The sequence below is a fragment of the Tachyglossus aculeatus genome, chromosome 1, assembly GCF_015852505.1.
Source record: "Tachyglossus aculeatus isolate mTacAcu1 chromosome 1, mTacAcu1.pri, whole genome shotgun sequence".
NCBI lineage: Eukaryota > Metazoa > Chordata > Mammalia > Monotremata > Tachyglossidae > Tachyglossus > Tachyglossus aculeatus.
Window position 1 is genome coordinate 39,301,604 of NC_052066.1, and position 72,089 is coordinate 39,373,692.

The 72,089-nt window shown below is 42.6% G+C and overlaps 1 protein-coding gene and 1 non-coding gene across 2 annotated transcripts; one reads left to right on the forward strand and one right to left on the reverse strand.

Annotated features, from left to right (window-relative positions):
* Positions 1-31,091: 31,091 nt before the first annotated feature.
* OTOL1 (otolin 1) lies at positions 31,092-47,432 on the reverse strand. The gene is made up of 5 exons (XM_038744730.1): positions 47,069-47,432; positions 45,872-45,993; positions 40,543-40,549; positions 33,352-33,420; positions 31,092-31,981 (listed from the first exon to the last, which is right to left on the reverse strand). The coding sequence occupies exons 1-5, from the start codon at positions 47,430-47,432 to the stop codon at positions 31,092-31,094; spliced, it is 1,452 nt and encodes a 483-aa protein (XP_038600658.1).
* An 8,962-nt stretch (positions 47,433-56,394) lies between these two features.
* LOC119936624 lies at positions 56,395-56,532 on the forward strand. Its single transcript, XR_005453810.1, has one exon. It is a non-coding gene; the product is annotated as a small nucleolar RNA SNORA7 (small nucleolar RNA).
* Positions 56,533-72,089: the final 15,557 nt, after the last annotated feature.

Below are 72,089 nucleotides of genomic sequence, written 5' to 3' on the forward strand. Positions count from 1 at the left end.
CTTCCTCCCTTCAAGGCCCTGCTGAGAGCTCACCTCCTCCAGGAGGCCTTCCCAGACTGAGCCCCTTCCTTCCTCTCCCCCTCGTCCCCCTCTCCATCCCCCCATCTTACCTCCTTCCCTTCCCCACAGCACCTGTATATATGTATATATGGTTGTACATATTTATTACTCTATTTATTTATTTATTTATTTATTTTACTTGTACATTTCTATCCTATTTATTTCATTTTGTTGGTATGTTTGGTTCTGTTCTCTTTCTCCCCCTTTTAGACTGTGAGCCCAATGTTGGGTAGGGACTGTCTCTATGTGTTGCCAATTTGTACTTCCCAAGCGCTTAGTACAGTGCTCTGCACATAGTAAGCGCTCAATAAATACGATTGATTGATTGATTGATTGATTGATTGTATGACCATCTGATATTGAGTATGCCTGTAAAAGAGCCAGATCTGGTGCCTATGTGGTGTCCAGATCTTAAAGGCACAGAGAAGTTGAGTCTCTTCCTCTGGAGATATGTAATTGGTCTGGAACAGGATACTTCACTGCTGCAGTATTCTGTTGGACAGTTGCCCAGAGGTTGTGTTGGCTTTCTTGGTTCAGTTTTCTACTTCCTAATTTCTATTATCATTGCATCATTGCATTCTGCCTTAGTAACAGAATTCTGATTCAGTGTTTGGCTCTTTGTTGCCACTATACATTTTTGGTGATGTGTGCACCTCCCTGGTGCAGGCTGATGCATCAGCTCAGTTTTCCTAAAGCCTGGATTTTTCCATGAAATGGGTTTACAACCATGTGTATGACTTCATTGGTGTGGCCCTCCAGGTTGTAATCATCTGCATTCAATAATTCTTGAATTACTGTTTTTAGGACTTTGGATGATGTAAGAAGAGTATTGTTTTGGAAGAGTTTCTGCACCCAGAACTCTTGTTATATCCTACAGCAGATTTGCATAGAATAAGTTGAACAGGTCCAGACTCACCATGTATCGCTACTTTATTCCATCGTTAATGGGAAACTGATCAGACAGGGCCTCTTCAACCCTGATCCAACAGAAATCAATGAACCCAATATCATATCTCTCTGTTGATCCACTATGCATACCATCAAGTGCTTAGTACAGTGCTCTGCACACAGTAAGCACTCAATAGATACGATTAAATGAATGAATGAATGTTAAGGCAGCCTTGCTTAATTAATGTTTTTGGACTCCAACAACAAATTATTCATTCATTTCCTCATCACCACAGTAGTAGTAGTAGTAGTAGTAGTAGTAATAGTAGTAGTAGTAGTAGTAGTAGTAGTAGTAGTAGTAGTAGTAGTAGTAGTAGTAGTAGTAGTAGTAGTAGTAGTAGTAGTAGTAGTAGTAGTAGTAGTAGTAAGCAGCATGGCTCAGTGGAAAGAGCCCGGGCTTTGGAGTCAGAGGTCATGGGTTCAAATCCTGCCTCTGCCACTTGTCAGCTGTGTAACCTTGGGCAGGTCACTTAACTTCTCTGTGCCTCAGTTCCCTCATCTGTAAAATGGGGATTAAGACTGTGAGCCCCACGTGGGAAAACCCGATCACCTTGTAAACTCCCCAGCACTTAGAACAGTGCTTTGCACATAGTAAGCGCTTAATAAATGCCATTATTATTATTAATAATAATAATTGTAGTGATAGTAATAGTACTTAACTGGAGTTTTTATTATGGTATTTGTTAAGCTTACTATGTGCCAAGCACTGTACTAAGCGCTGGGGTGGACAAAGAAAATCACATTGGACATGGTCCCCACTTCATGTGGAACTCACAATTTCAATCCCCATTTTACAGATGAGGTAACTGAGGCACAGAGAAGTGAAGTGACTTGCCTATGGTCACACAGCAGACAAGTGGCAGAGCCAGGATTAAATCCCATGACCTTCTGACTCCCATGCCCTTGCTCTCTCCACTAGTCCATGCTGCTTACTGTGTGCAGAGCACTATACTAACTGAGGTAAAGAATACACAGATGGGAAATAGGCACAGTCTCTGGCTTGGAATGGGCTCACAAGCCAAGAAACAGAGTTGCCTAGTAGATAAACCACGGGCCTGGGAGTCAAAAGACCTGAGTTCTAACCCCAGCTCTTACATTTGCCTACTGGGTGACTTTGGACAAGTCACTGAACATCTCTGTGCCTCAGCCTCCTCATCTGTAAAATGGGGATTCAAAATCTATTCTCCCTTTCACTTGAATTGGATGCCCCTTAGGGGACAGGAACCATATCAGATCTGAATGTACTCCATCAATGCCAGAGCTTAATAGAGTGCTTCATAATAATGGTAATAATAATAATAATAATAATGGCATTTGTTGTTTACTAGGTGTCAGGCACTGTACTAAGCACTAGGGTGGATACAAGCAAATTGGATTGGATGCAGTCCCTGTCTCACTTGGAGCTCAGAGTCTCAATCCCATTTTACAGATGAGCTAACTGAGGCACAGAGACATTAAGTAACTTACCCAAGGTCACACAGCAGATAAGTGGCAGAGCCGGGTTTAGAACCCATGACTTTCTGACTCCCAAGCCCATGCCCTATCCACTACTCCCTGCTGCTTCACACGTTGCTTCATATGCTTTAAGCACTCAACAATTATAGTCATTATTATTATTATTATAAGCATATGAGACAGAAGGGATGGTGATACGCATATGAGGAGAGGTGAAACAACAGAAATTCTACAACAACCTAAAAGACAAGGACAAACACCTGAAATCAGGGTAGTGTAGCTGGAGGAGGAGAATTTGGGGTTCCTCACAGTTCAGTGTCAAACCATTCATTCAATCGCATATATTGAGCGCTTACTGCTAGGGGTGCAATCTTTCACAGTGACCCCGGGGTTCTGTAATTGGTGAAGACCTCATCCTATGGCTGCTTCCATCCCTCCCACTTGAGTGGTGCAAGACACATCAGGATTGAGGCTCCAGGATGATGCTAGGGGAAACCAGTGGGGCTTCTAGGAAAAACAATGTCTGCTCAGTGTTGGGGAATGCTGAGAATGTACTGGGGCAATGAACGACCACTTCCGAACCATCATATATTCATTAAATGGTTCTTGGAGGCACAGTCTGTATGTCACCTTCAACAAAGAATAGTGACTATGATTAATCTGACTGATTTTTCTTTTTTTTCAATATCTACTTTTGGAAAAATTGGGCACTCAAGCCTTTATCCGTCTTCAAAATGATAAATGCAGAGTCTTATTGAGAATTTTTAGCTCATTATTGTGATGTCCACTCACAAATTTCATTTCCTGAAGGATAGTTTCAGAATTGAATTTTAGAAACCCCAATTCATTCTTGCCTAATGTCTTGCCGAATAAAGATCCAGTGATTGAAAATGGCCTCTCAAGTCCCTGTTTTATCATTCATGATCCCTTTGGAGAAAGCAAGAGGATGGAGGAATATGTCAACCAAGACAAATAATGAAATGCACTTTGTGAATAAATGGAAAAAATATTTTCACAGAATCGAATGAAAATTCATGCTGGTGCTGGAGAAAGATATTCAAGGGCTTCCTTGTGTATTCATTCTACTGAAAAGATTACACGTAACTGCCGACTCAGTCTGAGCTTTCATAGAGGGTTCAGAAAGGTAACTGCCACACTCTGGAAGAAAAGCGAAAGAAATGAGAGAGGAGTGGATAAGGACAGTTTGAAAGATGAGAAGAGAGAAAATAAAGGAGCTTATTACTCAAACTAAAATAGTGGCTGTGGAGAAGCAGATTTTAATCCTGAGGGTATATGAACTGCCTTCTTTCCAAATTTGATCGTTTGGAAATATTACTACAACCTACTCTCTGTCACTTAATCTCATCTACCCTGCCACCAGCCCTCTTTCCATGTCCTCTCTTGTGCCCGGAACACCATCATTCATTCTTTCATTCATTCAGTCAGTCATATTTATTGAGCGCTTGTGCAAAACACTGTAATAAGTGCTAGGAAAGTACAATTCAGCAACAAAGAGAGACAATCCCCACCCAACAATGGACTCACAGTCTGGAAGTCGGGACACAGTCCCTGTCCCACTGGGGCTCATAATCTATCTAATCCCCATTTTACAAGATAAGGAAACTGAGCCACAGAGAAGTTCTGACTTGCCTAAGGTCGTGCCACAGGCAATCTGAGACCAGCTTTTCTCTAACTTTATGGATAAAAGATGTAACAGTAACAGATGAAGGAAACTGGCTTTAGCCCAAATAAGTTTCTTATTCAATAATTGATCAATCAATCATATTTACCTAGTGTTTACTGTGGCAGAGCACTATACTAAACAATTGGAAGAATACAATTTAACAGAGCTGGTAGACATGTTCTCTGCTCACCCACAACTCTTCCCACTTTCAAAACCCTCCTAAAATCACATTTACACCAAGAAGTCTTCCCTGAATATGCCCTTATTTCCCCTATCTGGCCTCCCTTCTGCATTGACTGTGCTCTTGCCTGTGTACCCCTTAATCAAACAATTAATTGAATTTATTGAATGGTTATTGTATTTCAGAGCATTGTACACTTGAGAGAGTACAATAAAATAGAATTGGTAGACACAATCCCTGCCCAAAATGAGTTTACAGTCTAGACGAGGAGATAGACATTAATATAAAAAAGTATGGATATGAACATAAATGCTCTGAGACTGAGGGTATACCAAAAGTCCAAAGGATAAAGACCCAAGTGCGCAGACTTAGAATCCTCTAGACTGTAAGTTCACTGTGGGTAGGGAATGTGTCTGTTACACTGTTGTATTGTATTCTCCCAAGCACTTAGTACAGTGCTCTGCACACAGGAAACACTCAATAAATACAATTGATTGATCGACTGATTGCTTTACAGGCGATGCAGAAGCAAGAGGGAGTCACAAAAGAGAGAGCTTAATTTTGGAAGACCTCTTGAAGTTTATGTGACCTTAATAAGGTTTTGAAGGCTGCGCTCTCAGGAGTGAAGTTTCTCATTGAAACCTGGGGTACCTCTTATGGTGGACAGGCTTCACAATAATCCTGAAAACAGCTAGCTAATTTGGGTGACCGAAGCCCCAAGGACGACCAAGACAATGCCACTTGCCATTAGCCTTTTTGAATTGACCGATGGACAATTCAACCTTCTATTCTGGGCATCACCCGCTTATGTTATTGGTGCTATTGCATGTTAATTGTTAACTGCTCTCAGTGCTGTCATTTACTTCGCGGAGCTCAACATGACCTTTCAATTCCTCTGCTCCCATCTGCCCTTCCTAGTCCTCACCTTTCCCTTCCCCTCTCCCACCCAGTTTTTTTCCTCCCTTTGCTCTGCCCCCACCCCTCTTCCCCGCCCCCTCCCTAGAATCCCTCTCTGTCAGTGCCGACCCTCATACCCCTCCCATTGCGTAGCTCCTCACCAAACCCCTCCCTTCCAACCCCTTCCTTCCCCACCTGCCCCCCGCCCCTGTCTCATCCCTGTTCTCCTGTCTCATCTCCACACCCCATCCCCCTCTCCCCTCCTAGGCCTTCCCAACTCATTCCAATCCAAACCCTCCTCTCCCTCCACAGCCGCTACTAAGTGTGGCCTATGGAACCCCCTCTCCATTATAGGTAAACTCCCTTTCATCCTTGATCTGTTCCTTTCCCACTCTCTCATCCACCTCGCCCTCACTGAGACCTGGCTCACCCCGGATGATACGGTCTCTTCTGCTGCTCTCTCCAGCAGAGGCCTCTTCTTCTCCCACTCCCTCAGACCCACCGGGAAAGGAGGAGGAGTCGGCTTCTTTCTCACACCCCAATGCTGCTTTTGCACCATCCCTCCTCCCTCTTCCCTTTCCTTCCCCTCCTTTGAAGCCCATAGTATCTGCCTCTACCACCCCCTCCAAATTCTTGTAGCCATCTTCTACCACCCCCTGGTCCTACCTCCAACTTCTTTAACCATTTTGACCCCTTTCTCACCTTCCTTCTCTCTTTTTCCATGCCCATTCTGATCCTCACAGACTTCAACATCCGCATGGATGTCCCCGGTGACTCCTCTGCCGCCCGCCTTCTATCTCTCCTTGACTCCACCTACCTCCTGCTCTACCCCACTTCTCCCACTCATTCATTCATTCATTCAATTGTATTTATTGAGTGCTTACTGTGTGCAGAGCACTGTACTAAGCGCTTGGGAAGTATAAGTTGGCAACATATAGAGACGGTCCCTACCCGATAGCGGGCTCACAGTCTAGAAGGGGGAGACAGACAACAGAGCAAAACATATTAACAAATAAAATAAATAGAATAAATATGTACAAATAAAATAAATAAATAGAGTAATAAATGCATACAAACATATATACATATATACAGATGCTGTGGGGAGGGGAAGGAGGTAAGGTGGGGGGATGGGGAGGGGGAGGAGGTATGACCAACTTGGTCATAACTTCGATCTCATCATCTCTTACCGCTGCACTCTCACCACCCTCACCAACTCTGAAATCCCTCTCTGACAATAACCTTCTCACGTGTCTCCTCCTCACACCCCTTCCCCCTGTAAATCTGTATTACTCCTCCACAGAGACCTCTGCTCTCTCGACCCCATCCATCTCTCTCAGTGCATCACACCCCATCTTGCCTCCCTATCCACTCTACCCACTCTTGATGACCAGATTGATGGTTTCAACTCCATCCCCTCTACTCAACTCAACTCATTCACTCCCCTATCCCTTCAGTGTTCTTGCACCACTAACCCACAGTCCTGGATCGCTGCCATTGTCCACCTCCTTCTCTCTTATGCTCGAGCTACTAAAGGCTGCTGGCGAAAGTCAAAACACCAGGCCAACCTTGTTAACTTTATACTTATCCTTTCCTGCCTTAGCTCTGCCCTCTCCTCTGCCAGGCAAAACTATTTTCTTCCCTTATTGATGCCCATGCCCATCACCCCCATCAGCTGTTCCAGACATTTAACTCCCTCCTCAGGCCTCCTGTTCCTCCCCCTCCCCTCTCCCTCACCCCCAACTATCTGGCCACCTACTTCATTAGGAAAATTAACACCATCAGGTCTGAGCTCCCCAAAGTCACCCCTCCCCTTTCTCCATGCCCCCTCTCAACCCCTTCCTCTACTTTCCCATCTTTCCCACCAGTATCTTCAGAGGAGATCTCCTCCCTCCTCTCAAGTGCCACCCACTCCACCTGTGCTTCGAACTCCATTCCCTCACACTTTATAAAAACCCTAATCCCTTCCCTCCTCCCCTCCTTAGCTTCCATCTTCAGCTGCTCACTCTCCAATGGCTTCTTCCCTTCTGCCATCAAACTTGCCCACGTCTCCCCCATCCTAAAAAAACTCTCTCTTGACCCCACTGTCCCCTCCAGTTATCGTCCTGTCTCCCTCCTACCCTTCCTTTCCAAAATCCTACACTCCCTGTCTCAAATTCCTCAACTCCAACTCTCTCCTGGACCCCCTCCAATCTGGCTTCCATCCCCTCCACTCCACCGAAAGTGCCCTCTCAAAGGTCACCAGTGACCTCCTTCTTGCTAAATCCAATGGCTCCTACTCTATCCTAATCCTCCTTGACCTCTCAGCTGCCTTTGATAATAATAATAATGATGGTATTTGTTAAGCCCTTACTATGTGCAAAGCACTGTTCTAAGCGCTGAGGGGATACAAGGTTATCAGGTTGTCCCACATGGGGCTCACAGTCTTAATCCCCATTTTACAGATGAGGTAACTGAGGCACAGAGAAGTTAAGTGACTTGCCCAAAGTCACACAGCTGACAAGTGACAGAGCCTGGATTCTAACCCATGACTTCTGATTCATTCAAGCCCGTGCTTTTTCCACTAAGCCACACTTCTTTGACACTGTCGACCATCCCCTTCTCCTCAACAAGTTATCCAAACTTGGCTTCACAGACTCCATCCTCTCCTGGTTCTCCTCTTATCTCTCTGACCACATTCTCAGTCTCCTTCATGGGCTCCCCCTCCCCCTCCCATCCCCTTACTGTAGGCATTCCTCAAGGGTCAGTTCTTGGTGCCCTTCTCTTCTCCATCTACACTCATTCCCTTGGTGAACTCGTTTCTTCCCAGGCTTCAACTATCATCTCTATGTTGGTGACATCCAAACAGTGTGGGAAGCAGCATGGCTCAGTGGAAAGAGCATGCTTGGGAGTCAGAGGTCATGGGATCTAATTCCGCCCTAGCCACTTGTCAGCTGTGTGACCTTGGGCAAGCCACTTAACTTCTCTGTGCCTCAGTTATCTCATCTGTAAAACGGGGATGAAGACTGAGAGCCCCACGTGGGACAACCTGATCACCTTGTATCCCTCCCAGTGCTTAGAATAGTGTTTTGCACATAGTAAGTACTTAACAAATGCCATCATTATTATTATTATTATTATTATTATTATTATTATTATTATTATTATCATCCAAATCTACATCTCCTCCCCTTTTCTCTCTCCCGCCTTCCAGGCTAGTATCTTCTCCTGCCTTCAGAACATCTCCACCTGGATTCATTCATTTGTTCATTCAGTCGTATTTATTGAGCACTTGCTATGTGCAGAGCACTGTACTAAGCACTTGGCAAGTACAAGTTGGCAACATATAGAGACGGTCCCTACACACCAGTGGGCTCACAGTCTAGAAGGGGGAGACAGAGAACAAAACAAAACATATTAACAAAATAAAATAAATAGAATAAATATGTACAAATAAAATAAATAGAGTAATAAATACATACAAACATATATACATATATACAGGTGCTGTGGGGAGGGGAAGGAGATAAGGTGGGGGGTGGAAAGGGGGATGAGGGGGAGAGGAAGGAGGGGGCTTAGTCTGGGAAGGCCTCCTGGAGGAGGTGAGGTCTCAGTAGGGCCTTGAAGGGAGGAAGAGAGCTAGCTTGGCGGATGTGCAGAGGGAGGGCATTCCAGGCCAGGGGGATGACGTGCACCAGGGGTCAATGGTGGGACAGGTGAGAATGAGGCACGGTGAGGAGATTAGCAGCAGAGGAGCGGAGGGTGCGGGCTGGGCTGTAGAAGGAGAGAAGGGAGGTGAGGTAGGAGGGGGCGAGGTGATGGACAGCCTTGAAGCTGAGGGTGAGGAGTTTCTGCCTGATGCGTAGGTTGATTGGTAGCCACTGGAGATTTTTGAGGAGGGGAGTAACATGCCCAGAGCATTTCTGGACAAAGACAATACAGGCAGTGGCATGAAGTATGGATTGAAGTGGGGAGAGACAAGAGGATGGGAGATCGGAGAGGAGGCTGATGCAGTAATCCAGATGGGATAAGATGAGAGCTTGAACGAGCAGGGTAGCGGTTTGGATGGAGAGGAAGGGGCGGATCTTGGCAATGTTGTGGAGCTGAGACCGGCAGGTTTTGGTGATGGCTTGGATGTGAGGGGTGAACGATAGAGCGGGGTCGAGGATGACACCAAGGTTGCGGGCTTGTGAGGCAGGAAGGATGGTAGTGCCATCAACAGTGATGGGAAAGTCAGGGAGAGGGCAGGGTTTGGGAGGGAAGACAAGGAGTTCAGTCTTGGACATGTTAAGCTTTAGGTGGAGGGCAGACATCCAGGTGGAGATGTCCTGAAGGCAGGAGGAGATGCGAGCCTGGAGGGAGGGAGAGAGAGCAGGGGCAGAGATGTAGATTTGGGTGTCATCATAGTAGAGATGATAGTCGAAGCCGTGGGAGCAAATGAGTTCACCAAGGGAGTGAGTGTAGATCGTGAACAGAAGGGGACCAAGAAATGAACCTTGAGGAACACTACAGTAAGGGGATGGGAGGGGGAGGAGGAGCCTGCAAAAGAGACTGAGAATGAATGACCGGAGAGATAAGAGGAGAACCAGGAGAGGAAGGAGTCTGTGAAGCCAAGGTTGGATAGCGTGTTGAGGAGAAGGGAGTGGTCCACAGTGTCAAAGGCAGCTGAGAGGTCGAGGAGGATTAGGATGGAGTATGAGCCGTTGGATTTGGCAAGCAGGAGGTCATTGGGTGACCTTTGAGAGGGCAGTTACTGTGGAATGTAGGGGATGGAAGCCAGATTGGAGGGGGTCGAGGAGAGAGTTGGCATTGAGGAATTCGAGGCAGTGCGTGAAGACGATTCATTCAAGGAGTTTGGAAAGGAATGGTAGGAGGGAGATAGGGTGATAACTAAAAGGTGAGGTGGGGTCAAGAGAGCGTTTTTTTAGGATGGGAGAGACCTGGATGTCTGCCAGCCATCTAAAACTCAACATGTTCAAGACTGAGCTCCTTATCTTCCCTCCCAAACCCTGTCCTCTCCCTGACTTTCCCGCCACTGTGGACAGCACTACCATCTTTCCCCTATCACAAGTCCACAACCTTGGTATTATCCTTGTCTCCACTCTTTCATTCGTGCCACACATCCAATCCATCATCAAAACCTGCAGGTCACACCTTCACAACATCGTCAGATCCGCCCTTTCCTCTCCATCCAAACCGCTACCTGGTTGGTACAATCTCTCATCATATCCCAACTGGATTACTGCATCAGCCTCCTTTCTGATCTCCCATCCCCCTATCTGTCCCCACTTCAGTCTATAATTCACTCTGCTGCCTAATAATAATAATAATAATGGCATTTATTAAGTGCTTACTATGTGCAAAGCACTGTTCTAAGCACTGTGGAGGTTATAAGGTGATCAGGTTGTCCCTCGGGGGGCCCACAGCCTTAAACCCCATTTTACAGATGAGGCAACTGAGGCACAGAGAAGTTAAGTGGCTTGCCCAAAGTCACACAGCTGACAATTGGTGGAGAAAGGATTTGAACCCATGACCTCTGACTCCAAAGCCCCCCATGCTCTTTCCACTGAGTCACGCTGCTTCTCTTGCCTGGATTATCTTTCTACAGAAATGCTCTCGGCATGTCACCCCCCTCCTCAAAAATCTCCAGTGGTTGCCTATCAACTTTCGCATGAAGCAAAAACTCCTCACTATTGCCTTCAAAGCTCTCCATCACCTCTCCCCCTCCTACCTCACCTCCCTTCTCTCCTCCTACAGCCCAACCCACATACTCCACTCCTCTGCCACTAACCTCCTCACTGTGCTTCGTTCTCACCTGTCCCGCCGTCCACCCCTGGCCCACATCCTACCTCTGGCCTGGAATGCCCTCCCTCCTCACATCCAACAAACTATCCCTCTCCCTCACTTCAAAGCCCTACTGAGAGCTCACCTTCTCCAGGAGCCTTCCCAAATTGAGCCCCCCTTTTCCTCTGCTCCTCCTCCTCTCCCCATCTCCCCACTCACTCCCTCTGCTCTACCCCTTTCTCAGTGCTTAGAACAGTGCTTGGCATATAGTAAACGCTTAACAAATACCATAATTGTTATTATTACATTTGTTAAGTGTTTCATCATCATGAGATGCTGTTGAGTCATTTCCAATTCATAGTGACTTTATGGACTCTTCCATAGTTTTCTTGGTAAAAATTACAAAATTGGTTTACCATTGCTTTCTTGCATGCAGTAGAAACTTGAGTCTCTGCCATTGTATGATCAACATTTTGATCACCTGATCATCTGCCTTTGAGTCTTTCCCGTGCCATTGCTGCCCAGCCCAGGTGAATCATCTTTGTCTGAGGCTTCGGCTTTGACCTTTCCATTATGGGTAGCCCTGGCAAGAGAATATCTCTCAGTGGCCTAGCTCTGAGCTTCATTGGTGTATGTACATTCTCTTGCCATGTTAAGACATTGATTCAAAGGAGAGGTTAGGTGCTTACTATGTGTCAAATACTGTCTAAAGCCCTGGGATAAATACATATTAATTAGGTCAGACAAAGTCCCCATCTCCCACGGGGATCACTCTCTAAGCAGTAGGGAGAACAGACATTCTATACCTATTTTATGGATGAGGAAACTGAGGTACAGAGAATTTAAGTGACTTATCAAAGATCACACAGCAGACAAGTGATGGATCTGGGACTAGAACTCAGGTCCTCTGACTGCCAGTCCCATGCTTTTTCCACTAGACCATGCTGATCATATGATGTGGATATAAACGGATTTTGCCTTTAAAATCCTAGGTGCGTTTTGCAATATGCTATATTCCCACCAACTTGTTGTTCCCACTGCCCCAGAAGGAATATATGATTGTCAGGTATGAGAGGGCATGAGTGGTACTGAACAAACCACTAGTACTATCATCTCTCACCCCCTCATCCTGGACTACAATCTCTCATACTATCCCAACTGGATTACTGCCTCAGCCTCCTTGTTGATCTCCCATCCTCCTGTCTCTCCCCACTTCAGTCTATGCTTCACGCTGCTGCCCAGATCATCTTTGTGCAGAAACGCTCTGGGCATGTTACTCCCCTCCTCAAAAATCTCCAGTAGCTACCAGTCAACCTACGCATCAGGCAAAAACTCCTCACTCTCGGCTTCAAGGCTCCCCATCACCTCTCCCCCTCCTATCTCACCTCCCTTCTTTCCTTCTGCAGCCCAGCCCACTCCCTCCGCTCTTCTGCCGCTAACCTCCTCACTGAGCCTTGTTCTCACCTGTCCTGCCATCGACCCCCGGCCCACGTCCTCCCCCGGGCCTGGAATGCCCTCCCTCTGCACATCCACCAAGCTAGCTCTCTTCCTCCCTTCAAAGTCCTACTAAGAGCTCACCTCCTCCAGGAGGCCTTCCTAGACTGAGTCCCCTCCTTCCTCTCCCCCTCCCCATCCCCCCACCCTACCTCCTTCCCCTCTCCACAGCACCTGTACATATGTTTGTACAGATTTATTACTCTATTTATTTTACTTGTACATATTTACTATTATGTTTATTTTATTTTGTTAATGATGTGCATCTAGCTTTACTTCTATTTAGTCTGATGACTTGACAGCTGTTCACATGTTTTGCTTTGTCATCTGTCTCCCCCTTCTAGACTGTGAGCCCATTGTTGGGTAGGGACCGTCTCTATATCTTGCCAACTTGTACTTCCCAAGTGCTTAGTACAGTACTCTGCACACAGTAAGCGCTCAATAAATACAATTGAATGAATGAATGAATAGTACTACAGTCATTTCCTTTGTGTAAATTCTCTGTCCTAGAGTTTTTGTGACTGAACCACTCATCTGCTCTGTAACCTTGGGCAAGTCACTTAACTTCTCTCTGCCTCAGTTACCTCATCTATAAAATGGGGATTAAGACTGTGAGCCCCATGTGGATGTGGATTGTGACCAACATGATTAGCTTGTATTGACTCCATGTTGAGTACAGTGCCTGGCACATAGTAAGTGCTTAACAAATATAAAAAAAAGCTTGTTCACCATTTACATGGGAGACTCCATCATCATTATTATTACCATCAACACTGTCTTGCTCTAATGGCATCACAGAACTCATTTCACTCATTTGGCTTTTTGTGAGGGCCTTGCCTTTAATGCATAGTTAAACACAGTTATTTATTGCAGTTTGTATTTGCTTCCCCTTCATCACTCAATTCACCTGTTGGATTCCACCTAATCCTTCTTTACTGGGGTGTGATAATAAAAAATAAGCAAAATTACAATGTTTATCCTATATACTTTTCCAGTATTAGGTGAGTAGCAGTCCTTTCTATAAGTCCTTATTAGAACATTTCTATTAGTGAACACGAAAATGTCTTAATATCCTTTGAGTCATATTATATACATTGTATTTGCAAATATGTCCTTTCTTGAAAAAAGGATATATTCAATATTGTATTACCCACACTTCACGGGTGTAAAGATTGTCTACATATTTCCATAAGGTTGTAAAACCAGAGACCAAGCCTAATGACCAAAGGAACAATTTCATTTGGATGAAGTACTGCGATTACATTATTGTAGCATTTATATACCCTTTTTAAGTAAAATAAATGGTGAGATTAAAGATGCCCTAGGCTGTTCCACCATCAGACATTTTTATTGACTAAGTTGGTGCCTTTTCAATGCCAAATAGATGAGCAATCATGGCAGACAATCTTATTAAGTCATTTTGCATATTTATGAAGACCCTATAGCTTAATAAACTGTTATGGGGCAATGAAAGTTTATGGAGATCACTAGAAATGTCAGCTTAGTACTCCAAAGACACCATAAAATTTAATAATACTCGTTTAAATCTCAACCCACCTAAAATTAAAACCAGTAGTTGTTTTATTAACCTGTTCTGATCATAATAAAATCCAATTTTCTTGTGTTCTGAACTGTTTACCTAATATTTTATTGACCAGATTGATGTCTTCCTAGGGGTCAAAATGGCTGTAATAAATTTAAGGGACTTAGATTTCAACTAATGAAAGGTGATTTCTTCTCTCAGCTACACATATAATGGCAAGGAGATAGAAGATGGAAAAGTAAATAATCTAATGTGTCCCAGAAATAAGACTCTTTAATAGTACTACCTCTTAATACTACCTCAATACCATTCAGGATTTTTAACTGCCCCATAAAGCAAATGCATAATGATTTGCAGAAAATATATACCTAGTTGATATCCAGGCTTACAAATTAGCAAGGCAAGACTTTTAGAATGGGTTAACTGCAGCTTCATGTATCCCAATGGCTGGAAGCAGTTCATTCATTCAATCATATTCATTAAGCACTTACTGTGTGAAAAGCACTGTACTAAGGGCTTGGGAAAGTACGAACAACAATAAACAGTGGCAATCCCTGCCCACAACAAGCTCACAGTCTAGATTACTTCAGATTATTAGATTACTTCAGTTGGTAAATATATTCTTTAAAGTTGGGCTCTCTACACTCTGCTCAAGACTTCATCAAAGGCTGGCAAACGTTTCAGTGGACCTAAACATTTTCCATTCTGTTTATCTCTCCATCACTTCTTCACATTTTTAATTAGAATGGAATGATACAGGAAGCAGGGGAGAAGGTAAAGGACAACCTTTAGAAAATCCATCTTCACAATTAACAGTGACTCCCAGTTTCATGCTTTATCTATCCAGCACTTGGAACAGTGCTTGGTACTTAACAGATACCATCATTATCATTACTAGGAAGCACTAAAAATGGTCCAAAACAAAAGCATATATGTAGGAAAACATCAGACACATTAGAAATTAATATGCACAACCAAAGGAAAAAGCACTATATTTTCCTACAAAGCTCTACACAATTCCTTCCTCTTTGAATCTGTGTTTGGGTGTGTTTTTTATTGCTGAGAGGTGATATTTATAGGCATGAAATGTGTCTGCAAATTATTTTATTTTCCCAAGCACTTAGTAGCGCACTCTGCACGTAGTAAGAACTCAATAAATACCGTTGATTGATTGATTTTACCCATTCCTGAGTCACAACATTTATTTTAATGAGAAGAATGGAAATCTATTTTGAGCTATAAATATATCACTGTGATCTTACAAAAAGGGCCATTTCATTTCTTATTCAGTACTGGATCATTTTTTTTCCTTCAATCAGTCTGTACCATGTAAACAGCACAGTTCAGGGAACAGTGAGAATAGTGAAATATTTTTCATTAAAAAATACAGAGGAAGAGAATTCTTCTGTTGAATAGAGCATGTAGTGGGTGATTCTAGTTTTCAATTGTCAATCCTTTTAAGGGATGCACATGGCATTACTTTCTAATTATACCTATTAATGGAAATTGCTTAATGGCTTGGTCAGATAATGTTCATTCAGTCTGCAGGAATCTGAATAAATAGTTGAAGCATCATTATCCCACACAAGAAACAATATCTGAAATATCAGTGAAATTATGTGGAACAAAAAGTTATTTTTTCTAATATTAAGTCCTGTGAATTCTTATGTATCATCATGTACAAGAGTAAAATTTTTCTCTATGGAATGTATTCAAGTTTTATCAAAATATAATTACATATTGATGCTTTAGAAAGAGCCTCATTGATAGTGAAAATTTTTGGTTCAGATTTCATTATCCTTTCACAAAGAGAAAATGACTAGCTGTCATCTTCTAGAACAGAAATTCCTTCAGTTGTAGCAAAATAGCCATCTGGATTTGTAGCAAAAGATGTATAATTAACACGCAGTACATAAATCTATGACTCAGAATACCAGAGGATCCCGTCTGCAGTATCCTGACTACTGATTATGACATATTCCCCATGATAAATTCTTAGCTGCAAACAAATAAGATCCTTTCCCATTGATATGACAAGTAGTCATGTCTGCTCATAAATCCCTGCATGTCACATCAATGGCCAAGTAGTAGGAAAGCCATGTATTCATTTTAGAGAAATTAAATGTTTCATTAAACAACTAAAAATTACCTTCACCCAACTTTAGACTTTTTAAGCCCACAAAAATTTCACAAACTTCAAGTGAGTCAGGGAATGAATATTTAACTGCTTCAAGTATCAACTCATCTGTGTTACTTAAAATAAATCTTCGAAAGGAAAAAAGAGAACTTTCAGTGGAACCTTCGATTAAATAGTAGTAATGCCAGTGTTTTCTTTTTTCACGGCCCTTTCCCAAAAGGAATGTGTTGTTTCCTCCTGATAGTGATTACAGTTTATTTCGGGAGACATTTGAGGGCATGACAAATAACAATAGCTAACGAGTCCAGAGGAATCTGATATCGGGTGCCCTTTGACCAGAACCAGACATCAGAAACCATACCAAAAGAGCAAAATGTTGTTCTCTTCCTTATTCTCATGTGTGGTTCTCCTTAGGTGACTTGGTAACTTTATATTATAGTTGCCCTAGTCAATTACTACAACTTGCAAGAAACAAACGTTCTTTCCCAAGCCAGGTACATTAATTAACCTGAGGTCAGCATGAAAGTAATGTAGAGAGCAACCTAACCTGGAAATACTAGGACAAATAAAATTATATCAAGGAAAAATAAAATACCATTTTCCCCGAAAAAGTCAGATGGTAATCCATTCATTTGCCTTTCAAATGTGAAGTTATCAGTGGTCTTTTATTCATTATTCAGTAGAAAAAATCAGGGGTGGGGATTATAACTATAAAGGTCCTGTAGAGAGCTGGCAAGTTGAGTGTTCTCAATACAGATCCTTAAACTAAAAACAAGAGAGTGGTAGGCAAATGGAAGTTGCATTTCTGAAATGATCATAACCACAAACAATTTATCATCATTTTGTTGTTGCATTTGTTAAGCATTTACTGTGTGCCAGGCACTGTCCTAAGTTCTGGGGTAGTTACAAGATAATCAGGTTGGACACAGTCCCCGTCCCACATAGGGTTCATGTTCTTAATCTCCATTTTACAGAAGAGGGAACTGCAGCACAGAAAAGTGAAGTGACTTGCCCACGGTCACACAGTAGACAAGTGGCAGAGTCAGGATTATAAACCCAGGTCCTCTGATTCCCAGGCCCATGCTCTTTCCATTAGGCAACAATGCTTCTCTAGTGTTATCAGTATTCATTCAGTACCCATTGTGTGCAGGGTCCATTTTATGAATAATAATAAAAAAATACTGTGGTATTTGTTCATCATCATCATCATCAATCGTATTTATTGAGCACTCTACTAGCTCCGGGGTAGGCTCAAAATAGTCAGGTCCCACGTGGGGTTCACATTCTAAGTAGGTGGGAGAACAGGTATTGTATCCCATTTTGCTGATGAGGGAACTGAGGCATAGAGAAGTGACTTGCCCCAGGTCACATAGCAGACAAGTGACATGATTCTCAGGCCCGTGTTCCTTCCACTAAGCCATGAAGAAACGTTCAGTACTACTAGCCTTGCCTTGTTTTCTGTACTGTCAGGTAAAATCACTGTTTTGGGGCTACACAGAGAGATTTCCAAATTTCAGTTCATCGGCCCATATAAATCTGAGTCTAGCTTTGTCCTCACTTGTACTGAAGAGAGACTGCGGAGCAGATAGAGACCAATCCAAATGATTTTAAGAAAACATCTATTGAGGGACTGAGTTGACATGGGAGCTCAGGACCCTCTAGGCACCATCATTTTTCTCTTTATTCATTCAGTCAGTCATATTTATTAAGCATTTACTGTTTGTAGAACACTTTACTAAGTGCTTAGAGGCTTGTCCTAATATTGAGAAGTATGAAAAGCAGTGTGGACTAAAGAACGGAGAACAGGTCTGAGTGTCAGAAGGACCCCGGTACCCACCACTTGTCTGCTTTGTGGCCTTGGGCAAATCACTTGTCTGCTTTGTGGCCTTGGGCAAATCACTTAACTTCTCTGGACCTCAGTTGCCCTCTCCATTAAATGGAGATAAAGACTGTGAGCTCTATGTGGGACAGGGGCTATGTCCAACCCAGTTTGCTTGTATCCACCCCAGCATTTAGTACAGTGCCCGGCACATAATAATAATAATAATAATAATAATAATAATAATAATAATAATAATAACAATAATAATAATAAAAAAATAATAGCATTTAGTAAGTGCTTACTATGTGCAAAGCACTGCTCTAGTAAGCACTTAACAAGTACCACAATTATTATTATTATTATTATTACTGTATTAAGGTCAGTTATGGTGAATTTCTGCTTGTAATAGTCTAGAAGGAAACAGCATCCTATGGATAAATATTTTTATTTCAAAAAGTACAAAACTGAATGCCATAGCTATACAGCTCCTTGTAAACATTTTTATTTGTCTTTACTTTAAATTATCCTTTTCACAAAGCAGTAGGAGGCTATGCAAAAGTAATATTATGGTTACATAACACACAATAAATGAAAATGTAAAAGTAAAATTGATTTGAGGTCTTAAATCTCACTGTCTTCTTGAAGTAAAGTTATTTTCTCATCGCAAAATACAAGCTGTCATAGTTGAATTGAAATAAGTGTTTCACTCTTTTGGAAGTTTGCAATTCATTCCTTGATATATTTCTAATAATGCTTAATTCTGAATTCTATTTTTATCCTTGAAAGGGGGAAGACTTAGAATACCAAGGCCACATGGTAAAGCATACATAATTATTTTCCCCACCCCAGAAAACACAGACATTTTAAGAATGTACTGCTAACACAGTTCCAGTTTCTGCCACTGAAACTAGATATGTAATTTGGAAAACAGCGGGACCCACTGGAAAAAACACAGGACTAGAGTCAGTGGACCTGGGTTCTAATCCTCCTGGCTCTGCCACCTATCTGCTGTGTGACCTTGGAGCAAGTAACTTAACTTCTCTGAGCCTCAGTTATCTAATCTGTAAAATGGAGATTTTACATTGTAAAATGTAATCTTAGATTGTGAGAGCTATTTAAGGACCTTGTCTCACCTGATTACCTTGTATCTACCGCAGTGCTTAGGTAACTGGGCCTTGGTCCCTCATCTATAAAATGGAGATTATGACTGCAAAACCCATGTGGAACATGAATTGTGTTCAACCTGATTACCTTACATCTATCTCAGTGCGTAGAACAGAGTCTGGCACTTAGTGCTTAACAAATGCCATTAAAAAATAAAAAATATAAAAAGTAAAGCCACCTCAATTCACTTCACAATCAACAGCTCTCTATTTTACTTTTGGTAGAACACTGTCAGTATTATTTTAAATAAATATTTGATGAGTGAACTGTAGGAAGTTCAAGATAAAAAAACTACAAACGTTCAAAAACTTATTGTTAGTCACATTTATTGAGCACTTACTGTGTGCAGAGCACTGCACTAAGCACTTGGGAGAGTACAATGTAACAATAAAGACACCTTCCTTGCCCACAGTTAGTTTACAGTCTAGAGGGGGAGACTGTAGCAATAAACAGACACCGACCCTCCCCACCATGAACTTACAGTCTAGAGGAGGAGACAGACATTAATCTGTATATCTATAATTTATTATATTTGTGATTTATTTATTTTATCTGTTATTTATTTATTTGTATTAATGTCTGTCATAATAATAATAAATAAAATAATAAATTTAATGTCTGTCAATAATTTCCTGCAAAATATTCCCAAAATCTTCTTTTTAGGTGAAGTTGCAGAGGGAAGAAATGTGAAGAGTAGTGATTTCAGTTGGCCTTGACAATATTCACGATCCTTTTTTTGTGATATTTGTTAAGCACTTAATAGTGAGCCAGGCACTGTTCTAAGCACTTTGTGAGAAATAAGGTAATCAGGTTGGACATGATCTTTGTCTCATATAGGGCTCACAGCCTTAATCCCCACTTTACAGAGGTGGTAACTGAGACACAGAGAAGTTAAGTGACTTCCCCAAGGTCACATAGCAGACAAGTGGCAGAGTGAGGATTAGAACCTAGGTCTTTCTGACTCCCGGTCCTCTGCTCTTTCCACTAGGCCACACTTCTTTCCCCTTCTTTCTTTTCATTCTAGTTACTATAACATTTGCTGATTTACCCTGTAAAACCTTAAAACAGCCAATGAAGGCCAGAGATGTATGGGGAAAAGGAAACTGCACGTGATCTTTCCCAAAGCAAATTAAATCCTTTGGATGAAGCCAGTCAATCAGTTGTATGTGATGAGTGTTTATTCTGAACAGAGCAGTATACTAACTGCTTGGGAAAGGAGAATAGAATTAGGAGGCAGTATGGCCTAATGGAATGATTCATTCATTCATTCAATTGTACTTATTGAGCGCTTACTATGTGCATAGCACTGTACTAAGCACTTGGAAAGTACAATTCAGCAATAAAGAGAGACAATCCCTGCCAACATCATGGGACTGGGAGTCAGAGAACCTGAGTTCTAATCCTGACTCTGCCGTGTGTCTGTTGCATGACTTTGGGCAGGTCACTTCACCTCTCTATGCCTCCACTACCTCATCCGTAAAATGGGGATTGAATCCTACATCCTCCTACTTAGACTGTGAGCCCCATTTGGACAGACACTGTATCCCATCTGGTTAACTTGTATCTACTCTAGTGATTTTTAGACTGTGAGCCCACTGTTGGGTAGGGACTGTCTCTATATGTTGTCAACTTGTACTTCCCAAGCGCTTAGTACAGTGCTCTGCACACAGTAAGCGCTCAATAAATACGATTGATTGATTAGAACAGCACTTGGCACATAGTAAGCCCTTAACAAGTACCATAATTTACACGGCTCCTTAGTAGTCGAAAAACAACCTCTTAAGCTTGTTGGAGGACGATTAGAAAAGGGGTTCCCAGACATCCCTCTATTCCATCAGACCATATCTTATGCAGTGCAGGCATTCAAACCCAGGACTCCCAGCTCTTTCCTGGACTATGAGCCCCATGCAGTACAGGGACTGTACCCAACCTAATATTTTGTTTCTAACCCAGTGCTTAGAACAGTGTTTGACAGAGTAAGCATTTAACAAATACCATTAGAAAAAAAAGATTCCTCTATTCCAGAGACATCAGTGTACAGAGAGAATATCAGTCCTTAGTTGGGCAGAATGCTTCTGGGTCATGAACTCAACAATGCAGTCTTTATTCACATACACTATGGAAAGGTTTGTCACCCCACTTTGGTCTTATCAGCAAACGAAGTTAGTATGCACTTCAATAAAATTCTCTCTGTCAGTAGCTTCACCTTTGTTATTGAAAGCAGTTATCTATAATCTGCTCTCTTATGGACCAATTTCCCTTCTTCACCCTGGTCCTAACCCCACCATTGCTTTTCCTCCCCATTACTGAAGCTTGGCTCACTCCAGACAACCCTGTCTCCCCTGTGCCTTATGACCCCACCCCTTACAAAATCACTACTGCCCACTCTCTTTTTCCCTCCCTGACTACCGTCTTCAAGTGCTCACTCTGATGACTCCTTCCCCTCTGTTTTGAAACATGTTTATGTGCTGCCCTATCAAAAAAATACTTTCTTGAACCTACAGCATTATCCAACTATCTCCCATCTCCCATATCGAATTCCTATCCAAATTGCTAGAATAGATTATCTACAGTCACTCCTCCACTTCTCCCCCAATTCCCTCCTTGACCCTCTACATTCCAGCTTTCATCCCTAAACCTCCATTGAAACTGCTCTTTCCAAGATTGCTAATGACCTCTTTCTCACCAAATCTAAAGGACTGTATTTCATTCTAATCCTCCTTGAATTTTTGGTTGCCATTGAAACTGTGGGCTACCCCCTTTTCCCAGAAACATTATTTAACCTTAGTTTCTCTGACACCGTCAAAGAAATTGTCCTCCCCTGGTCTTTTCTGGGTTCTCCGGCTTCATCTTTTTGGCCTTTATTACCAGCCCTTCCTCTGCCTCCATAACTGTGGGAGCCCCATAATGTGAAAATCTGGGTCCCCTTCTTTCTCCTGACAAATAAATCCTTTAGGGAAATAATCCACCATCAAGGGTTCAGCTGCCACCTCTATGTGAATGATTCCCAAATTTACCTCACTAACCCTAGCCTCCCTCCTGCCCTGAAAGAGCATGTTCCCCCCAAGACATATCTATGCAGATGCCCTGCTGGTACCTCAAGCTCAACGTGTCCAACACTGAACTCACTTTCCAAACAATCAGTGAATTAATCAGTCAATTGCATTTATTGAGTGCTTACTGTGTACAGAGCATTGCACTAAACACTTGGGAGAATATAATAAAACGGAGTTGGTATACACATTCCCTGACCACAAGGAGCTTGTTTTGTGTCATGCTGATGAGACGTTTCCGACCCATAGAGACTCCATGGACTCTCTGTCTCTCAAAACCACAACCATCAATCAATCAATCAGTGATACTGATTGAGTATTTACTGTATGCAGGACACTGTGCTAAGAGTTTGGGAGAATACAAGCTTTCAGTCTACAGATAAGTGCTGTGGAGCTGGGGGTGGGATGGATTACAAGAGCCCAAAGATTCAAGCATAGATGACACAGAAGGGAGAGGGAGTTGTGAAAAATCAATCAATCAATCATATTTATCGAGCACTTACTATGTGCAGAGCACTGTACTAAGCACTTGGGAGAGCACAATATGACAGAAGAGAAGGCTTATTGAGGAAGGCCTCTTGGAAGAGGTGTGACCTTAATAAAGCTTTGAAGATGAGGAGAGTGGTGACATGGCATATATGGAGGGGGAGGGAGTTCCAGGCCAAAGCAGAAGTTTGGCATTATCCTTGACTCCTCTCTCTTTTAACCCTGTTTTTAGTCAGTTCACCATCTCCTGTTGGTTCCCCCGTATCCTGTTGGTTCTCCCTTCACAAGATCTCCAGAATCTATCCCTTCTTCTTCATCCAAACTGTTCCTATAGTCGTCCAAGTACTTGTCATATCTACTCAACTACTACATCCTTCTCCTCACTGACATCATCATCACCATCATCATCAATGGTTTTTATTGACTGCTTTCTGTGTGAAGAGCACTGTGTTAAGTACTTGGGAGAGTACCATACAATAGAGTTGGTAGACAGGCTCCCTGGCTACAATGAACTTACAGTCTAGAGGGGGAGACAGACAGTAATATAAATATGCAATTTATTGTATAACATCTCTGAACCGAGGGTTTCCCCTCTCCAGTCCATACTTCACTAGATTGCTTGCCTCATTCATTTTTCTAAAATATCATTTTTCACAGGACTCCCAACTCCTCAAAAACCTCAAATGGTTGTCCATTCCTCTCCATATCAAGCAGAAATCTGGATGAATGGCATAAAGATACTCAATTAGCTCTCCTCTCAGAACTTTTCCTTTCTATTCTCCTAATACACACCAGATCACACACCTCTCTCTTTTCAAGTTAACCTGCTCTCTGGGCTCGTTCTCTCTGAAGACAAACTTTTTTTCTCACACGCTCCTTTCTGTCTTTATCTCCCTCACCCATCATATCTAGCAAATTTCTGCTCCCCCATCTTCAAGGTCATTCTGAAATCAAACCCCATCCAGAAATCCCTCCCTGATTAATCTCTCACCTCCCCAACCTATTTCCACCCAACTGCCACTTCAGTACTTATACTTCACTATTGTGTACCATCTTTAGATTTTATTGATTTCCCCTACTATTGATTTCCCCTAATCCCCTGATTAATTTATTTTAATAATAATAATATTTATTTTAATTTTATTTTAATATCTCTCTCCCTGCTAGACTGACAAGTACAGGAATTATATCTACTTATCCTACTGTACTTTATCAAATGGTTAATATAGTGCTCCGCACAGAGTAAGTGCTCAATAAATGTTATTTATTGATTGATTTCATGCATATTTGCCACTAGTGTATAAACACCTCCATTAAGTGTAAATTCTTTGTGGGTAGGAAATGGGTCACTTTTTTTATTCTGCATCTCCCAACCACCTAGTACAATGCACTACACCAACTGAGTACTCAATAATACTAATTCTAGGTGGCTTATGATGATGATGGTATTTGTTAAACGCTTACTATGTGCCAAGCACTGTTCTAAGCACAACAGTAGATAAAAGGTAATCAGGTTGCCCGATGTCAGACTCACAGACTTAACCCTCATTTTACAGATGAGGCAACTGAGGCACAGAGAAGGTAAGTGGCTTGCCCAAATGTCACACAACTGACGAGGGGCATAGGTGGGATACGAACCCATGACCTCTGACTCCCAAGCCCACGCTCTTTCCCCTAAGCCACGCTGCTTCTCTTCCACTTATATTCCACGGAAATTTGGTCAAGAATCACTCTATATTAAGGAATCCTGCCCTGAGGCATATTTCTAGGACATGCCTTTCCATTCTTTAGCCCTGAAACATAGTATTCTTGGGGAATCTTGAGGATTGATATCTTTTTAATCTCACTGAAAGTCTCAGACTCTGCCACATGCCTATCCAAGCACCTGAATAACAATAATAATAATAATAATAGTGGTGGTATTTGTTAAGTGCTTACTATGTGCAAAGCACTGTTCTAAGTGCTGGGGAGGTTACAAGGTAATCAGGTTGTCCCACGGGGGGCTCACAGTTTTAATACCCATTTTACAGATGAGGTAACTGAGGCACAGAGAAGTTAAGTGACTTGCCCAAAGTCACACAACTGACAGTTGGCAGAGCCAGGATTTGAACCCATGACCTCTGACTCCAAAGCCCGTGCTCTTTCCACTGAGCCACACTGCTTCTCATGCAGAATCTGGATCAACATTCAGGTTTTCCACCAGATAACCCATTTGGAAAAAAAAAAGCTTCTTTCATTTTTTTTTTCACTTTTTTTCACCCGGACCAATATCAAAAATAAACTTCTAAGTTTCAACCGGTATTTCTGCAGGTAGATTACTTAGGTTGGAACATCAATCAGCCTATACGCTGAATTCATTTTTCAAAGCATTCTATAATACACATTGCATTTAGATTCTTGGCTATACCTTAGGCAAGAGGGCGGAAAGAGCTACATTAATGACTGTCAAAAGCCTTCACCCAGAGACAACCATTAAAACTTCGGTTGGAAGCAATTTTAACTCGCATGCAAAGATCAGGGACAGTGGGTGTGCTTGCCTGACATCGCATTGGACATTGAATAATCTGGTTGGACCGAATTTCTTGTGGCTCATTTATCCTCCATTCAGAAGTATTTTGTTCCTGGGCACTGCAGCAGACTTTACAGACTCATCATCACCTTACCTGCCCGATCAGATGAGTCTGGACCAGGACCAAGGCCACCTTCCCCGCTGCTGCATTCTTCTGACTGATGATGTGCTTTAATCAGTCAACCGATGTAACCTTCTGTCACTGTCTCGGTGGTCCCACGGGAGACAATGTTTGTCAATGTCAGTACGTTGGAGCACAGCAAAAAAAGTCAGTCTAATAGGTCCCTTATTCATCCCCTCTCCCAGGGGTATCAGGAAGAACATGTTCAACTGGCAAGTATATAGTTTAAGAGACAGATAAAGATGCAGGGTCTGGACCCAAGCCCTGTTGGAGTGAAAATGAAGAGGTTTCAACAAAAACAAAGATTAATTATAAGCATAGTGGTTTGAAGCCAAACTCAGATTCAGTCTCCCTTTAGGGGTTGCATATTCCCTTCTTAAAGCCCAGAGGTTTGATTTTAAGTATTCAGTAGAAAAGAAGTCACATCTCCTCTAGGAAGCTTTCTCTGACTAATCTCTCATTTCCATGCCCTATTTCCCTCCCTACTGTGTCATTTATGAGACATGTGTGAGAAGCAGCGTGGATTAGTGGAAAGAGCTTGGGCTTGGGAGTTAGAGGTCATGGGTTCTAATCCTGGCTCTGCCACTTGTCAGCTGTGTGACTTTGGGCAAGTCACTTAATTTCTCTGTGCCTCACTTGCCTCATTTGTAAAATGGGGATTAAGACTGTGAGCCCTTCATGGGACAACCTCATTACCTTGTGTCTTCCCCAGCGTTTAGAACAGGGCTTGGCACATAGTAAGCACTTAACAAATGCCACCATTATTATTATTATTATCTATGCACTTGAGTTCTTAACCCTTAAGCACTTAGCTACTCCTAAATGTTAATGCTGGGACTTTTTAAGCACTTCCTGTGTCCCAAGCACTGTACTAAATCCTGAGGTAGATACAAGCTGATCAGGTTGGACACAATTCCTGTCCACGTGGGGCTCACATCTAAATATGATTTAATCTCCATTTTACAGATAAAGGAAGCTGAGTCCCAGGGAAGTTAAGTGACTTGCCCAAGGTCACATAGCATACAAGAGGCAGTGCTGGGATTAGGCCATGCTCTCCTGACTCCCCAGAACACTTTTGTCCACATCATTATACTCAGTTCCTTCCCTTTATCTGTAATTTATTTTAGTGTCTGTCTCCCCCAAAAGATTGTAAGATCAGTAAAAGGGGGGATTGTATCTACTTATTCTATTACGCTCTCACAGGTGCTTATAACAGGGACAGAGTAAGCACTCAGTAAGTACCACTGATTGATTAATTGCAAAAACACTTGTCCAACTACTTGCCTGAACAATTGTCCCATGGTTCAAAGGTGATGCAGTCGATGGTGAGACTGCATCCATGAATGCGAGTCTTTGAGAGAGAATTTCTTAACCACTTGGTCAGTGAAAATAATTAAGCACAGTCTCTGGCCTCTTTCCACTTAAGGAAAGCACCGCTCAGACCTCATTGGCTAAGAAGGGAAAGGCTGTTGAATTTTTTTTGCAGTAATGGTGTTGGTTCCACTGAGCCATCCGCACTCACTCACTCAGTTCCCCTATGCTCAGTGACTTGCATTGTGAGAAAGCAAGTAAGGAGAATGGGTATAGTCTGAAGTCAGATGACTGAACCCTCAACAGTAGTGGAAGCCACTGTGTTAATTAAAGAAGCAGTATGGCCAAGGGGATAGAGCAAAGGCCTGGGAAACAGATGGACCTGGGCTTTAATATCAGCTTCATAACTTGGCTGCTGTGTGACTCTGGGCAAGTCACCCGACTTCTGTGTGCCTCAGTTATCTCATTTGTAAAATGGGGATTAAGGCTGCAAGCCCCATGAGGGACAAGGACTGTGTCCAACCCAATTTACTTGAATTCACCCCACTGTTTAGTACAGTACCCAGCATATAGTAAGTGCTTTATAATGATTATGATGGAATTTGTTAAGCTCCTACTATGTGCCAAGCACTGTTCTAAGCACTGGGGAGGTTATAAGGTGATCAGGTTGTCCCACGGGGGGCTCACAATCTTAATCCCCATTTTACAGATGAGGGAGCTGAGGCACAGAGAAGTGAAATGACTTGCCCAAAGTCACACAGCTGACAATTGGCAGAGGCAGGATTTGAACCAATGACCTCTGACTCCCAAGCCCGGGCTTTTGCCACTAAGCCACACTGCTTCTCACACTGCCTAACAAATACCACAATTATCATAACTGAGTAAGATACTTCACAAATGTTGAGGGGTGGAGGTAAAGGGAATTATTTTCCATTTTCTGGTGATAAGCAGGGGAAAAGCAAAAAAGAAAAAGGAACAATAGCTAACATAATGAAAAGATTCACATCAACTCTAATAATAATTATAATAATTACAGTAATTGTTAAGCACTTACTATGTGCCAGGCACTATACTAAGTACTGAGGTGGATACAAGCAACTAAGGATCCTACCATCTTCCAACAGTGTCATTGTTGACATGAGAAAGGGCACATAGAGAAAGTCACAAAGCTTAATTTTCTTGTCACTTCTCCCCAAAACTGCTATGCCGTCATTGCAGAAAACAGAAAGATCAGAGAACAAACTGGCAACCCACTGAACAAAAATCTCCTCGAAAATCTCCAGTGGCTACCAATCAACCTATGCATCAGGTAAAAACACCTCACTGTCGGCTTCAAGGCTGTCCATCACCCCGCCCCCTCCTATCTCACCTCCCTTCTCTCCTTCTACAGCCCAGCCAGCACCCTCCGCTCCTCTGCCGCTAATCTTCTCGCTGTGCCTCGTTCTCACCTGTCCCGCCGTCGACCCCCGGCCCACGTCCTCCACCTGGCCTGGAATGCCCTCCCTCTGCACATCCGCCAAGCTAGCTCTCTTCCTCCCTTCAAAGCCCTACTGAGAGCTCACCTCCTCCAGGAGGCCTTCCCAGACTGAGCCCTCTCCTTCCTCTTCCCCTCCTCCCCCTCCCCATCCCCCCTGCCTTACCTCCTTCCCCTCCAAACAGCACCTGTATATATGTATATATGTTTGTACATATTTATTACTCTATTTTACTTGTACATATTTATTCTATTTATTTTATTTTGTTAATATGTTTTGTTTTGTTGTCTGTCTCCCCCTTCTAGACTGTGAGCCCGCTGTTGGGTAGGGACCGTCTCTATATGTTGCCAACTTGTACTTCCCAAGCACTTGGTACAGTGCTCTGCACACAATAAGCGCTCAATAAATATGATTGAATGAATGAATGAACAATTCAAGTGATGTAGACCTAGTAGGTGACTACTGCCAAGAGTGGTGTAGTGATCTGGCTCAATAATCGTGTATTACACCCTCTACCCCATTACCTGTGTGGCCATAAGTGTAGTGTGACATAATCAACATGTTAAATGTTCAGCCCAATGTTCAGGAGATTTCCAGGTTCATATAAGCCAGTCAACAGGGCCATCTAACATTTTAAAAATCGCACTGGGGTATTTGTTAAGTGCTTAGTCTGAACCAAGCACTGTATACTGTGGAAGCACAATAGTAAAGGTCCTGCATCTGTCCATCTTTCTCTCTGACCTTTCATTCATTCATTCATTCATTCAATCGTATTTATTGAGCGCTTACTGTGTGCAGAGCACTGTACTAAGCGCTTGGGAAGTACAAGTCGGCAACATATAGAGATGGTCCCTACCCAACAATGGGCTCACAGTCTTGAAGGGGGAGACAGACAACAAAGCAAAACATGTAGACAGGTGTCAAAATTTCCCTCTTCCTTGGCCCACTTGACCACTTTGGGTGTGCCTGATGAGTTGATTGATTCCAGGCTTGGTTACTTGATTCAATCAAGTCAAGACCAGTGATTTGATTAAACCAAGCTCCCTGGTTAGTTGATTTGCTAAAAGCCAAACCCAGTCATTTGAATGACTCAAATAACTTAGCCATCGATTGACTCAATAACTTGGTTTCATGATTGACTCAAATGGAGTAGCCAAGCTTGATCTCAGTCAAGCACATTACAACATGGTAAAACCATGTTTTTGAAGCAATCAAGCCCCTGGTCCTACTTATCACCTTATCAAAGGAGGTCCAGGTCTACAGAGAAAACACCCAAGGAACTCACTGCTTTCTATCCTAAAGTATTTCTCCTATTCTATTGTTCTGATCATTATGAATGCTGCACTAATGATATATAAAGAATCTCTGTATTGCTTGAAGTTGAGCTGGCCTTGACTAGCAGGGGAATCTCTGCCTGTCAACGTCTCTCCCTACTAGTGCTGGATGTCTCTGACATACCTTTTTCTGAACACAATGCAGAGTCTGTGAAGTTTTTCTTCCACAATACTAAGTAAACTTAGACTGTGAGCCCCATGCACGACAGACACTGTTTCTGATCTAATTAACATGTACTTATTCCAGCACTTAGAATAGTGTTGGATACATAGTAAGCATGTATTAAATACCATTAAATGAAAAGGAATGGGTTAGATACAAGATAACTTAGACTGTAAGCTTGCTGTGGGCAGGTAATTTGACTGTTTATTGTTATATTGTACTCTCCAAGCGCTTAGTACAGTGCTCTTCACACAGTAAGTGCTCAATAAATATGAATGAATTAATGAAAAGATAATCAGGTCAGGCACAAGTCTCTGTCTCACACAGGGCTCACAGTCTAAGTAAGAGGGAGAAAACTGGTATTGAATCCCCATTGTGCAGATGAGGAAATTGAGGCCCAGAAAATGTAAGTGGCTTGAACAAGGACCTCCCACACTTCTAGCGTCCCACTTCACTGTGAGACATGACAATGGTGGAGAAGAGCTATTTGCTGAGTTGGTTAAGGAATTTTTAAAAAATGTATCGTATTTCTCTGCCCACCATTACCCAAAATTCTGTTTGGATTTGATTGATTAATAGTGCTTATTGCCTGCTTACTGAGTACAGAACACTATAGTAAGTGCTTGTAAGAGTACAACAGAGTTGGTAGACACATCTCCTGCCCACAGGAGCTCACAGTCTAGAGGGGGAAATCAATGCTCTTTGGATAAAATGTATACATGGATGTAGAGAAATATTAATAATTGCTTTTGATAATCCCCATTCAAATCCCCAAACCTCCACCTGCCTAGCATTGTTACCTTTAAACACTGCAGTCATTGATTCTGCAGGATGTCACAGCAGAGCCAAAAATAATTTTTCCACTGTGAGGAAGAAAACAAAAAAGTCTTCAGCTGAGAAAATGACTTTATTTTGTTCAAGGACACTCGGTTCTTCTAAGTGAAACAATTTGACAAATGGGCTAGATTCTACGGTGATTGAGCAATATGTATGTCAACCTTTATTGCGCACTTCACCAAACGCAGAACCTAATGCAAAACAGAGTTGATGAGCAAGCACTTACAAATCCATTAGTCTTTGATAAAAAAATTTCAAAGATGTTTGAGCTAGCCTTTGCAATTTTAGCTAGTGACCACTTTCATAATTAAACTAATTTGACAGTACATTTCCCTATGTAGGTTTAATCATAATAGCCAGCACTAGGAATGGAAATTTATTTAAGGCTCATTCTCCCCAACACGAGCTCTTACCATGCTCATTTACATGGAAGAGAATGGTAAGCATTTAGGGAGGTTCCCAGGGAGGCAAAGAAGAATTACAAAAATCTACACTCATTACAAATTAGCTCATAAATACTGCCTTCGGAAAAAATACCGTGATTCTAAGGTACTCTTCTAAAGCAAAAACTAGGCCCTCATAGAGGCTCCAGGCTCATTGTGAGGCCTCCAAAGTCTCCTCGGGATATAAAAGGAAGCCAGTAAATACACTGTTATCCTCAGTGCTGACATACAGCCCATTCCAGTCTCGCCCCACTTCCAGCCAGACCTGGTCCCCAACATTCAGTTTCAGAATGGTCAGAAAGGAAGCCTGGTCCAGCTCCTGGCCGGAGAGCGTTTCCCGAGTCCGGGCCAGCTTCTTCTTCTGGGCCACGAGACTGATGTGGGCAGGCCGGCCTCTCACTGTCATGTGGTAAGCGAAGATGTAAGTTCCAGGGATGCTACAGTTGAACTTCCTGGTGATGGGATTGTAGTCTTCCTGCTCATTGAAGAGAATCTTTTCAAATTTAATAGGGCTGTTGGGTGGAGGGAAGGGCTTCGACAAGCCGGCACTAAAGGCAGGTCTGGTGACCCTCGAGCTGTTGCCTTTGGACCCTCTGGGTCCTCGAGAGCCTTTTCTCCCAACAGCCCCTCGGGCTCCTTTGCTTCCCAAACTCCCCTTGGGGCCAGAAGGTCCCATAGGGCCAGGAGGCCCCAAGTCTCCCTTTTCCCCTCTGACCCCTGGATCGCCCTTTGCCCCACACTGGCCATCAAAACCACCGATGCCTTGAACTCCAGTGTCGCCTTTGCTGCTTTTTTCTCCTCTCATTCCCACTTCACGTTTTTCTCCTTTCCCACCTCTCTCTCCTGAGTCACCACAGTAACCTTTATCCCCTACCTCTCCCTTTTCTCCCATTTCTCCCACTTTTCCTGACATCCCCACATCCCCAGTGTCTCCTTTATCTCCTTTAGTACCATTGTCACAGGTCTCCCCTTTGGTGCCTTTCTGCCCTTTGATTCCAGTTGGACCAGAGTTTCCTTTACCTCTTTTAGAGCCTTCATCTCCTAAAACAGAAACAAAAACAAATATTTAAGGCCCAAATAAAAACAGTGCCCTCCCTCCACAAGTAGCAGAAGTAACTTAGTCCAAGGAGAGGTTTACTCTCTGAACAACAGTAACTGAAATCAATCATCATCATGGAACATCTGTGGAAGAAAAACTGGCATACTGGGTGGTAGCAGTACTTAACCCACCACCCTAAGCTAGCCAGAGAAGGGCAGTCGGTGCTGGCAGACACATTTCTTTATAAGCATTTAGTGCAGTGCTCTGCACATTGTAAATGCTCAATAAACACCACTGCTTGATCTTACAACTCAGAGAACTTCTGGGATTCCAAGGGTATCCTAACTGCCATGGGGTTCAGGAATTCACCCTCCTCCACTTCTCCCACTCTCCACACATACATGCACCCTTGCAAACGGCCCTGGAAAATGCATTAATTACATGCAGAAGGACAAAGCAGCAGACTACAGCCTAGATGAAAGGAGTATATTCAAGGTACGGTAGCCACTTTGCCTGCAACTTCTCCAAGCGCTTAGTACAGTGCATTTCACACCATAAGTGCTCAATAAATATGAATGAATGAATGAAAAGATAATCAGGTCAGGCACAAGTCCCTGTCTCACACAGGGCTCACGGTCTAAGTAAGAGGGAGAACTGGTATTGAATCCCCATTGTGCAGATGAGGAAATTGAGGCCCAGAAAATGTAAGTGGCTTGAACAAGGACCTCCCACACTCCTAGAGTCCCACTTCACTGTGAGACATGACAATGGTGGAGAAGAGCTATTTGCTGAGTTGGTTAAGGATACACTGACAAATACTAGATGGTGCTAAATACTAAATACTAGATGGTGCTATGAGCAGTTTAGTGGAAGCTCGACCCACAGAGGTGACCCAGGGCCCTTGTGCAGGGGACAGAATGGGTTGCTCATTCATAAGTGCATGGGTGATAACCCCTGGAGAGTTACTAGCCCTTGTTTCCCCATTACACAAGGTGAGAACTGTGGTCCCTATTTGAATTTTTTAACAGAAATCATTCCTGTCAATATAAAACATAACATCAAAGATTCCTCAGTTTACTTGGAGGATGCATCTGAGGAAGGTCAGTGAAAGGTTCATTCAATTTTACTTAATAAAGAAGCCCCAGAATTTAATAATAATAATTATGAAGCCAAAATTGGGTAAGACACACAAGGATAAAGTTAGGGACTTCTGAATTAGCATTGTGCATATATTAGAATGTCAATTAGGCAAGACGATAGTATTTATTGAGCATCTACTGTGTGCAGAGCACTTACTAAGTGCTTAGAAGAGTTAAAAGACTAGGAGAGCCTCAAATACTTTGACAATATAATTAGATTTGATCCTACCTACCTTGTTCCCCAGGTTTCCCAGGATACCCTGGAATTCCATTTTTTCCTTGATCACTATGTTCTCCTTTATCTCCTAGAAAGAATGTCTATTAATATGTTTTGCTGACAACACTGTTTTGATATAATTCCTATCCAAAACATATACTTATGTTCCCCTCTGATTTGTTCTTAGTCATAACAGTCCTGAGGAAAGATGATCCAAGGAAAAGGTTTTAACAAATTCAGAACCAATCCAACTGCCCATCATATACACAGTTCAACTTGCTATTACAAAGAGGGAATAGGCAGTTTTAGTAAAATTCTTTCCTACAGAATGTCCGAGTGGGGAGTGGGACCAGAAGGAAAGGAAGCTAGAAAGGGTATGCTGTGCTGAGAACACCTGGAATAACAGGGTAAATAAGTTAAAGATGATCCTTTCTTCATCGTTCACTGCCGCAGCAGTGAGAGCCAGTTTAATACAGTGCCTCAAAGGGCTGAAGGCTAGAGGTCCAGGCTATTCCAGGGCAGGGGGGAAGGAAATATTCCATAATGTGACCCCCTGAGCCATTGTAAGTGGCTTTGGTGCCACTGGATCACCTTGCCCCACTCCCTACCTTATCTCCCTGATTTCCTAATACAATCCAGCCTGTCCACTTCACTCTGCTTATGCCAACCTACTCACTGTACCTCGATCCACTCTGTCTCGCCACCAACCTCTTGCCCATATCCTGTCTCTGGTTTGAAACCCCCTCCCTCTTTGTATCTGAAGATGATCACTCTCTCCTCCTACAAAGCCTTATTAAAAGTATATCTCCTCAAAGAGGTCTTCCCTGACTAATTCCCCCTTTTTGTCCCCTTTGCACTAGGATTTTCACCCTTTATTCACCCCTCCCTCAGCCCAATAGCACTTACGCACATATCCATAATTTAATTTATTTATATTAATGTCTGTCTCCTCTTCTAGACTGTAAGTTCATTGAGGGCAGGGAACAAGTCTACCAACTCTGTTATATTGTACTCTCCCACTTATTTAGTAGAGTGCTGTGCATGCAATAGGCACTCAATAAATATGATTGATTGATTGACTGATTGGTGCTGCAACTCCCACCAACACCAAAAGCTACCTTCAAGTCAGTCAATCAGTGGTATTTATTGATCGCTTATAATGTGCAGGGAACTGTACTAAGCACATGGAAGAGTACAACACAACAGAGTTGGTATACTCATTCTGTACCCACAATGATTTTATTCATTCATTCATTCATTCAATCATATTTATTGAGCACTTATTGTGTGCAGAGCACTGTACTAAGCGCTTGGAAAGTACATTTCAACAATAGAGAGAGACAATCCCTGCTCACAACGAGTTTAAGTCTAGAAGGGGGGAGACAGATGCAATAATCCAGTCAGGATAGGTTGAGTGATTGCAAGGAGAGGAAAGGGCGGATCTTGGCGGTGTTGTGAAGGTGAGACTGGCAGGTTCTGGTGACTGATTGAATCTGTGGGGTGAATGAGAGAGTGAAGTCAAGGATGACACCAAGGTTGCAGGCTTGTGAGATGGGAAGGATGGTAGTGCCATCCACAGTGATGGGAAATTCAGGGAGAGGACAAGTTTTGGGAGGGAAGATAAGGAGCTCTCTCCTGAACATGTTGAGTTTTGGGTGGCGGGAGGACATCCAAGTGGAGATGTCCTGAAGGCAGGAGATGTGAGCCTGGAGGGAGGGAGAGAACAGGGGAGGAGATATAGATTTTGGTAAATCCACGGAGAGATGATAGTTGAAGCCGTGGGATCGAATGAGTTCACCAAGGGAGTGAGTATATATGGAGAATAGAAAGGCACCAAGAACTGACTCTTGAGGAAACCCGACAGTTAGGGGATGGGATGGGGAGGAGGACCCCACAAAGGAGACTGAGAATGAACGGTTAGAGAGATAAGAGAAGAACCAGGAGAGGAAGGAGTCAGTGAAGCCAAGGTTGGATAATGTGTTGAGGAGAAGGGGATGGTCGATAGTATCAAAGGCAGCTGAGAGGTCGAGGAGGATTAGGATGGAGGAGGAGTCATAGGATTTTGCAAGAAGGAGGTCATTGTTGACCTTTGAGAGGGTGGTTTCAGTGGAGTGAAGGGGATGGAAGCCAGAAAAGCCAGATTGTAGGGGGCCCAAGAGGGAGTTGGAGGAAAGGAATTTGAGGCAGTGAGTGCAGATGACTCGCTCCAGGAGTTTGGAAAGAAAGAGTATGAGGGAGATGGGAGAGTACGAGGGAGATGGGGCAATAACCGCAGGGGGCTGTGGGGCCAAGGGAGGGTTTTTTAGGATGGGGGAGACGTGGGCATGTTTGAAGGCAGAGGGGAAGAAGCCATTGACAGTGAGCAGTCTACAGTCTATAGCAGTCTTTTACAATCTAAAGGGGGAGACAGACATTAATATAAATAATTTATGGATATGTACTTAGTGCTGGGAGGCTGAAGATGGGGTGCAGTCTGCTGGAGTACAATTCCCCCCAAAACAGTCCCACTTCCTAGGCAGAGCTCCCTCCTCTCCATTATAGCCAAACCTGTTGCTGGGTAGACTCCCAGAATGGGATTGGCAAATGTAGCAACCCACAGAGGCAGGGAAGGACAGGTAGAGTGATGATAGCCCGGAGCTCAGGAAGAAGGAAGCTGTGATGGAAGAAAGAGAAGGGAATGATATTTTGGGGAAAAGAGACAACAAAGCCCACAGTATGGCTGTTGGAGAAGCAGTGTGCCTCAGTGGAAAGAGCCTGGGCTTGAGAGCCAGAGGTCATGGGGTCTAATCATGGCCCCAGCACTTGTCAGCTGTGTGACTTTGGGCAAGTTGCTTAACTTCTCTGTGCCTCAGTTACCTCATCTGTAAAATAGGGATTAAGACTGTGAGCCTCACAGGGGACAATCTGGTTACCTTGAGTCTACTCCGATGCTTAGAACAGTGCTTGACACATAGTAAGCATTTACAAATACCATAATTATTATTATTATTATATTATTTCTCTCCAGCCTGAGGGACTGGAGTATGGAGTACATTGCCAGACTTCCTTGGACCCCCACCCCCGGCCAGCTTCAGAAATTTGGGTTTTCCTACTCAGTGGCAGAACCTACCTCTTAAAAATCTCTCTCTCTCTCTCTCTCTCTCTCTCTCTCTCTCTCTCTGTATCTCTCTCTCTTTTTCTCTCTCTCCCTGCTGCTGCTACCTGTGACATCACAGTTAGTGTGATGTGATGACATCTCACAACATGTGGTAGACCCTGAAAAATCAGAGCTTATCCACAACTTAATCCAAAAAAGACTGTAGAAACGAGAGGAGTAGCTGTTTCAGAAAATTACTTCGATATATTAGTTTGGAATCAGATCTTGGAATCCAAACCATCCATGGGCAATTAATATTAAGAGAAGTACTGGGACATTTTACAGATATGTTAAAACCCCCAAAATTGGAGCAACCTGAATTTGGAATTTGAAACGATTTAGTCTAAATTTTTTATTTATAACACTTCAAAAATACCAACATTTTTCTATGTTGGAATGATTTTTCATTCCACCGCTCATCTGTTACCCCTTTCAGTCTTAACTGGAAAAGTTTTTTTCTGTATTACGAAATGTAAGATCAATGAGAACCTAAAGCTCAGAAATCAGAGAAAAAGGATAGTGGTGCAATCACCCGGACAACACAGTGTATGTAAAGAAGTTGGATGAACAACAGATGTCCATTTGTTTATCAAAGAATCCAGTACAATCAATAGTTATTGAGCACTTTCTATCTTCCCCCTTTTAGACTGTGAGCCCACTGTTGGGTAGGGACTGTCTCTATATGTTGCCAATTTGTACTTCCCAAGCGCTTAGTACAGTGCTCTGCACACAGTAAGTGCTCAATAAATACGATTGATTGATTGATTGCAGAGCACTGTATAATGCACTTGTCTTGTCTTATGCTGTCGAGTCATCGCCGACCCATAGCGACTCCGAGGACAGATTACCTCCAACTGCAATCGTTCTGGTAGTCTACCCCTAGAGTTTTCTTGGTAAAAACATGGAAGTGATTTACCACTGCCTCCTTCTACACAGTAAACTTGAGTCTCCATCCTCAACTCTCTCCCATGCTGCTGCTTCCCAGTACACCACTTTAACGACTTTGACCCCATCCTCACCTTCCTTCTCTCCTTCTCCATGCCCACTCTGATCCTCGGAGACTTCAATATCCACATGGATATCCCTGACGACTCCTCTGCCACCCGCCTTCTATCCCTCCTTGACGCTGCCAACCTCTTCCTCCACCCCACCTCGCCCACTCACCAACTTGGTCATACCCTTGACCTCATCATCTCCTATCGCTGCACTGTGTCCACCCTCACCAACTCTGTAATCCCTCTCTCTGATCATAATCTTCTCACCTGCCTCCTCACTCACACTCCTTTCCCCTGTAAATCCGTATTACTCCCTCACAGAGATCTCCGCTCTCTGGACCCCACCCATCTTTCGGAGCGCCTCACACCCCACCTCGCCGCCCTCTCCTCTCTACCCAGTCTTGATGATCAGATTACTGCTCTCAACTCTACCCTTTCTACTCAGCTAGACTCACTCGCTCCCCTTTCCCTTCACCGCTCTCGTACCACTAACCCACAGCCCTGGATTACTGCCACTGTCCTCCTCCTTCACACTTATGCTCGAGCTGCCGAACGCTGCTGTTGAAAGTCTAAACACCATGCCAACCTCGTTCACTTCAAGTTTATCCTTTCTTGCCTTAACTCAGCCCTCTCTTCTGCCAGACAAAACTATATCTCCTCCCTTATTGACACCCATGCCCATCACCCCTGCCAGCTCTTCTGTACATTCAACTTCCTTCTCAGGCCCCCGGTTCCTCCCCCTCCTCCTTCCCTCACCCCCAACAATCTGGCCTCCTACTTCATTAACAAAATTAAATCCATCAGGTCCGACCTCCCCAAAGTCACTTCCCCCCCTTCTCCAATCCCCCGACTCTCAACACTCTCTGCTACTCTCCCATCCTTCCCAGCAGTATCCTCAGAGGAGCTCTCCTCCCTCCTCTCAAGTGCTACTCCGGCCACCTGTGCTTCTGACCCCATTCCCTCTCATCTCATGAAATCTCTCGCTCCATCCCTTCTCCCCTCCTTAACTTCCATCTTCAACTGCTCACTCTCCACTGATTCCTTCCCCTCTGCCTTCAAACATGCCCATGTCTCTCCCATCCTAAAAAAACCCTCTCTTGATCCCACCTCACCTTCTAGTTATCGCCCCATATCCCTCCTACCATTTCTTTCCAAACTCCTTGAACGAGTTGTCTACACTCGCTGCCTAGAATTCCTCAACAACAACTCTCTCCTCTATCCCCTCCAGTCTGGCTTCCATCCCCTACATTCCATGGAAACTGCCCTCTCAAAGGTCACCAATGACCTCCTGCTTGCCAAATCCAACAGCTCATACTCTGTCCTAATCCTTCTCGACCTCTCAGCTGCCTTTGACACTGTGGACCACCCCCTTCTCCTCAACACGCTATCCGACCTTGGCTTCACAGACTCCGTCCTCTCCTGGTTCTCCTCTTATCTCTCTGGTCGTTCATTCTCAGTCTCTTTTGCAGGCTCCTCTTCCCCCTCCCATCCTCTTACTGTGGGGGTTCCCCAAGGTTCAGTGCTTGGTCCCCTTCTGTTCTCGATCTACACGCACTCCCTTGGTGACCTCATTCGCTCCCACGGCTTCAACTATCATCTCTGCGCTGATGACACCCAGATCTACATCTCTGCCCCTGCTCTCTCCCCCTCTCTCCAGGCTCACATCTCCTCCTGCCTTCAGGACATCTCCATCTGGATGTCTGCCCACCACCTAAAACTCAACATGTCCAAGACTGAACTCCTTGTCTTCCCTCCCAAACCCTGCCCTCTCCTTGACTTTCCCATCATTGTTGACGGCACTACCATCCTTCCCGTCTCACAAGCCCGCAAACGTGGTGTCATCCTCAACTATGCTCTCTCATTCACCCCTCACATCCAAGCTGTCACCAAAACCTGCCGGTCTCAGCTCCGCAACATTGCCAAGATCCGCCCTTTCCTCTCCATCCATACCACTACCCTTCTCATTCAAGCTCTCATCCTATACCGTCTGGACTACTGCATCAGCCTTCTCTCTGATCTCCCATCCTCGTGTCTCTCCCCACTTCAATCCATACTTCATGCTGCTGCCCGGATTATCTTTGTCCAGAAACGCTCTGGGCATATCACTCCCCTCCTCAAAAATCTCCAGTGGCTACGAATCAATCTGAGCATCAGGCAGAAACTCCTCACCCTGGGCTTCAAGGCTGTCCATTACCTCGCCCCCTCCTACCTCACCTCCCTTCTCTCCTTCTACAGCCCACCCTGCACCCTCCGCTCCTCTGCTGCTAATCTCCTCACCGTACCTCGTTCTCGCCTGTCCCACCGTCGACCACTGGCCCACATCATCCCAAGGGCCTGGAATGCCCTCCCTCTGCCCATCCGCCAAGCTAGCTCTCTTCCTCCCTTCAAGGCCCTACTGAGAGCTCACCTCCTCCAGGAGGCCTTCCCAGACTGAGCCCCCTTTTTCCTCTCCTCCTCCCCATCCTCTCCGCCCCACCTCCTTCCCCTCCCCACAGTACCTGTATATATGTTTGTACAGATTTATTACTGTATTTGTTTTGCTTGTACATATTTACTATTCTATTTATTTTGTGATAATGATGTGCATCTAGCTTTATTTCTATTTATTCTGATTACTTGACACCTGTCCACATGTTCTGTCTTGTTGTCTGTCTCCCCCTTCTAGACTGTGAGCCCGTTGTTGGGTAGGGACCGTCTCTATTTGTTGCCAACTTGTACTTCCCAAGCACTTAGTACAGTGCTCTGCACACAGTAAGCACTCAATAAATACGATGGAATGAATGAATGAATGAATGAACCAATCATTTACTGAGTGCTTACTGTGTGCAGAGCACTATATTAAGGGCTTGGCTGACTACTGCATCAGCCTCCTCTCTGATCTCCCATCCTCCTGTCTCTCCCCACTTCAATCCATACTTCACACCGCTGCCTGGATCGTCTTTGTGCAGAAATGTTCTGGGCATGTTACTCCCCTCCTCAAAAATCTCCAATGGATTCCAATCAACCTACACATCAGGCAAAAACTCCTCACCCTTGGCTTCAAGGCTCTCCATCATCTCACCCCCTCCTACCTCACCTCCCTTCTCTCCTTCTACAGCCCAGCCCACACCCTCCGCTCCTCTGCCGCTAATCTCTTCACTGTGCCTTGCTCTCGCCTTTCCCGCCATCGACCCCCAGCCCACGTCCTCCCCCTGGCCTGGAATGCCCTCCCTCCATACATCCACCAAGCTAGCTCTCTTTCTCCCTTCAAAGCCCTATTGAGAGCTCACCTCCTCCAGGAGGCCTTCCCAGACTAAGCCCCCTCCTTCCTTTCCCCCCCTCCCCCTCCCCATCCCCCCCGCCTTGCCTCCTTCCTCTCCCCACAGCACCCGTATATATGTATATATGTTTGTACATATTTATTACTCTATTTATTTTATTTGTACATATTTATTCTATTTATTTTACTTTGCTAATATGTTTTGTTTTGTTGTCTGTCTCCCCCTTCTAGACTGTGAGCCTGCTGTTGGGGAGGGACCGTCTCTATATGTTGCCAAATTGTACTTCCCAAGTGCTTAGTACAGTGCTCTGCACACAAAGTGCTCAATAAATATGATTAAATGAATGAATGAATGAATGAATGACTACAGTATACTAGAGTTGGTAGATATGTTCATTCATTCAGCTGTATTTATTGAGCACTTACTGTGTTCCAAGTACTGTATTGAAGTGCTTGGGAGAATACAACAGAAAAATACCCAGACACATTCACATTCCCTGTCCATAGTGAGCTTACAGTCTAGAAGGTGATGCAAATATCAATATAAATAAATAAATTACAGATAGGTACACATATAGAAATAATTTCACCATGGGAAACAGAACTCAACAAACATTGAGATCAATCTCGATCTACTCACTGACTGGCACTAAATTTTCATTCCAGATGGAGGTGGTGACGAGATCAAGATTTCTCAAGTAAAGATTCTACCTCTGGATGCACACCACCATAGTTCCAAAAGCTTGCTTATTTTCAGGACCAATTATAAAGCCAATCTCTTTACCCAGCTTTATTACAGCACTCCATATGTAAATGCTCTGCACACAGTAGGAGCTCAGTAAACACCCTTGCTTTATTGATAAATAGAAATTAAAATGACACCAGAGGAAAGGCAGAAGTTGTCTGAAGTAAAGATGATCTGCCAATCAATTATTAAAATCACATCTCCTTCAAGAAGCCTTCTGAACTAAGCCTTCATTTTCCCTATTCCCTCTCCCTTCTGTTTCAGCCTTTCACTTAGATTTGTACCCTTTATTCACGTCACCTTCAGCTTCACAGTATTCATTCATTCAATCATATTTATTGAGCGCTTACTGTGTGCAGAGCACTGTACTAAGCGCTTGGGAAGTACAAGTTGGCAACATATAGAGACGGTCCCTACCCAACAACGGGCTCACAGTCTAGAAGGGGGAGACAGACAACAAAACAAAGCATGTGGACAGGTGTCAAGTCGACAGAACAAATGTACTTATGCACATACCTGAAATTTATTTATTTATATTACTGTCTGTCTCCCCCCAGACTGTAACTTCCTTGTGGGCAGGAAAAGTGTGTACCAATTCCGTTGCACTCTCCCAAGTGCTTAGTAAAATTCTCTGCACATAGTAAGTACTCAATAGATATGATTGGTTGATTGACTGATAGATGGAAATAAAATGAATGTGTTGACCCTCGATGGCTTCACCTGGTGACTAGACAGCCCCTCCATCCACTTGCCTAACTCTTTAAACTCCTTCTCCTTCTGCCTCATTCATCCCCTGCCTCCACACCACAAATTTTAAAAACTGTTTCCCCAATTCCCCTCACCTCAAATGTGCCCTCCCCCAATAAGCCTCTACCACCTCTAGACTGTAAGCTCGTTGTGGGCAGGGAATGTGTCTGTTATAGTGTTATGTTGTACTCTCCCTAGTGTTTAGTACAGTGTTCTGCAAACAGTAAGCCCTCACTAAATACAATTGACTGAATGATTGGACTGTGTCCAATCTGACTACCTTGTATATACCCCAATGTCTGACACACAGTCAGCATTTAACAAACACCATAAAAAACTAGGCAAGGCATGGTTAGAAAGGACATGAGTGCCTTTTTACCAGCATTAGGTGAAAGAAAAAGCATTAGAAAAAGAAAAGAACATGAAGAGAAAAGGATTAAGCTCTTGGGAAGAAAGGCAACCAAAAGCTCTACTGGGAGCACAGCATTAAAAACTGGGTCCCACAAACTGGAAAAGCCTTTGTTGGCATAAAGCAGATACAGGAGAACCCAGGGCCTAACCAATTTCTCAGGAACCAAGGAATGCGATAAATTAATGTAGATAAAAGAAAATTTGCTATATTTATCCAGTATTTATAATCACACTACCATTTTAAGCATTGAATTTGTTAAAAGCCTTATTTCCAGTGCTTAAATAGTGCTTTGCTCATAATAAGCACTCAATAAATGCCACTGATTCTAAGATTTCCCGCCCCCCAGAGTAAAGGGTAAAAATGAGAACCTTGGCTTTCAATTTTCTGCTAAGGGAATTTTAACACTATCATGACAATATGCTTACGATGATTGTAAAGTCCCACTGATAAGGTTTTTGCCTGATTAATAGGCCTATGCTTTCACAAATATGTAAATTGAGTGCAATCAGGCTTGCCATTGGAATTAATGACAGTGATCGAGTTCTTCAGAAGAAGTCGCTATGTCAACTACAAAGTAGTCCTAAGAAGTGACTGTTAATTGGACTTGGCTGTGAAAAATTCATAACAGTTTTAGAGAGAGAATGGAGAAGCAGCCTGGCCTAGTGTTTACAGCATGGGCTTGAGAGTCCGAAGGACCTGGGTTCTAATCCCAGCTCCACCACTTGTCTGCTGTGTGACTTTGGGAAAGTCATTGAACTTCTCTGTGCCTCAGTTACCTCATCTGTAAAATGTGGATTAAGACCATGAGCCCCACGTGGGACATGGACTGTGTCCAATCTGATTAGCTTGTCTCCACCCCAGGGCTTAGTATAGTGCCTGGCACATAATAAACACTTAACAAATACTATAACAAAAAAGCTTTGGGCTGCCTTTAAACTTCTAATGAGGAGTAAACAGCAAATTTCAAAATAATGACTTGGCATCTATGGAAACTTGAACTTGCCCGTCTAAATACGGAGAAGGACGTATTTTAAATCAGAATTTCACTTAGGCTAGCTAAATCTTCTGGTAAATAACTACTGTAAGGAAGGCATATGTGTATGCTGGAATGAATAAAGAATTACATCATTACATGTGCTACGAAAGCTATCTGAAATGAGGGTTTCAATGCAACGGCTGTGCCTTCACTTCTATATCTATCATTATCATTATCATTATTGTTATTATTTATTCTCATCCTCAGCTCTTGAATATGTATGCATACATTTTAAATGAACAACCAGTTTATTCTGATTTCACTGTTGGTAAACATTTTCACGTCTGCTTCCCTCATTAGAATGTAAGTTCATATGGATAGTGAACATATCTCACTCTTCTGTTGAACCTTCCCAAATGCACAGTATGGTAAACTCATTAGATACTCATCATCATCATCAATCGTATTTATTGAGTGCTTACTATGTGCAGAGCACTGTACTAAGTGCTTGGGAAGTACAAATTGGCAACATATAGAGACAGTCCCTACCCAACAGTGGGCTCACAGTCTAAAAGGGGAAGACAGAGAACAAAACCAAACATACTAACAAAATAAAATAAATAAAATAAAAATAAATAAAATAAAATAAAAATAATAATAAAAAGATGCTCAGTAAATACCAGTAAAGCTACTGCTACAACATAAGAAAATCATGGAGCAAAGATAGGGTTGCCTTCGCCTTTGACTAGTATAAGAAGTGAGACTCCTTCTCAGAATAATTTTCTCATTTTATTCATAATAATAATAATAATGCTAATGGTTGTTATTTTATTTATGGTATTAGTTAAGCCTCTTTTTATGTAGGGGGTTCCACATGGGACTCACAGTACTAATCCCTATTTTTCAGATGAGGTTACTGAGCCAAAGAGAAGTTAAGTGACTTGCCCAAGGTCACACAGCAGAGAAGCGATGGAGCCAGTATTAGAACTCAGGTCCACTGACTAACAGGCCTATGATCTTTCCACTAGACCACATTGCTTCTCTAAGTTCTTAAGTTTTTACAATGTGATAAACACTATATTAACTGTGGGGTGGGTAGGTAAAAGATAATCAGATCAGACACAGTCCCTGTCCTACATAGGGGTCACAGTCTAACAAAGGAAAGTGAACAGGTATTGAATCTCCATTTTACATATGAGGAAATTGAGGTTCAGAGAAGCTAAGTAACTTGCCCAAGGTTACACGGCAGGAAATAGGTGGAGCTGGGATTAGAACCAGGGTCCTTTGACTCCCGGGCCTGTGCTCGGTCCATTAGATCATAAGCCTTCTCTCCTCTATTTTCGCTAACTCTCCCACTCCTGATTCCTAGCTAAGTTCAAATTTTATATTGACAACACCCACAGACGTATTTCCAGCTGCAAAACTTTGCTGGCATTTCTCACATTGTTAATGTCATGGGACTAATTTGATTGCTGGGCCTGTCCTGGGTTTTGGTAGCTGTCTTGTACTTGGAGATGCCCTGGTTAAACTGATCAACCTTACCTGGACCAAACCTCAACAGGGCTTGCTCACTTTGAATGTGTTGGCTTCTACATCTGTATATGAGTGTCCTCAGTGCCTGCTCAGTTTTGGTCCTATGGCAATCTGCTCACTGAGGAAGAAGGGAAAGACACATGAACTTGGGAGGTTGTCCCAGTGTCCCAGTTTTTGACAAAAAGAATATGGTCAGCCAAAATAATACTTGTCATAGCAGTGCAGATCAGTAGGCTTATAAATATAGGACCAGGTTTAAAGATTGTGCTTTCAATTGACCCCAGATGATTAATTTACTTCAGTCTTGGGCCAAAGCCATTTTTCATGATGATATAAAACCCCAGATCTCCCAACTACTGCATATTCTCTAATGTCATCGTTCTTACTGTGCTTCTCTCATCTCTCACTAGCTGACAATCTCTTGTTTATATCCTCCATTTTACCTGGAACTCCCTCCCGCCTTCACATATGACAGACCACCACTCTTCCCATCTTCAAAACCCTATTAAAAACTACGTCTCTTCCAGGAAGCCTTAACTTCCCTCGACTCCCCAAACTTATTTTCCCTTTCATTCATTCAATCATATTTATTGAGCACTTACTGTGCTCAGAGCACTGTACTGAGTGCTTGGAAAGTACAATTCACCAATAGAGAGAAACAATCCCTGCTCATACCAGGCCACCCAGTTGCAAGTTGTCTACAAACACAGATCGAGGTTAGAAAAATCCTTACAGAACGAAGGACTTGAACACAAAAAAGCAAAAGTGACATTGCATTTTTCATTCCATTATATTTTTGCAATCCCATATTTACAAACCACTTCAAATGTTTTCTCCTGTTTTGCCTAGGATAGGCTGCAAAAAGTATGTAATTACTAAAATGCATGCCAATCTAAAGCACAACTGGCATTCTCTTACACAATGAGTGTTGTAAATAACCTCTGCTTTGTGGCTTCAGCCTTTGCTGTAGATGACACAAATTCTGCTTCTTCAACATTTCAGCAGCATCAGTACTTCTAGGCTTTTTAAAATGTAAAATTATTCATGTTATTTAATCCCAAAGCAAGAAATGATAAACGTTTCCTTCACTATATTTTGGAGAAAACTACTTTCTGAATTCAGACACTGTACTAAAGTAATGATTAATTCAGTTGATCTGGTAAAAATGTACAAACTTATCTTCCCTTCCTATGGCATCACCTATACACCTATATCCACACTCCAAAGCACTTAAGTACTTACCCCACCCTGACACCACAGCATGTGTGTATCTAGCCTTACATTCAGTTCCTTCCCTTCCTGTAGTTTATTTTAATGTCTGTGTCACCCGCTAGATGGTAAACTCCTTGGGGACAGGGAACAGGACTATCTATTGTACTGTGTACTCCGCACATAGTAAATGTCCAATAAATTATAGTCCAAATTATTTAGTCTGTGAACCCCATGTGGGACAGGGACTGTGTTCAAAATGATTATATTAATAATGATAATAATGATAATGGTATTTATTAAGTGCTTACTGTTTGAAGCACTGTTCTAAGCACCGAAGTAGATACAAGTTAAACAGGTTGGACACAGTCCCTGTCCCTCATGGGATTCACACTCTTAGCCCCATTTTACAGACGAAGTAACTGAGGCGCAGAAAACTGAAATGACTTGCCCAGGGTCACACAGCAGACATGTAGTAGAACTGGGATTCAAACCCAGATCCTTCTGACTCCCAGATCTGTGCTCTATCCACTAAGCCATGTTGCTTCTCACTATATTGTATCTACTCCAGTGCTTAGTATACTGCTTGGCACATAGTAAGCAAGTATTATTATTAGTAATGCTAATGATAATATCACTGATTCTCCCAACTCAAAGTCATGCATAGAATTCTGCCCAGGTTCTAATGAGCAGTAAGTTTTTTCAAAACATGTAAAAATACCTGGTAATCCACGGACCCCTGCTTCTCCTTTTCGCCCGACAACGGGTGTGCAGCAGTCACAGCAATTGAAGAAGAAGTCAGCTGAGTCAAGAGTGAAATTTTCCAAAGGGAAGAGAGTGGTGGCTGTTTGGAAGGCAGGGTTTACTGTAGAGGGTACTGCGGTCATGTCTCCTGTTTCCGTCATATCCACGTACTGGATTTCTTCTTCAGGGGGCGGGTTCGTGGAAATCCCAAACCCATTTGGGATTTCCTTGAATAGAAATTTCTTAGTAAATTTGGTAGGTAGAGTGGTCTTTCCTTCTATGTGTAAACCAACCACGGTCAAAATAATAAAGGTGGCTCTGTGGCAAGAAAACATCCACATATTGAAACCTACAAAGAAAAATGATTAGATCACATCTATGCCTCTGTCTCCATCATCATAGCAGTTCTACATGTTCAATCCATCACTAAATCCTGTCACTCCCACCTTCACAACATTGCTAAAATCTGCCCTTTCCTCTCCATCCAAACTGCTACCGCATTAATACAATCACTCATCCTATTCCACCTGGATTATCGCATCAGCCTCCTGCTGACCTCCTTATCTCCTGTCTTTCCCCACTCCATTCCATACTTCACTTTGCTGCCCAGATCATTTTCTATAAAAACATTCAGGACATGTCACCCCTGCCTCTCCTCAAAAAGCTCCAGTGGTTTCTCATCCACCTCCACATCAAACGAAAACTCCTCACCATTAAAGTATTCCACCACCTTGCCCCCTCAGCTGCACACTTCACTCCTCTAATGCTCACCTTCTCACTGTACCTTAATCTCTACTGTCTCACTGCTGACCCCTCGACCACATCCTGCCACTGGCCTGTAACACCCTCCCTCCTCAAATCTGACAGACAATGACTCTCCCCTTCTTCAAAGCCTTATTGAAGGCACATCTCTTCCTAGAGGCTTTCCCTAAGGCTCCCTTTCCTCTTTTCCCACTCTCTTCTGCATTGCCCTGATTTGCTCCCTTTACTCATCTTCTCTCCCAGCCCCTTAGCACTTATGTATGTATCTGTAGTTTACTTATTTATATTAATGTCTGCCTGCCCACCTCTAAACTGTAACTTAATTGTGGGAAGAGAATGTGTGCATTCATTGTTGTACTGTACTCTCCCATCTGCATAGTACAGGGCTCTGCACACTGTAAGCGCTCAGTAAATACAATTAAATGAATGAATTTCTTGAATGCATTTACTCAAATTTCCTATGCAAAAGTAGTAAAAGTTTAGTCCATTCACATTTTAAAGAAAAGAAGTTTACTGCAATGACTTTTTGAAAATGTTATCTTCACAAAACACTGCAGCTCACAGCATGTCATGCCAATCGAAGGTATTTATTAAGTGCTTACTGCATGCCCAGCAGACTAAGGCAGGTGGCTGAAAACTCCTGGCCCCTCCTGTTTGAATTAAGATTTGCACCCTTTATTCACTCCTCCCTCATAAATCAATCAATCAGTGGTATTTATTGAGCACTTATTACGTACAGAGCACTGTTCTAAATGCTTGAAAGAGTACAATAAACAGAATTAGCAGACATGGTTCCTGCCCATGAGCTTAATATCCATAAATTTATTCATATTAATGTCTGTCTCCCCCTCTGGACTGTACGTCCGTTGTGAGGAGGGAGTGTATCTCTGTTATACTGCACCTGCCCAAGCACTTTGAACAGTGCTCTGCATACAGTATGCACTCAATAAACAGTTGCCTGATTGATATATAGTAATAGTAATCCTCAGAAATATTCCAACCCAGGCCAAGGAGAAAAAACAGACTCCAAACCCAAGAACATCAGGAGAAGACTGAAGAAAAGAAGGATCTAAGCAGGAGTAACTTATTCAGTGAAGAAGAACCATTCTCCCAGAAAATCATTCAGTCTCTTCTATGTTGAATCAGATTAGACCAGCTTCATGTCTTCCTTATAAGGGGTAAGTCCAGAGCAGATGAAACAATGGTATTTTGAACATCAAACCTCAAAAGATGCTTAAAACAGTGAACACAAGTGATACAACCAAATAAATGTGCTTTTCAGCCCTGAGCTTTGTGGTACATGGGCCTCCTGTGTAAGGTTCTTGTCACAGTTGTCGCATCAGCCTCCTCACACAATGGAAGCAGTTTGGAGCCAAGAAGTTCAGAATGATAAAAGTGCCTGAGGAACAACAGGTTCAGAGAAGGTAGAGAGTAAAGCAGAGCAAAACAGAAGGAGGTTCGCCTCTGAAAAACTCCTTACAGGTTAACATAGCAAATGAAAAACTATTCATTCATTTCCTCATTCGGGATGACCTTTCTATTTCAGATCCCCAAAGACCCAGCCCAATGCACAGCTTTATACAAGTGCTGTAACTCAAGTAGTTAGCCAGGCAAAGGTCCATTATATCCAATGGCAATTAAAACACCTGGAAGTTTCTAATGCAAAGCCTTTAGATTTTGAATGTTCTAACTTCCAAGTTGAATTAGGTTACAGTGCTCTATACACAGTAAGCTCTCAATAAGTACTACTGAATGAATGAATACAGAAAATATGTAAAATGATTGAACACTAAACATCCGCAAATATATTTTTCATTTAGTATTTGCTTTCTCTTGTCAAATATAAGGCATTAAAATAGGATTACACCTACTTTGATACTAATTTCAGAAAACCGTTAATAGACATCATAAAAATCTTACTTTTCTCCTTTTGTTCAGTTAAGTGATGTTGGACCTAGTATTTAGTCTTAAATGCTTATACCTAGGAAAATATTTTAGAAGTTCACCTAAATTAGTTTGGGATTTTTGTCTATTGATTGAGGGATGAAGAAAGGTCAGGAGATTTGAAACTACAGAAAAAAAGGTTTCTCATAGGATGTAAGTAATCAGTCAACAATCAGTTGTATTTACTGAGCACTTACTACCTGCAGAGAATTGCACTAAGCACTGGAGAGTATGTAAATAATCCACTAATTTACCTTCCAGAGTTCATTCTCCCTGAAATTTTATTTGATTGTCACTCATTTCACAAAGAATTTCCATCTTTAACCAAAAAAGTGGTTTTTGAACGGTAGAGTCACAAAATTAATTTTACTACAGTAATAACCTGCCTTCAGGAAGTTTTTCACCACACATTTGGTCTAAAACACTTAGGGAATTAGGAACTATTTATCCGATTTGTGTCTGTCTGGGTAGAGTGCGATGAGACATCAGCAGAAATCATCATGCACGTGTGCAAGGCAACAGTAAAAGCAGACATACTACATGTCCAATTTTCCTTAAAGTAGGCTTTATCCAGAACATAACTCATGTGTTATGTTAGACTGGAATATATGGAAAAAAACCACTCACATTAAGAATCCACCAGTCAGTTTTGAACAAGTGGTGAATTTTAAGAATTATAAATCCTGAACAAAGGACAATGCCAAGAAAATCACTATTAGACTTAAAAGTAAATGGTGCACTAAATAATCATAAGAATTTTATTTTTAAAGTGTAAATCATCATTCTGGATTATTTATAAATGGTTACAAGCACAGTACATTCAAATCAACTCCTTCCATTATCAGATTATTATCCTGATAAAATATTAAAAATAATTAATAGTAATTGCGGTATTTGTTAATCACTCTTTTGGATTAAGGAATTGACTGCACAGCAAAATACTGCCATCATATAAAGGCAAGTGGCTTCCTGTATCTCTACTGAATCTACATTTCATTACATCATATACAATGAACAAAGATAACAGATTTGAACTCCCCTCTCCTCATTATTATATACCTGCTGCATCACCTATTTGCTTTTGGCCCTGGAAAATACAAGAATTAAGGTATTCGAGCAAAAGCAGATATAAAATTGAACCAACAGTATCAAACACTTCCAAAGGATGGCTTTGATGTTTAATTTTCCCCCATCACTAAAGAATGCTTGAAGACCTTTTGGCTGTAGAAAAAAAATACCTAGAAAATGGTCATTATACACTTACCAAATATCTTGATTTTCTTGGCTCGGATTATATTAATTGGCCCCTTAAACCTACGTCCTTGTAAAATTAAATGCCATAAGATAAAGTGAATCAGTGTTTGTTATTGCTTCCTCCCTTATGACTGTTCCTTATATCAGTCACTTTCCTGCCTCACTGGCACCTTGGAAAATCTGGTCTTATTTTCATCCAGACAGGGTTCTGTTTAACTTCATTTGCCCATTATTTTGCTCCTAGTAAACAAGAGGGCATTGCTCTAAGAAGGGAAATGAAGCAGATTAGTGACTTTTTGGGAAAGTGAGCTGAATGGCAGTGAAATCTGAGGAAATGCAAATGCCCATGAGAATTGAGCACCAGGTACTTCACTTAGGCTTCTGCTAGCCTCTTCTCAGTAACCTGTTTCTGGCCCAGTAAAAAATTGTTCTCCTTCACTAGGCCAGTTGGAAGAAAGAGTTCAACATCCCTTTACTTTAGCTGGCATTTGCTCATGACTTGCTATGTACCGAGCACTGTGCTAAGTTCTGGAGTCCATAATCAGATCAGACATAGTCCCTGTCCCAAATATGGCTCGTACTCTAAGTAGGAGGCAGTAGGATTTAATCCCCATTTTACAGGTGAGGAAATTGATAAACAGAGAAGTCATATTACTTGCTTTAGGTCATGTAGCGGGTAAATGGTGAAGCTGAGATTAGAACCTTAAAGAGAAGCAGCGTGGCTCAGTGGAAAAAGCACGGGCTTGGGAGTCAGAGGTCGTGGGTTCAAATCCCTGCTCTGCCGATTGTCAGCCGTGTGATCTTGGGCAAGTCACTTAGCTTCTCTGTGCCTCAGTTATCTCATCTGTAAAATGGGGATTAAGACCGTGCGCCCCACGTAGAACAACCTGATCACATTGTATCCTCTCCCAGTGCTTAGAACAGTGCTTTGCACATAGTAAGCGCTTAACAAATGTCATCATTATTAAATCAGGCAGGCCTCCTGACTTCCAGTTCTGTGCTCATTGATTTTTTAGAAGTCATGGTATGAGAGAAGTAAAATGCAGTTTTCTGGTGAGTCCCTTGATGGCAGGGATCATGTCTACTAACTCTGTTGTACTCTCTTAATAATAATACTAAAAAAAATGATATTTCTAAGCACTGGGGTAGATACAAGCTAATCAGATTGGAAACAGTCCCTGTCCCACATAGGGCTCCCAATCTTAATCCCCATTTTACAGATGACAGAACTGAGGTACAGAGAAGTAAAGTGACTGGCCCTAGGTCACACAGCTGACAAGTGGCAGAGCTGGGATTAAAATCCAGATGCTTCTGACTCCCGGGCCCATAGTCTATCCACCAGGCTACGCTGCCTCCTAGAACTGTGCTCTGCATATATTAAGTGCTCAACAATGTCCCCAGTAGTCAATTTCAATAACTACTCGGCAGTATTTATTAAGTGTGTGCAGAGTACAATACCAAATGCTTTGCGAGGAAAAGGAAACTCCTCTCTTGACTCCATGACTCCTCCTTACAAAAGGTTCACTCCAGGAATATTTTTTCATTCATTCATTCAATCGTATTTATTGAGTGCTTACTGTGTGCAGAGCACTGTACTAAGCGCTTGGGAAGTACAAGTTGGCAACATATAGAGACGGTCCCTACCCAACAGCAGGCTCAGAGTCTAGAAAGGGGAGACAGACAACAAAACAAAACATATTAACAAAATAAAATAAATAGAATAGTAAATATGTACAAAAAGGTTTTTAAAAGGTTAGCATCAGCAATAGCAGTATATACTGAGCTCCTAACCTGAGTGCCAGAGCACTGTGCTAGGAGCTTGAGATCTTTCAAGAGAAGGTCCTTTTTGGCCTCCCAATCAAATTTTGCTGTCCTTTAAGAAGTAGATTGATATCATCCATCCATTTTACAAGTCTTATGCCCTCAGCATATCCTTCCTGTTCTATTCATCCTAACAGTTAAGAATGTGTTCTTTTGTCCAGCTGAATTCTCTCCTTCTTTAATTAAACCTTCTTCCTCTTGACCAATCTTACTTAAATCCTGTTTTGTCATTCCTTCTTAAGGCTATGCTTCTCAATTACTTCAGTCTTTCCTCAGAGTCATTTTCCATTCTTTAATCACCTTTTTTGCTCTCTTCTAGACTCTCCTCAGATTCTCCATATCCCTTTTAAAATGTGATAACAAAACTGAGCACCACACTCTAACAAAGTGTATTCAAAGCAGAGTACAGAGGAAATAGTACTTCCTGGCTCTCCCCGTCACAGCTTTTGTTCGTATTCCCAATTCACTGATGGCTTTTCAATCTTCCAGATAAGCCTTGATCCAAATCATCTGTTCACTATGTATTTTTGTCCAGGGTCTCAGAGAGATCTATGATTTCTTTGGTCCTTCTCTTTCGACTAATTATATAGCTGTCCTGCCTTTTCAAAGATAATGCTATTGGGAGTAAAACCTTATCTTTGTGTGCCACAACCTAGCTGAAAACTGAAACTTTCACCTTTGTTTTCATCATTTCAGTTTCCTCAAACCATTTTTCCTTCCTAATTTCATCCCACATATTGACCAGTTTGCCATTCTGGCTTTCCCCTTTACTAGTATATCATCTCCTTTTCATGTTTTTTTTTTCTTGTTCCCCTTACACCTGCCACACCTGTGTTTGTGTCTGCCCTCTCTCTGACGATCAGATGAGTCACTGAATGTATATTACTGTATTTTTGTTTGGGGCTATCATTTTGGTCTCCCCTCTGTATAGATGCCATTGTCCCTATATTTGTATGTCTAGCTATATATTCACTTGAATATCCACATGTTTCTCCATGTATTTGTCTCCCTCAAGTAGACAAATTTTTATTTCAATGATAGTGAGGGGATGTGATGGTGTATGCATCAGTACATTATTTTTATCATCTACATTTGTTGAGTGCCCACTTTTTGCAAAGCACTGTCGCAAGTGTTTTTGTGTGAATGGGTATTTTCTGGTTCCATGGATGTCTCAGGTTCATTTTTGTATGTTTGTTTCCCCAATGGGATCTATTTATGCTTGGATATTTCCCTATGATGATTCCTGCCTTCAAATGTAACTACAGGCCCATCAAAATTGCAAAATTGAAATAGCAGAACCTATTTGGCAAAGGCATGAGCTGCCACATTGTTTGCCAACTGCAATTTTAAGTGTGGGCTTGTACCGCATGTAAGATAGTAAACATTATTCAGCCATCTAAAATAAAGTAATTAAAATTAAAATCAACTTTTCTAGTTTTAATTGCTCAAAGAACAGTGTTCTGCACTCGGTGTGTTCTCAGTAAATGTTATGGACTGATTTGTGTGAGGCTGCAATCAATCAATCAATCGATGGTATTTACTGAATGCTCATGGTGTGCAAAGCTCTGTACCAGGTGCTTGGGAGAGTACAATATAAGAGTTGGTACACACATATCTACTGAATACCCTACATATAACCTACTGAAAGCTCACCTCCTCCAGGAGGCCTGCCCCGACTGAGCCCCCTTTTTCTCTGCTCTTCCTCCCATCTCCATCACCCCTACTCCATCCTTCTGCTCTACCCCCCTTCCCTGCCCCACAGCCCTTGAGTAGATATGTACATATTTATTATTCTATTTGTTTTATTAATGATGCATTTATATATCTATGATTCTATTCATTTATTTTGATGCTACTGATGCCTGTCTACTTGTTTTGTTGTCTGTCTCCCCTCTTTTAGACTGTGAGCCTATTGCTGGGTGGGGATTGTCTCTATCTGTTGCCAAATTGTACTTTCCAAGCACTTAGTACAGTGCTCTGCACACATTAAGTGCTCAATAAATACGATTGAATGAATGAATGAATATCCTGCCCATGAGGAGCTTACAGTCTAGAGGGAGCAATTTACAGTCTAGAGTTGGGAAAATGAGGCCTGAGTCTGGGAAGATCTCTAGGAAAGCCTCTTGGAGGAAGTGTGGTTTTAGTAGCTTTGGAAATGGGAAGAATGGTGGTCTGTCATATATAAATGGGGAGGGAGTTACAAGCCAGAGTGAGGACTTGGGCAAGGGGGCAGCAGTGACATAGATGAGAACAGGATACAATGCGTAGGTTGCCATTAGAGGAGCAAGGCACATGGGCTGGGTTGTAGTTTAGTAGGAATTCAGTCAGGTAAGATAGAAGGGAATGAGCTGATTAAGTATTTTATAGCCGGTAGCAGGAGTATCTGTTTGATGTGGACGTGGATGGGCAACCAATGGAAATTCTTAAGGAGTGGGAAGATGTGGGTTGAGCAGTTTTTTAGAAAAATGAACCAGGCAGCAAAGTGAAGTAAGGATTGGAGTGGGGTGAGAAAAGGCAAAGAGGTCAGCAAGGAGGCTGATACAGTAGTCAAGGTGGGATATGATAAAGGCTTGGATCAGCATAGTAGCAGTTTGGCTGCTGGATTTTAGTGATGTGAATCAATACATTTTTGGTATTTATTGAGTGTTTGCTGCATGCAGAGCACTCTACTAAGCACTTGAGAGAGTACAATTCAAAAGAGTTGGTAGACGTGTACTCTGCCCACCAGGAGCTTACAGGTAGAACTGACAAGATATGGTGACAGATTAAATATGTGAGTCAAATGAGAGAATAATTCCAAGGATATGGGATTGTGAGACAAGAAGGACAGTGGTGTTGTCTACAGTGATGGGAAAGACAGGGATAGGACAGAGTTTGGGTGGGAAAATTAGGGTTCTGTTTTGGACAAGCTTAGTTTGGAAACGTTGGTGGGCCATCCAGGAAGTGATGTCCTGAAGGCAGGAGGAAGTACAAACCTGCATAGAAGGAGAAAGGTCAGGGATGGAGAAAGGTCAGAGGTAAATCTGGGATTCAACTGCATATAGAGATAGTAGTCGAAGCCATAGAAGTGAATGAGATTTCAAAGGAAGTGGTTGTAGATGGAGAATTAAAGAGGACTTAGAACTGAGCCTTGAGGGACTCCCACTGTTAGAATGTGGGAGGCAGAGGAGAAGTTTGCAAAGGAGTCAGAGAAGAAGCAACTATCATAAACCCATCTCTGGGGATTCACCTTTCCCTATGGTCAGAAGCTCAAATTATGAGCTTGTCTCTGGGATTCACTTCCCTCTAAGTCAGGCATTCAAGTTATGAGCCCATCTCTGGGGATTTTTCTCTCCCTACTGTCAAGTACGCACCTTTGTGCATCTGTCTTTGAGGATTACCCTCCCTTGTCGGGCTCTACATCAGAGCCGAACCTTGTCAGGAGCTCAGTGACAAGTTCAAAGTGAAACCAAACCACCACTGTATACAGACGAAAGCTTTATTCCACACTTAGTCTAATTAAGAGGGGTAAATGCATACACGCCCCTCTCAGGGTCACACCTGGAGAGTTTCCAGTACTCCACCAGTCTCGGCTATGGGAGGGAGAGTCAAGCAGAGGTATACTCATTCCAATCCTAGCTTGGCCAGTGGCTAGCGAGTGGAAGACAATCTGCAGCAAGTCAAAACTCACCTATGCTGGGCAGCAGCAGCATGGGACAGAGTTGAGGATGGAGACTCCAGTTTACTGCGTGGAAGGAGGCAATGGTAAACCACTTCTGTATTTTTTCCAAGAAAACTCTATGGATACATTACCAGAATGATTGCAGATGGAGTCGGGGCATTCTGGGAGAGATGGGTCCATGGTGTCGCTGTGGGTTGGAGACTACTCGACAGCATAGAACAAGACAAATTCATACACCCACACACTCACACACATACACACCCACATATATACATCTACCCATCTGACTGTTTTTCCCAAGTTTATGCAGGTAGTCCTACAGGGGAGGAGTTCTAGGAGTACAGCTACCCGCAGCATGTTAAACTGGCTCGAGTTTTAGGTGTTCCTGGCAGCTGCCATATGTCTCAGCACATTTCTTATATGGTTTTGCCTCCCCCCGGGGCTGGCTCTTTCCTCCTTTTTATCCACTCATGGCAGTTGTTTCGCAGGGAGTTGCAGCAGGGGTCTTGATCCACTGCTCTGATTGCCTGCTCTCAAGCCAGTTACCCAATAAAGCCGGGCAGACAGCTACTCCTCTCCCCATGCCCACCCCACAGACTATCTTTGCAGGAAGTTTCCCGCAGTCTTTCTCCTTCCCGACAGCAAGACAATTCAGTTCTCCTCAAACTCCTCAGCAAGACAGTTCAGTTTCTCCTGAAATTCTTCAGCAATTCCGTCCTTCCCAAACTCCTCAGCAAGACAATTCAGTTTCTCCTCAAATTCTTCAGCAATTCAGTCCTTCCCAAACTCCTCAGCAAGACAATTCAGTTTCTCCTCATATTCCTCCTTTGAGATTGTCGTTCACAGAGTCAAAGAACAGTCTCTTATGAAATGGCTTCTGCGTTACAAGATGGATTCACTCTTGCTCACCACAGCGACCAGATCGACAGGAAGTGAATCAGGAGAGGACAATGTTAAGGAAGCCAAGGTTGGATAATGTTTCCAGCAGAAGGGGAAGTCGACAGCATTCAAGGCAGCTGAGAGGTCGAGGAGGATTAAGTTGGAGTAGAGACCATCGAATTTAATAATAGTAATAATAACTGTGGAATTTGTCAAGCACTTACTGTGTGCTGGGCACTGTACAAAGCACTGGGGTAGATACAAGGAAATTGTGTTGGATGCAGTCCCTGTCCCAGAGGACTCGCAGTTTTAATCCCCATTTTACAGATGAGGTAACTGAGGCACCGAGAAGTCAAGTGACTTGCCTAAGATCATATAGCAGACTCAGGACAGAGCCAAGATTAGAAGCCAGGTTCTTCTGACTCTCAGCCCTGCGCTTTATCCACTAGACCACACTGTTTAGCAAAAAGAATATCACTGTGACCTCAGAGAGGGTAGTTTCCATCAATCAATTAATCAATCAATCGTATTTATTGAGTGCTAACTATGTGCAGAGCAATGTACTAAGCACTTGGGCTAGTACAACACAACAGAATTAGCGGATGTGCTCCCTTAGCATAACAAGTTTACAGTCTACAGAAGTGAAGGGAGAGGAAACCAGATTGGAGTGGGTCATGGAAAGAACTAGAGGAGAGGGAGTGGAGACAGTGGATTTAGACAACTCTCTCTAGGAGCTTGGAGAGGGATGTTAGGAGGAAGTTGGGTGATAACTGGAGGGAGCTCTAGGATCAAGGAAGAGTTTTCTTAGGATAGGGGAAACATGAGCATGTTTGAAAGCTGTAGGGAAGAAGCCATTGGAAAGTGAAGCACTGAAGATAGAGAGGGAAGGAGGGAGGGGACTGGTGCTTTGAATAGGTGTGAAAGGATGGGGTCAATTTTGAATTGGCTGTAATGCTGGTAATAAAACATTTTAATGAAGAATAAAGGTACTATAGCTTAATGAGCAATGGTGAACACTGGGGGATTAAATGGCCTTCTCATGGATTTTACCTTGGTGTCACCTTTCAACTGTAAACTCCCTGTTTGCAGGGAACATGTCTGCTACCTCTGTTGTACAGTATTCTCCTACTTAGTATCACGCTGTGCACACAAAAAAGCTTTCAATAAAGACCATTGATTGATTGATTATTTGAACTCTTCAAAGCATGGATTATTTCAACTGCCTCCTTTCCCACATTTCTATTTTGTTGATTTTGAAAGAACAGGACAATTCAGTGCCCTTTGTTAACATAAAAATAAGCTGCCTCTCTGCACCATCACCCACAAAAATGGTTAGGGATGGAAAATAGTCTTTAATTGATCGGTTGTCTGGGACCAAGAGTGTCCAGATCCTCCTCATGAAGGTTAACACTATTTTCCCTTCCATCTGTCTCATGGTTGAAAAGTGAGGTGGTTGGTGGGGTTACAGCAGCTCAGGAAATTCTCTCCAGCCCTGCCATCTGTACCTGGATCCGCTTCAGCTGTCCCCCGGTCTGGAGGGGGAACAGAGAAGGCTTGTTTAGTATTTTGGATCACAGCTTCATCTGGTGGCTCTGTTACAAATAACTAGTTAAACAGTAATTTGATGAAAGGCTGGGCTTTACACACCTCTTAACACCTCATAAAAATGCCTGTAAAATGAAAAGCATAGGCCTGAATTGAGTGAACTCATACAATGAAAGCTAAAATGTAAGTTGCACAGATAGATCATTTCTCTAATATACTTGAAGCGTAGCACCTGTATGAAAATGAAAAAAACCCACACTTCAAAAGTCACGTTTCCAATACAAAAATATTTTATAGACCATATATGAATATGGGGAATGTGGAGGATTGTTAGCACTTGGCCAGGTGTTAAACCCTGATAGATGTTAAAATTACATCTGAAGTGAAATATAGTCTCTTTCAGCATCTCCTAAAATTGAACCTTAAATTTAAATAGAACCCAACTGAATGTATTATAAAATTAAAACAAGATTTTTAAGGGGAATATAATATTTTAAAAATACTTTAAAAATGGGAATTACTCCAGAATCTAACTGAAATCTTAATCATTTAAACAGTAACATAAACATAGTTTTTTAATGGAGGAAAATATATACCTTCCATTAAAGAAAAAAATAATAGAATGTCACCTACTTTCAGTGAAAGTAGTTTCTAAGGGGAAAATGTAAGTAGGGTGATTTCAAAAATTGACATCTCATCTCCTGCTAATTTCCCCTGCTGGCAATCATGTAAATCCACCCTTGTCCAGTCATTGCTCAATTCTCTCCAACCCCATTTGCTATATTCTCCCCACCACTAGTTCACCTCTAAATAATAACAACTATGTTCCAAGAACTGTACTAAACACTGCGGTAAATACAAGTTAATCAGGTTGGACACAACACCTGTCCCACATGAGGTTCACTGTTTAAGGGATAGAGAGAACAGGCATTTCAACCCCATTTTACAGATGACTAAACAGAGGCACAGAAAAGTTAAATGACTTGACCAAGATCCCACAGAAGATGTGGCAGAGGCAGAATTAGAACCCGGACCCTCTAGCTCATTTTTTAATGGTATTTGTTAAGCTCTTACTATGTGTCAGGCACTGTAAATAAATAAATAAATAAATGAATAATAATGGTATCTGTTAAGTACTTACTACATGCCAAGCACTGTTCTAAGCACTGGGGTAATAATAATAATAATGGCATTTATTGAGCGCTTACTATGTGCAAAGCACTGTTCTAAGCGGTGGGGAGGTTACAAGGTTATCAAGTTGTCCCACGGGGGGCTCACAGTCTTAATCCCCATTGTACAAATGAGGGAACTGAGGCACAGAGAAGTTAAGCGACTTGCCCAAAGTCACACAGCTGACAGACAATTGGCAGAGCTGGGGTTTAAACCCATGACCTCTGACTCCAAAGCCCGTGCGCTTTCCACTGAGCCATGCTGCTTCTCTAGCTAAACTCTGGGGGGTGGATACAGGACAAGAGAAGCAGCATGGCTTAGAGGATAGACATGGTTCTGAGAGTCAGAAGGACATGGGTTCTAATCCTGACTCCCCATTTGTCTGCTGTGTGACCTTGGGCAAGACACTTAACTTCTCTGCCAACTTATATATATATATATATATATATATATATATGTTGCCAACTTGTACTTCCCAAGCGCTTGGTACAATGCTCTGCACACAGTAAGTGCTCAATAAATACGATTAATTGATTGATTGATTCTCTGGGCCTCAGTTCCCTCATCTGTAAAAATGGGGATTAAGACTGTGAGCCCCATGTGAGACAAGGACTGTGCCCAAGCTGATTAGCTTGTATCAATCAATCAATCAATCAATCAATCAATCAATCGTATTTATTGAGCGCTTACTATGTGCAGAGCACTGTACTAAGCGCTTGGGAAGTACAAATTGGCATCACATGTATCTACCTCCAGCTCTTACTACAGTGCTTGGCACATAGTAAATGCTTAAAAAATACCATAAAAAGGAAGATAATCAGGTTGGACACAGTCCATGTTCCCCATGGGGCTCGCAGTCAGTCCCCATTTTGCAGATGAGGTAACTGAGGCAGAGAGAGGTTAAGTGACTTGCCCATGGTCACACAGAGCAAACAAGTGATGGAGCAGGGTTTAGAACCCAGGACCTCTAGCTCCCAGATTCATGCTCTTTCCACTAAGCAGTATTGATTCTGAAGAAGAGGAATGAGAAAGTCCTTCCCACTCGAGACAGAGCCTTCCAAACATCAGGCCTGTGCTCTCTGGGATTTTGAACTCAGCCGCCCAAGGGTATCTGGGTCTCCTCATTCTCATGGCCTAATGGACAGAGCATGGGCCTGGGAGTAAGAAGGTCATGGCTTCAAATTCTGGCTCTGCCACTTGTCTTTTGTGTGACCTTGGGCAAGTCACTTACCTTCTCTGTGCCTCAGTTCCCTCACCTTTAAAATGATGATGATGGTATTTTGTTAAGCGCTTACTATGTGCAAAAGCACTGTTCTAAGCGCTGGGGAGGTTACAAAGTGATCACGTTGTCCCGTGGAGGGCTCACAGCTTTAATCCCCATTTTACAGGTGAGGTAACTGAGGCACAGAGAAGTTAAGTGACTTTCCCAAAGTCACACAGCTGACAGTTGGTGAAGCCGGGATTTGAACCCATGACCTCTGACTCCAAAGCCCGTGCTCTTTCCACTGAGCCACGCTGTTTCTCAAAATGGGAACTAAGACTGTGAACCCCAAATGGGACAGGGACTGTACCCAACCCAATTATCGGGTATCTTCCCCAGTGCTTAGAACAGTGCCTGGCACACAGTAAGCACTTACAAATACCATAGTTATTATTATTATCCAGTGGAGTTATTCATTCATTCATTCAATCATATTTATTGAGTGCTTACTGTGTGCAGAGCACTGCATTAAGCTCTTGGAAAAGTACAATACAACAATAAACAAACACATTCCCTGCCCACAACGAGCTTACAGTTTCAATGGGAGAGAGATAGACATTACTATAAATAAATAAATTACAGATATGTACATAGCTGCTGTGGGGCTGCAAGGGATGATGAAAGAGAGCAAGTCAGGGTGACGCAGAAAGGAGTGGGAGAAGAGGAAAGGGGTACTTAGTCAGGGAAGGCCTCCTGGAGGAGATGTGCTCTGAATAAGGCTTTGAAGGTGAGGAGAGTAATTGTCTGTCAGAATTGAGGAGGGAAGGTGTTTCAGGACAGAGGAAGGATGTGGGCGAGGGGTTGGCAGTGAGATAGACGAGACAGAGGCACATAGCCTCACAGCAAGAGCCCGGCCAGAGTCACACTGGGGAATCCTCTGGTACATAGAACAAGGTCCTTACGGGGCTACGGTGAACCCCAGATTGGTACTCCCTCCCCATCCCAGAGGACAGAAGCTCTCTCCACAATTAGTCTGTTCCTGCTCAGCCACAAAGCAAGCATAGGCCTGGAGGGAAGAAGCAGCCACCATGTTCTAACGACTTGATACCTGTCTACATGTTTTGTTTTGCTGTCTGTCTCCCCCTTCTAGACTGTGAGCCTGTTGTTGGGTAGGGACCATCTCTATATGTTGCCAAGTTGTACTTCCCAAGCACTTAGTACAGTGCTCTGCACACAGTAAGCGCTCAATAAATGCGACTGAATGAATGAATGAATGAATGGCCCCTCTTGCAGGAACTGCACTCAGTGGGCCTCGCCGCGGAGCTGGGGGTGCCACTTCATGATGGCCTTGGGCTTCATGGATGGGATGCCCAAACAGTGTTTAGTGTTGGTATGGTGAAGCAAGGCCAGATCTTCCTCTGTCCCAGGCTGACAGGATGCAGCTGACATTTTCCAGTCCTCAATATTGGACCTCTAGTCCCTGGTTCCCTGAAAAAACAAGCTATCTCTCTGCCTCACCTCTGCCTATCCCCTGCCACATTATAATAATAATAATGGCATTTGCTAAGCACTTACTCTGTGCAAAGCACTGTTCTAAGTGCTGGGGAGGATACAAGCTGATCAGGTTGTCCCACTTGGGGCTCACAGTCTTCATCCCCATTTTCCAGATGAGGTAACTAAGGCACAGAGAAGTTAAGTGACTTGCCCAAAGTCACACAACTGACAAATGGTGGAGCCGGGATTAGAACCCACGACCTCTGACTCCCAAGCCCGGGCTCTTTCCACTGAGTCATGCTGCCACATGTCCTGCCTTACCTCTGCCTTGTCCAGCTGCACTCCAACCTTGACTTGCTCCACCCCTGCCTCCCCATTACGTCCCCTCTGCCTCACCCACGCCTGCACTTAGGGGAATCATAACGGGGATGACATGCACCCCGCTGGACATCTGCCTCTCCTGCTCCGACCTCTCTCCTCCTCTGCAGTCTTGTATTTCCTCCTACTTCAGGACATCTCCACTTGGTTGTCCTGCTGACACCTCAGACTTAACAGGTCCAGAACAGAACGCCTCCTCTTCCCATCCAAACCCTGTCCTCCTCCTGTTTCCCATCACCGTCCTTCCTGTCTCACAAGCCCATTACCTTGGCATTATCCTCTACTCATCTCTCTCATTCATTCATTCTTTCAACCATATTTATGGAGCACTTACTGTGTGCAGAGCACTGTACTATGAGCTTGGGAAAGTACAACACAGCAATAAACAGTGACACAAACCACATATTCAATCCATCACCAAATCCTGTTAGTTCTACCTTCACAACATCTCATTAATCTGCCCCTTCCTCAATATTCAAACTGCTACCATGCTGATTCAAGCCCTCATCATTTCCTGCCTTGACTACTGCATCAGCTTCCTCATTGACCTCCGGTCTCCTGTCTCTCCCCTCTCCAGTCCAGACTTCACTGTTCCCCGGATCATTTTTCAGAAAAAAACATTCATTCATATCTCCCCAATCCTCAAAAATCTTCAGTGGTTGTCCATCCACCTCCCCGTCAAACAGAAACTCCTTACCTTCAGCTTTGAGGGACTCAATCAACTCTCTCTCTCTCCTACCTAACCTCACCAACTCCTAGTGTAACCCAATGCACACACTTTACTATTTTAAAACAAACCTACTCTTTGTACCTTGATCTTCTTTATCCTACCATGAACCCCTGGCCCTAGTCCTCCTTCAGTCATGAAACTCTCTTGCTTTTCATATCCATATTCATATTCAGAGAAGCAGCATGGCTTAGTGGAAAGAGTATGGGCATGAGAATCAGGTTTGTGGGTGATTTTCATATTCATATTCATATTCATATTCAGAGAAGCAGCATGGCTTAGTGGAAAGAGTATGGGCATGAGAATCAGGTTTGTGGGTTCTAATCCTGGCTCTGCCACTTGTCTGCTGTGTGAGCTTAGGCAAGCCACTTAACTTCTCTGGGCCTCAGTTACCTCATCTGTAAAATGGGGATTAAGACTGTGAGCCCCACATGGGACAACCTGTTTACCTTGTATCTACCCTAGTGCTTAGAACAGTACTTGGCAAATAGTAAGCACTGAACAAATACCATAATTATTATACCCGGCAGATCACCACCCTCCCTACCTTCAGTGGCGGAGCAGCATGGTCTAGTGGATAGAGCCTGGGCCTGGGATTCAGGAGGGCCTGGGTCCTAATCCTAGCTCTCCTACTGTGTGACCTTGGGCAAGTCATTTCACTTCTTTGGGCCTCAGTTACCTCATCTGTAAAATGAGGATTAAGATTGTGAGCCCCATGACAGGGATTGTGTCCAACCTGAATAGCTTGTATACACTCCAGCACTTAGAACAGTGTTTGACACATATATTATTATTATTATTATTATTAAAAACCCACCTAAAATCACATTCCATCCAAGAGTCCTTTCCTGCTAAATCTTTTATTTCCTATATCCTCCCTCCCCTCTGTGTCAATTAGGCACTTGGCTGTGTACCCCTTAAGCACTTTGATATTTACTCCAGGCCCATAATATTTTTGTCAATATTCTTATGCTCTACTATTTTCTATATCCCTAATGAATATAATACATATAATCTATTCTAATCTCTGTCTCCCAGTGTAGACTGTAATCTCCTTGTAGGCAGGAATTGTGTCTACCAACTCTGTTGCATTGTAGATTACCAAGCACTCTGCACTTAGCACAGAGCACTTATGTTCTGCACATAATAAGTGCTCATTCATTCATTCATTCATTCATTAAAGAAGGAGAGATTAGTCAAGGAATGTCTCCTGGAGAAGGTGGCTTTTATTATGAAGACTATGAAGGTAGAGAGGAGATTGTTATGACAGATTTGGAGGAAGATAAAAATTCCTCCAGGAAAATAAAGGGCTTAAGCTAAGGGAGAGATTTCAGATGGATACAAAATATTTTTGATTGGCAATGATAAAACGTTGAATAGGTTATTCACCAGTATTACAGAGTCTACAGTTTGGGTGATTTTTAAGGGACAAAAAAGATAACTCTCTTTCCTTAATGTCTGTTCATCTGCCCAGGGCCATATTAGATGATTTCTTGACATCCCCTTGGCAATAAGTTCACAGGCCTAGAAAAGGACCAGCCTCCATTCCACCCAAATCATTTGGTAAATTCCTGGGGGAAGCTGGTTGCTTGGCCAATGGTGGGAAACATGATCCCAAGCTGGAGGGTGCAGCAAGGTCTCCTGATGACAGAGCAAAGAGATGTAAGGGATTTGGGCTTCCTGTTGCTGTGAAACATGTTCCTGCCTGCTCTCCCAAAGATCTAGCCACAAGGGAGAGTCATATGGTAATTTATTTTTATTCACTTTAGCTATATCTGGGGTAAAAGGGATGCTGAGCAGATTAATTTTGTCTTTAGCTCAATTAGGGGGGTTATTTTACCAGATTTTTCCTGAATTCAAATCAGCACATAAGCACATAATAATGATTTCATTTATTTAACAATTACTACATGCTATGCATTGGAGTAGATATAATGCAATTAAATTAGACACAATCCATGACATTCACGAGGCTCACAGTAAAAGAAGGAGGAAAAACAGTCATTTTATACCCATTTTGCAGATGATAAAATTGAGACACAACTTGCCCAAGCTCACACAGCAGGCCAATGGAAAAGCCAAGGCTAGAACACAAGCTTCAATCGGTCAACCAATCCATGGTATTTATTGAGCTTTTACTGTGTGCAGAGCACTGTCCTAAGCAGTTGGGAGAGTACAGTACAACAGAGTTGGTAGACATATTCCCTGCCCACAACAAGCTTATAGTCTATAAGGGAAGACAGATATTAATATAAACGAATAATTTATGGATATATACATAAGTGAGGCTGAGGGGGCGGGGGCTAACATCAAATGCCCAAAGGACACCAATCCAAGTGCAACCTTTTGACTCCTCCTGACTCCTAGTCCCTTGCTCCACATACTAAGCCATGCTGATTTCTATTATCAAATCCTTAGTTGGCCCTATTAATCTTGAACCTCAGTGGCTTCAAATATTAGTGGTCAATCCTCTATTTTAGAATTCCCAGATGTGATATTTTCCCATTTCTGCTATTAATTCAATCCTGATTTGATAACTTTTTATCATCAGTGTAGGATCATTATATCATTATGCAGGATCTTTGGATCCTACATAAAACTACCCTCAGGGTCTAGATGGGAGTTTTTAATCCAATATCTTTTTTTCATGGCCCTCAATATAGGTTGGCTGATATTGATCCTGGTTTGGAGTAATACAACTAGACTTCCTCAAACTCAATCTCACAAATAAAAAGCCTTGCTGGAATCTTATTGCTCTTTCAGCTCCCATTCTACTGCATAGTTAGCAGCACCCTCTCTGCTGCTTTCAACACTGTGGACCAACCCCTTCTTCTTGAAACATTACCCAACCTTCACTTTGCTGACACTATTTTCTCCTAGTTCTCCTCCTTTCTCTCTGATTTCTCCTTCTTTCTCAGGCTCCTCCTCTGTCTCCCACCTTCTAACAGTGAGAGTACTTCAAGGTTCAGTTCTGGGTCCTCTTCTATTCACCATGTACATTCATTCCCTTGGAGAATTCATTTGCTCCCACGGCCTCAACTACCATCTCTTCACGGATGGTTCCCAAATCTACATCTCCAGCCTCAACCTCTCTCCTTCTCAAAAGTCTTGATTTTCCTTCTGCCTTCAGGACATCTCTATCTGGATGTCCTACCAACACCTCAGGCTAAACATTTCCAGAAGAGAACTACTTATCTTCCCATCTAAACCCTGTCATTCTGTGTCTTTTCCATCACTGAAGACAGCACTACTATCCTCCCTATTCCACAAGCCTTTAACCTTGGCATTATGCTCAACTCAGTTATCTCATTCAACCCACATAATCTATTACCAAATCCTGTCAGTACTTCCTTTGTAATATCGCTAAAATCTGCCTTTCCTCTCCATCCAAACTGCTACTATGCTGATCCAAGCACTTATGCTATCTGCCTAGACTACTTCAGCCTCCATGCTGACCTCCCTCCCCTCTCTAGTCTTTATTTCACTCTGCTGACAGGGTCATTTTTCTAAAAAAAGTTCAGTCCACCTCTTCCCACTCCTCACAAAACTTCAGAGCTTGACATCAAACAGAAATTTCTTATCACTGGCTTTAAAACATTGAATTAGCTCACTCCCTCCTATATTACCTCATTGATTTCCCATTACTACCCAGCCTGCATATTTGATTCCTCCGATGCCAACCTACTCACTATACTGCAGTTTCATCTAACTCGTCACCAACCCCTTTCCCACAAACTCCCTCAGCCCAGAAACCTCCTCACCCTTCATATGATGGATAACCACTCTCCCCACCTTCAGAGTCTTATTAACATCTCATCTCCTCCAAGAGAAATCCCCAGACTAACCTTCTTTTTCCCCTACTCTCTATTACTCCTTCTCCCTTCTGTGTCACCTATGTACTTGGATCTATACCCTTTAAGCACTTGAAATTAACCCCATTCTCAGATCCACAGCACCTATATACATATAATAATAATAATACTAATAATGGCATTTGTTAAGTGCTTACTATGTGCAAAGCACTGTTCTAAGTGCTGGGGAGGATACAAGGTGATCAGGTTGTCCTACTTGGGGCTCAAAGTCTTCATCCCCATTTTCCAAATGAGGTAACTGAGGCACAGAGAAGTTAAGTGACTTGCCTATAGTCACACAACTGACATTTGGCAGAGCCGGGATTTGAACCCATGACCTCTGACTCCCAAGCCTGTGCTCGTTCCACTGAGTCACGCATATCTGTAACAGCATGGCTTAGTGGGAAGAGCCCCTGGCTTTGGAGTTGGAGGTCATGGGTTCAAATCCCAGCTCTGCCAATTGTCAGCTGTGTGACTTTGGGCAAGTCACTTAACTTCTCTGTGCCTCAGTTACCTCATCTGTAAAATGGGGATTAAGACTGTGATCCCCCTGTGGGACAACCTGATCACCTTTTCTTCTAGACTGTGAGCCCACTGTTGGGTAGGGACCATATATATTGCCAACTTGTACTTCCCAAGAGCTTAGTACAGTGCTCTGCACACAGTAAGCACTCAATAAATACGATTGATTGATTGATATGTTATTGTCTGTCTTCCCCTCTAGACTGTAAGCTCCTTGGAGTCAGGGAAGATGTCTATCAGTTCTATTCATTCATTCATTCAATCATATTTATTGAGCGCTTGCTGTGTGCAGAGCACTGTACTAAGTGCTTGGGAGGTAGAAGTTGGCAACATATAGAGATGGTCCCTACCCAACAACAGGCTCAGTCTAGAAGGGGGAGACAGACAACAAAACAAAACATATTAACAAAATAAAATAAAGAGAATAGTAAATTTGTGCAAGTAAAATAGAGTAATAAATCTGTACAAACATATATACAGGTGCTGTGGGGAGGGGAAGGAGATAGGATGGGGGGATGGGGAGGGGGAGAGGAAGGAGGGGGATCAGTCCGGGAATAATAATGATGTAATTTATTAAGCGCTTACTATGCGCAAGGCACTGTTCTAAGCGCTGGGGAGGTTACAAGGAGATCAGGTTGTCCCACGGAGGGCTCACAGTCTTAATTCCCATTTTACAGATGAGGGAACTGAGGCACAGGGAATTTAAGTGACTTGCCCAAAGTCACACTGCTGACATTTGGCAGAGTCAGGATTCGAACCCATGACCCTGACTCCAAAGCCCGTGCTCTTTCCACTGAGCCACACTGCTTCTCTATAATGATGGTATTTATTAAGCACTTACTTTGTGCAAAGCATTGTTTTAAGCGCTGGGGAGGCTACAAGAAGATCAGGTTGTCCCACAGAGGGCTCACAGCCTTAATCCCCATTTTACAGATGAGGGAACTGAGGCACAGGGAAGTTAAGTGACTTGCCCAAAGTCATACAGCTGACAATTGGCAGAGCTAGGATTCGAACCCATGACCCCTGACTCCAAACCCCGTGCTCTTTTCACTGAGCCACGCTGCTTCTCTATATAAAAGTCTATTGAACTGTACTTTAGCAAGTGCTTAATTCAGTGCTCTGTGCACAGTAAGTGCTTAATAATACCAATGACTGATATCCAAAGAGGTTAAAATAAAGAGGAACAGTCAAGGTTCAGAGGCATAATTTCAAGAATGATGGAGTCTCCCCTACTAAATGTTGATCAGGTTTCAGGGCTGAGAATCTACTTAGTGAAAGTTATTGCAGTGCTAGTGGTTGGCATGTTTCTTAGAAGTTGGAGGAAGTGTAATGTTCAAAAACTAAAAAGGAGATAAACCTTTAGGGCAAGAGAACAAGGACTCTATTTTTCATTTCAGGACTGTAAAATATTATCCAACCCTTCATCATCATCATCATCAATCGTATTTATTGAGCGCTTACTATGTGCAGAGCACTGTACTAAGCGCTTGGGAAGTACAAATTGGCAACATATAGAGACAGTCCCTACCCAACAGTGGGCTCACAGTCTAAAAGGGGGAGACAGAGAACAAAACCAAACATACTAACAAAATAAAATAAATAGAATAGATATGTACAAAACCCTTCGACCAACAGCCACTGAGGGCAGTAATAACCACTGAGAAGTTCACGTGGATTCATCTGTCAACAAAAAACTCAAGTAAACTAGATTTTAGATATTTTAAACTCATGAGTTTAAACTTTAAACTCATTAGATACTTTGACTTTAGATACTTTAAACTCATGAGTTTAAACTTTAAACTCATTAGATACTTTGACTTCAGATATTTTAAACTTTAAACATCAATTTAGGCTCCAGTCAGAATTTTTCAGGAGAGGTGCTCATATGGAAAATTTCAGGCAAACAAAAATGTCTTGACTGACTATGGCTTTATATGCACAGTTCAGAGTAAAACAGTGACTGTCAAGTTCAAATTCTTTAGTGTTTCATAGCTATGAAAGTCATTAACTTTGTTTCATTTTACAACCCATGTGGGAAGAATATATAGAAAATTCAAGGCCAAATTGTAAAAAAAGTCTTTGTATAGTTGATTTTTTATGAATACATTTTGCAGTATTGCAGATTCCAACTTTTCCACCAGAGAGCAACATTAGACCATCTTTAGTTCTTCAATCCATTCACTTGTATTAGACACTACCCTCCATGAAAAAGATGGTCTATCAGTAAACACTTCCTAACAGTTGCATATTTAAGAAGTATATGAAAATTCATGAAACAGTGTTCTTGGGCATTCTCTATTAATGCATGCAAAAGCATTTCTTAATCACTGGATGATCACAAATAAAATTGAAATTAGAAAAATGTTTTTCTCATGTTAAAATCATGAGTCTTTTATGTCTTTTTATGAGTAACTGGGCAATTTTAAAAATCTGCAACCTATTTCATGGGCCTCTGTGAATGGAACTGGGGAAAAAACAGAATATGTGAAAGCAAAGATTGCTGCCTAAGGTATCATGATACGAGTACTGGTAAACTCTTCACCATCTAATGCAATCCATTGAGAACTAAGCATCTTTCAATATTAAGCAACTTAAATCACTGCCAGGCCTTGGAAAATTTTAAGGAATGGAACTGCACCATTGTTAAGAATTTTTGTACTAACTATATATCCTATGAAAAACAAGCATGTTTGCATATTTGATGTGTCTGCAGTGTTATTTTACATAGTTTTACATAGTTTTACATAGTTTTTATGTTGCCAATTTGTACTTCCCAAGCGCTTAGTACAGTGCTCTGCACATAGTAAGCGCTCAATAAATACGATTGATGATGATGATGATGATGATGATGATGATGACGCAGTGCAGATATGATGGGATTCATTGACCCTCAGCCCACAAGACCCAAAACTTGATCTGTGATCTTGAGACTGAAGAAGAGAAGAAGATATAAAAAGAGTTAGAAAAGGTTCTAATGGTTAGAAAGGAGTTACAAAAGGAATTAGTCCACTGTGGACTTCCACAGATCCTTAATGTAGAGTAGCCAGTGCACACAACACAAATCAGATTCAGCTGACCCAAAGTTTTCCAAAATGTGGGGGAAGGAAAAGTGGGAAAAGACACCAAGGGAACCAAAGAACCTATCGTGGGAACTGTGTGGGACATAGACTGTATCCAATATTATTAATCTATCAATCATTGGTATTTATTGAGCACTTACTGTATGCAGAGCACTGTACTAAATGCTTGGAAGAGTGCAAAACAACAGAGTTGGTAGACATGTCCCCTGTCCACAAAGAGCTTATAGTCCTCAGTCAACCTGATTTTTAATGTCTATCTTCCCCAGTAAACTGGAAGCTCCTTGTACGCAAGAATCACATCTCCAGCTCTATTGTATTATCCTTTTCCAAGCACTTGGTATAGTATTTGTTAAGCACTTACTATGTGCCAGGCGCTGTACTAAGCACTGAGTGGATACAAACAAATTGGTTTGGACACAGTCCCTGTTTCATGTGGGGCTCACAATCTCAATCTCCATTTTACAGATGAGGTAATTTAGGCTCAGCAAAGTTAAGTGATTTAAGTAAGGTCACACAGCAGACAAGTGGTGGAGCTGGGATTCGAACCCATGACCTCCTGACTTCCAGATGTCTGCTCTATCCACTACACCATGCTGCTTTCTCTGCATACAGTAAGTGCTCATTAATTTCATTGATTAAGTGATTTAATTGATTTTAGCAGAAAATAAGCACAGAATAAATGTTACAATTACTCTTCAAAGCTTTTAGA

Excerpts from the sequence above, each read along its gene's own strand:
- OTOL1 (XM_038744730.1), bottom strand. The coding sequence starts at position 47,432 with ATGTGGATGTTTTCTTGCCACAGAGCCACCTTTATTATTTTGACCGTG. Across the intron at positions 45,994-47,068 it reads AGGGGTCCGTGGATTACCAG|CCTATCCTAGGCAAAACAGG; the intron begins GTATTTTTACAT and ends TACTTTTTGCAG. Across the intron at positions 31,982-33,351 it reads TGGGAAACCTGGGGAACAAG|GAGATGAAGGCTCTAAAAGA; the intron begins GTAGGTAGGATC and ends TTTCTGTTTTAG.